This window comes from Amphiura filiformis, chromosome 8 (assembly GCF_039555335.1).
Source record: "Amphiura filiformis chromosome 8, Afil_fr2py, whole genome shotgun sequence".
In the NCBI taxonomy this organism is placed as follows: Eukaryota; Metazoa; Echinodermata; class Ophiuroidea; order Amphilepidida; family Amphiuridae; genus Amphiura; species Amphiura filiformis.
Window position 1 is genome coordinate 14,944,917 of NC_092635.1, and position 56,441 is coordinate 15,001,357.

General features: G+C 36.3%; 2 protein-coding genes across 4 annotated transcripts; one reads left to right on the forward strand and one right to left on the reverse strand.

The window, feature by feature from the left end:
• Positions 1-202: 202 nt before the first annotated feature.
• On the reverse strand, positions 203-14,191 carry LOC140158674 (large ribosomal subunit protein uL24m-like). 3 transcript variants are annotated; one of them, XM_072181853.1, is made up of 6 exons: positions 14,038-14,191; positions 8,400-8,639; positions 7,239-7,334; positions 5,431-5,534; positions 2,741-2,865; positions 203-1,811 (listed from the first exon to the last, which is right to left on the reverse strand). In XM_072181853.1, exons 2-6 carry the CDS (start codon positions 8,622-8,624, stop codon positions 1,675-1,677), a joined length of 687 nt encoding a protein of 228 aa, XP_072037954.1. In that variant the 5' UTR covers positions 8,625-8,639; positions 14,038-14,191; the 3' UTR covers positions 203-1,674. The 3 variants fall into 3 exon arrangements, with proteins under 3 accessions (XP_072037954.1, XP_072037953.1, XP_072037952.1); XM_072181852.1 differs by having other exon boundaries at positions 14,003-14,191; XM_072181851.1 differs by having other exon boundaries at positions 13,998-14,191.
• A 265-nt stretch (positions 14,192-14,456) lies between these two features.
• LOC140158675 (transmembrane 6 superfamily member 1-like) lies at positions 14,457-38,139 on the forward strand. Its single transcript, XM_072181854.1, is given in 8 exon segments — positions 14,457-15,099; positions 22,454-22,551; positions 24,946-25,049; positions 25,788-25,992; positions 26,903-27,004; positions 27,559-27,651; positions 28,241-28,360; positions 29,699-38,139. Coding segments are annotated over 8 exon segments (1,128 nt in total). The 5' UTR covers positions 14,457-14,894; the 3' UTR covers positions 29,900-38,139.
• Positions 38,140-56,441: the final 18,302 nt, after the last annotated feature.

A 56,441-nucleotide genomic window follows, 5' to 3' on the forward strand; every position in this document is an offset into this window, starting at 1 on the left:
ACTGCTTTTCCCGCGAGACTTGGTTGCTAAGGACGCATCCTCAGGGAGGCCATCCAAATCAGAAGGAGGGGCAAGAACTCATTCAACCGTGACAAAGGTGCACACTTTCTAGATCATGTATATGACCCACTGCTAAAATCAACATCACTTCCGGGTAACGAGGATGCGTCCTTAGCAACCAAGTCTCGCGGGAAAAGCAGTGGACCAGTTCATCTGTGATGAAGCTATCAGCCAAGATGGCGAAAGCTCAGATTCGTGAGTAATTTTTATTTGGATTTGGCTAACAAAAATACCAGTTTTAGAAATACTACATGGTTTGTAGGGAAATATGGGAAACTATTTTTCCGAGGTACTGGCTACAGGCTTACCACCCAAACCCGAAGGGTGAGAGGTGGTAGGCCTGTAGCCAGTACCAAGGGAAAAATAATGACCCTATTTCCCTGAAAATACCATGTAGTATTTGTTTTATTACACCTCATATATATTTATGAGAGAATGACTCCAATTAATACATTTAATAAGAAAATAGGTGCTAGGCCCACTTCTGACTTAGGGCTCATATTGAAATTCCCTTACACAGGAAGGTGTGCGCCATCCTGCAGCTTTCCTGTGCTAGCCTTCTTTGTTAAAATCCTGGGCAGGGTGTATCACTGATGCATATAATCCATCCGGTTTTATGACCAAGCTTTCTGTGTGAAAACGTGGTAGGGTATTTCAATATGAGCCCTTACAAAGTTACGTTATACATGAATGCATACCTTTCATTTAAGCTTCTCTTCTGAGTTCATCTTGAACAGCACAAGCTTTCACAGCTTTACGAATCATGTGTTTTGAGCATCCTTTTAGCATGTTTACTGAATTAATTTGGTATTACCTGCTTCGGACAGCGATGTCTTTTCCATTCCGTGGATGCTATAATAACAAATTTATAATTCCCATTTTATTATACCGAGGACCATGGTACAATATAAAATGCCAAGTCCTACCTTCGCGGAACGAAAAACACGATTGCAAAAGGGGGTACGAACTTTTGTCTCTGAGGATGATGATATCATGAATAGGGGGGAAAACTATTGTCCGGTAAGATGGGTCATAATGAGGATATGTCAATCTACATGGGTTGTGTTAATTTGCGATTGACCAATAAATTGGTGTCATTCTCTCATGAATATGTATGAGGTGTAATAAATTGATATTACAGTCACTCAGCCAGGCATAAAAGTATTGCATCAAACACCAAATATATGCCTCAGCTGCATTCAATTAAATCAGCTAAAATACAGCTTATATATATCCATACTATACATCCATTCTGTGCAGATTTGTCAAATAACTGGCATAAGTCCGTTCACAATTAACAGGTGCACTTACATGTTGCAGGTGCATCGTGCAGACATGACTGCAGCACGCAATTGCAGATACTGGCAAAATTTCACAAATTTGACCAATGAGCTTTGTGGCATTACAGTAACGTAACCAAAGATAATTTTGACAACTTTGAGAACGATGAACTCAATACATGACCTGCATGATCCTTGATGTGCTTATTGATTAGTTGAATTCTGTAGTATCCACTGAAATTCACATACAGGACTGCAACCAAATGCTTGTGTTGTCAGATGTGGAGGAGGAAAGGCGATAACAGCATTGAGAAACAATCTTGTTGAGTGTAATTTAATACCAATATGTCTTGGGTTTCACCCCAGTGTCCACTATATTATAAGCATCCATTAACTGTTCTTCAACAGATTTTAATGAAGGTTTAAATGTCTTTTCACACACTTCTGTTTCCTTGGTATCCTTAGGTTGCTCTGTAATATAAAAATAAACAAGAAACTGGGTTATTCTAATGACTATTAACCAATTCTTATCTTATGATGAGTGCAAATTTCTGTCTCACTCTTTAATGTGAAGTAAGGCACATAATCTTTTTTACTCATTTTTTATCCAGCAGGTGGGGGGGGGGGTGCATTTTCGAGGCCAGTTTTGGTATATGGATGGAAATTCTTTTTAGAAAATAGCCCAATTTTGCCACACTGTAGTCAAAATTGTCAAAACTTGTGAAGTATGTGAGGAAAACAGGTAAAAACACTGGCAAATTGTACTAAATTATGTTAAAAATTTGACTTTTGATTTTGGGGTGGGTACAAATTCCTTGAAACAGTGGTATAGCAATTGCACCCCCGGGACCATTAGCAATTTGCTAAATTGAAGAATTTGAAGTGAAGAAAGTATGGGCGAGATAGCTGAGCGGTAAGGCGTTGTGCTGTCGGTGGGAGAATACGATCAGTGAGGGCTCAAGCCTTGGGCTTGCCTTACGTGAGAATTCTCTTCCTCTCCCAACATGTTCATAAGGTCCAAATTTCTGCAATTGTGTTCAGTTACTTTATTATACAATGTAATTGTAACATTTCTTCTCATCCCCATACACTGTTTAGCATGTGTAGGTATTGGCAGTGTATGTGTGATGTCTCATGGTTCAGAAGTCACATAAAGCCCAGTGAGGCATCAGCATTAATGGTCCAGGGTTTGACTTTGATTCAAATGTTAAGGTGAGCTATCAGGTGTGCTATAAATTGCATTTGCGAAGAGGGTAAGACTCCGACAGCTTTGTAAGGCAAGTTATAAATCATCATAGGCAATGTAAGTGTGTGGCAGTCGTAGGCCTTAATATTCAAAGCCTTTTGTTCTCTACAAATGTATGTATATATGATCAATCCATTCTCTTTAATAAACATACCTTGATACATCTCTTTTGTTTTGTCTAATGCTTCATCTGGTATAGGGATTATTCTACCAGTTCTCTGCGACACTCTCACTTTCTCACCTTCTTCTGTGAATCTAAAGTCAATATCTGTAGCAAGACTGGAAGAATGAAGTAATAACACATTATGAATATAAAGGCTGGACACTCAATATTTCATTCTCATCTCAACAATATATTAATTATAAGGCTGTGGAGAAATATTAATGAACAGCCACTGCCAGTGCATTGCCTACACTGATATTTCATATGGTCTATATGGAAGCAAAGAACAGAGCAAGCATATAAGAAAATAAGAAACCTATTTTTCAGGAGTTAGTAAACTCTGCTGATTACTCCTACTTCAAAGCATCTAGTCATAGTCATACACCTGAAAACAACAATGTACTGGTGTTGGAAAGAGAACAGAGGGTTTGTCCTTAGAGAACAAACCAAAAATTGATGATGTCCTATAAATGAATGTCCTTTCATGGCGGGGTGCAATTTTAAATTTGTAAAAACTAAATCAAACATTGGTCAAAGTTTATCTTCCAGGTTGGAATTTTCAATATTTCACACTTATGTTTCAGGCAGGGGTAAAGGTTAGACTCTCACGGAAAGCACTTTTGTTACGATGTCATCAAACTTTTGGTTTGTTACCTTAAATAGGAGAGGGAACTTAGATACGATTTAGAAAGAACATAGAATGCAGCAAGAAGAAAAAATCTCTACAAGCTGTATTTAAACGATTGGTACCTAGTAGTTTTGATGGTTATTGAAAAGTCTACTTCTTCCAAATACAACATTGGATCCTCTTGAAATCTTGAAATAGGGGAATATTGTGACTGACTGACTGACTATGTGTGTAGGTAAGTCAATGAAAAGGCTCCGTCAGTTTCGATCCAAACGTCGCCAAATTCATACGGAGATCGAGGAATATACGGGAATGTTCCTGTTATTAATTTGGTTGAAAACGGTCAAGAATTGGCCTCAAAATCAGTGGAAATGTGGTCCGTTGCTATCCTAGGTAAACAAAAAAAGGAGTCAGTTGCTAAGCTAGCCCTGCATCGCCGCACGGGCGTATCTAATGCCAAGTCATAGCATAGCGCAGCGATACCATGCTGGTAACACAGCACTACGCCATGGCACGCATAAACGACCGTGAGACACGCTTATGAGGGAGGGCGTAATAAATCGGGAAAAAGATGTGTGTTAAAAAGTACAAACAACATGAAAAGGTAGGCCTACTATAAATTTAAATTAAAATAAAATGAGGACAAAAAGGTCCAAGTATGTGGGTTATAGTTAGTCACAGTAAGAAAATGAAAACGGGAATAAAATAAGACTAAAGAAAGAAAGAAACAAACTAATCGGGAAATGTACGGGAAAGAAAATCGCAAGCTTGGCAGCTCAATTTTTTTTAAATGGAACAAAATTGGCCCATGTAGAAGAAACTAAACAGAAAGAAACAAGCTAAAATAGAAATGTAGGCCTAAGGAGGGTCAGACTCAGATAAATAAACTTTTTCAATGATTCTACCTGTTCAGTAATACCTCCTGTTTTAGTGAACGCTCCCATTTACTCATCTTGTTATATGACTGTTTATGACATTAATCAACAAATTATGCGGATCCTATGTTGCATATTGATGTGTCAGTCAGTAATCACTGGAAACTGATGGGTACCAATCATTTTTAAACAGTCTGTAAATGTCTCTCAATACATGTGACAATAACACACCATCTGTCCAGTCACAGTTAAAAAGCCTGAAAAGGTTTTTGACTCTTACTGTCAAGTACAGGGTGAGTCAAAAAAACTGCAATAGAGCAAAGAATCAATATTTATGTAAGAACCAAGTCGAACTTTCCCAATATTGAAAGATTCTATATATGCCACACTCAATGGCCCCCTTCTGTGAAAATATGAAGTGAATCGCGACTACCTTTTAATTTTAATGAGTCCTTTTGCTGCGATACCCAATTTCGTTATTTGTCCACGAGGTACCATGTATTTTGAATGAGAGCACACAGTGCACAGTAAAGGCACCAGATCTGAAACTGACTTTAACTTAAATAAGGTTGATTTTTGCGTATTTCAATTTCTTTTTTCTGTTCAAACAAACTTTCTGACATTACTTTAAGTCCTTCATACCTTACTCGACTCCAATTCCAGTTTTTTAATCCCAATATGTCCAACGTATTAGATATTTTGTAATTCACTCCACTTCAATTTCCGCGCATATCATTTTGACAAATTTGTAAGTTTTTGATAGAGAATAAAGTAAAGGTAAAATGAAAATAACAACAAATTATATTTCTTCTCCTTAAACAAGACCAAGGGCAATAACACTTTGGGTGCTCCATTTTATTTCAATGCCAATGAGGCTAAGAAAATGGCAGTTGTTCCAAATCTTCCTTACACAGAGTGGGCCGACATTCAAATTTTAGATGTCTCTTGGACAAACATTAAAATTGGGTAGCGCTATAAAATGTGTCATAAAAACAAAACAGTAAATGCTAATTCCTTAATTTTTTCACACAAGGTCACTGATGGATATACCATATATAAAATATTTTAAAACATAAAAAGTCCAACTCGGTTCTTAAATAAAAATGGATTATTTTCTCTACTGCACTTTTTTTTACTCACCCTGTATATCGTCTAAGTTGAAATGTTATCATACTTACTTGTCTGAGGGGTCAACAAGTTTGACTTGATTGTGTAATAATGGTGCTTCACTGGCTATATAGGTACCTCTGTATGTAGGAGTTTTCCCAATTCTTCTGTAGTTCTGTAAAGAAATACAATAGAGATGTGATGAGTTTTAAAAAGTTATGGAGCATATTGTTTGTACCGGCACTTGGTTTTATTCTATTTCCTTTAAGGGATCTGGAATGAGCGTTTTGAGCGTTTCGACAGTATTTTATGTGGGACATGGGAGCACATCAGACATATCGAATTGCATTCTGAATACGAAGAACGTCTTCCTGATATCAAATAATTTCCATTTTTGAAATTCACGATATAATACAAATTTTATGACAAAGTATTGAAATTTGATATTTTTCACATTTTTGATATATAACAGATCGGTTCAGAGTGATGCGGTGTGGACACCTGGCAACCATGATCCACCTCATGAGGTAGACCATGTGATGTGACACCCGGTATTTTTGTCAGTGGAAACACAACGGTTAACAGTTGCTGGGTGTTGAACTTCTATTATGTACATTTTATGTATCACATCGTGACCTTAAAAGCAGCTTGGGAGTCAGGAAAATATTTTCAGTACTTCCGGTACACACCACAATCCTTTTTTTAAGCATCAGTAGAAACGTCCTGGTTGTTGCCTGAATCGGATTGTGGGTTACCAGGTAATACCGGGTAAAAATACAGAGTGCTCAGTGTAAACACGCAGATTGTAAACATGCCAAAACATGGAAATTGTATAAGAAAGTGTGGTTGGGCATTGACAGATGTACATCAACAGGAGAAAATCCAATGCCTGCAGTGTAACCTCTGAGTGGATTTGGATTTGGCTAACCCTGCACATCGTCATCATCCCTATATCTTTGTGTCAAAAATTGCCGTGATAGTACAGCGAATCCTCTCGTTTTTCAAAAGCTACGCATGGCGATTTTGTTCAAGATAGGCCGAGCGACTCAGGCTAAGCATACCATGACTATCATATGAGATACCACAGAGTTTCTATATTCTACACATTATTACGATTTGTGCATGCTCTAGTAGCCCATATGATGTTTCTATTACAAGCAAAATCGATTTGTTTTTAGGTAAAACCAGGGTTTTGTTTCCAGTACACTAACTCGAAAAGCAATACACTAATTAGCGGGGCCTTGCAGCTTGCTGTGGATATCTTTTACTGCATTTTATAAGTAAAGATTTTGAAATCCAAAGTAAAAATTGTGATATATTTAATTTTGAGAATTACAATTATACTTTATAGGTATAAAGGAACACGTTTAGCCCATTCAGTTAAGTTCCAGATGCAAGTCCTATAACACAATGCATATGTAAACTTTCTTTATCTGTGTCAATAATAGAATATTGATTTCAACGGAGTATAGAGCTGTATGGAAAAAATATTTATAATACAGGGTGTTGACACTGTGCCCTGTGCAGTTTTCAATCTTTGATCTTGTGAGCAAAAACCAAGCATATTCTGCACAGGAATAATTCTGATATAACCCCAACCCCAAGCCTAAAAACCAGGGTGCACAGGGTAAACCAGAATTGTACCTCTGCACAAAACAAGAATTGGCAATGCATATTACAAGTAATCAGTGTTTACACACTTGTTTGCTTTCCTGGATGGGTGCCACTTCCAGTTTGCTAGCATGTTGAATGTTTTACAAGACTTACTCCCAATCCCCAAGGGCTACAGGCTACCTTCCATGGTACATGCATAAATTGAAAATCTCTGCATGTTTCTTAAATCAATTTGTTTGCCCATACTTGCTCTCCCTGTACTTACACAATTAAGTCCTTCTACAATAACCCAGTTCCGTTCCCTGATGATATCACTGATTGTTCCCTGTTTGCCCTTGTCTTTTCCTTCCAGAATTTCAACCTGAAAATGCAATTTGAAATCATTAATTGGGTATTAAAATGCCGAAAACAACTTACACATGTAGGATACACAAATGATTCACAACATTGATGCATGTCTACATAATCCTGATAACTAGAGTCATTGTTCACAGCAAGGACAACATTGATGCATGTCTACATAATCCTGATAACTAGAGTCATTGTTCACAGCAAGGACAACATTGATGCATGTCTACATAATCCTGATAACTAGAGTCATTGTTCACAGCAAGGACAACATTGATGCATGTCTACATAATCCTGATAACTAGAGTCATTGTTCACAGCAAGGACAACATTGTCTTGATAATCTCAATTTAATAATCCTCTTCATGGTATTATATTCCATTTGGCTTCCTTGAGGAAAAACTGGCATGTTTACATTCATGATTAAAAGTAAGCGCATCTCTAGTTCTACACATACAAAGTAACTGACAAAGCACTGACGCCACTGCCTCGGGAAGCCAAATGGACTATCTGCAAGTTTTGATAGCCACAACTATGACGGAAACACATTTTAATAATTGAGAGAAGAGTTTACACAAATTTAATCAACCTACAATACCATCACCATCTCAACATTTCTTTCCATTATTCATTCTTACTCTGTTTGATTGATTTTGAGGTATAGCCAAACAAAGGAAGTATTTCCTTTTATTTCCTCTTGTTTTGGAAACTCTTTAATTGCTTTAATATCTTTGAAACTGGTTGTTCAATTTCAATAGGGTTTTTCCCAAATTCAGCATTGTAAATGCATTTTACTATCCTATAAGAAACTGAAAATTTTATATTTCCGACTGATTTTGCTTGATCGCATCACATATGTTGCTGGTGTAAGTTTAGCAAGATAATCTTCACAATTGTATTATATAAGTTTATGTTAAGAAAGGCTTTCAGGCTTCATGAAAATTGCATAGCTTGAATTTTCAACATGGTGCACATGTCCTCATCAGAAGCTACTGCTAGCGATGGAATGATCCTCTTATTCTAATATTGGATTTAATATTGGATATTTATATACATTGATGAAATCAAATAATCTTACCAAGTCCCCCTTGTAGTACTTCCAATTCTTGATAGGCTCCAACAGGACCGGGGGTCTGTTCCTGCCAGGTAAGTTCTCAAGCTGAGATTGAATGCTTCCTGGTTTATACATGGTATACCTAAAATGGCGATTTACTTTCATATATGATGGAACCTTCTTAGGCCCTACTTTTGGGATTAATGGCACCTTCTTGGCAGCCCACAAAATATCTGTTAATCTTGGCATCTTCAAACTTTATGCCTGCAGAAATGAAAAATGATAACAATAACAAATTATACAATAACAATAAAATAATTTGAGATAATATGAATAAAACAAATAATGATGATGATAACAATAACAAGCATTAATTACGTACAATGTAGCAAAAAGTGCTATGCAATATGTGATCCGTTCTGACAAAACCAGGAACAAGTCGCATTTTTGACATTTCATGATTTGAATAAAAATGTAAGCACAGGACAATAGGCTTCAAAATGATACCAAAATTATATATGTACATATCATCAATTCTTTTCAAGATATGGATAATTTTATAAATGATACCTTGATATTTTTGCTGAACTGCTATTCTGAGAAATGGTCTAATTAGTTTTCTGCTTCACACATGATTGAATAGGGATTATGATAGTTCAACTGTCAATTATTGATTAAATAAACCTCTTTTTGTTAAGTACTTTCAAGGATTTGAATGTCCACTCACTCCGAAGGTCAAATACCATGAAATTAAGAATTACAAAATTTGATTTTTTTTATGGGAATGTCATCGCGACCTACTTCTCTACCTCCCAGAACCACCACATCCTACCCCACCTCTTCTTGTACTGACGAGCCTGATCAACGTTGTCAAGAAATCGGATTTTAAACAGTTACGGTGGTATGAATTACCCTGACATGTTTCTATTGTTTTTAAAACTCACTCTGTGTCCCCTTTCCCTCCATCAGGGGGTAAAAAAGGCATGTACACTCAAGTAGTTCCTTCTGTATCAAGACCAGAGCTCTCCCTATTGACCCCGAAGTCAGGAGTCATAGGGACACCAACTGTCTAACATTTTATGAAAAAAATATATACCCCCTCCCACATAGATAATATTAATTTTTTTATAATAATGGTGAATTAAAGGCATCATGGGTGGACATGAAATGCCCTCAAAAGTTTGGCTCATGGCATGGGACTACAGGAAAAAAATTACAATCTAGAGAGTGCCAAAATTCTTGATGTTGATGCATGCATATTAATATTAACATACTTTATACGTTAAAAGGGCATTTCGTGATCCACAGCATTGAAATTTTTATATCACTGGAAACCTTTCATCTAAGGAGTCAAGCTTTAAACTATTAAGCAAAAATATCCAACAAGCTAAAAACAATTTTAACCTGTTTTTTAACAAGCTAAAACCAATTTTGAAAAGAAGCTTAAAACATAAATTGTTTCATCGTAAAAATCATCTAAAAAAAAAGATACAGTGACCTACGGTACCTAATACTAATCTATGTTTCCGATGATATCCAAGAAGCTAAAATATTGTGAAAGAGAGCAGGGCTTTGAGAAATGAGGGAAATTACGGGGTAAAATAAAGTATTATTCAGATTTCCTTTTACAAATTAAGCATACTCATGATACTGCTAGCTGTAATGGAAATCTGAATAATACTTGTTTTTCAAGAAATTCGCCATCTTGAATAAATGCAGAATTGCGTCACGCAGTAAAGCGATGTCAAACACGCTTGAAAACGCATGATACGCTAGCGTAAATTACCGTCAAAGCGAGCATACATCAAGCGCTTGTCATGCTTGTGCTACGTGAAAACTTCGGAGCTGGCATCACCGGTTCTGTTACCAGCTCTTTTCTTTTACGTCAAAAATAGCTATAAAATTTTGGAACAAAATAAAGCTTGTTCGATGGAATAAAGGTATGTTTCTACAGTTGAAAACATGTTTAACCTTGTTGCGAAGGTTTAATATGATACTTGCAATTTTAACCTTATATAGCTCGGGTGGTCTATAAGTCAGGATCGCCAATATTAAAATATCGATATACTCATGTACTAGTACAGGGATCTATACGATGATTTTTTTTTATTTTGGGTGGATCACCGTATAGGCATTTTACATTGAAAATACATGTAACCCATGCACCACGCAATTGAATAGCAGGCCGATACTGCACAGGATTGCTAGATCGCTGGTTACCAGTTGCTCTCGTCTATATGTAATCGGCAATCGCGGAACCTAAAATACATGGTGCACATACCATGATCGGGAATTGATGCAAATTTTACGGTAAAAGCAGTCATACCTAGAAAGGATAAAATTCAAATTGAGAAAATATTCTAGGTATGACTTGTTGTACTACTCATGTACCGGTACTACACTTTGTTCATAGCGCAAACTTAAAAAACGGGCAAAACAGAGAAGTCATTCATCGGTATGACATTTTTGTATTGGTGCTGCCCTATTTTTTGTATGTACCGGTACACTTTATCCCATACCGTTGTGTAGAGCTTACTACGGTATGGATTGGTATGGGTTCCCTGTAATTCCACACTACACTATGTCTGGTTCCATACAGCAATACACAGTATTGCTGTCTGGTAAGCAGGTACGAATAATTCCGTGTGAATTGAGACGTCAGAGCAGGTCAAAGTACTATTTTAGCCTACGTCCTGTATCCTACTATCACTCAAACAAGGAAATCTCTTCACAAATTCACTCACCTTGCAATCCTACATCATCAGTTGAAACAAACAAAAACAACGTTATCATTCCTCTAAACTACAAGTACAGTAGGCTAACTTCATTAATAAAAAAATTGAAATCCTACTATTACCCGTTATTGAAAATTTTGTTCGATTTATGATTTATGTCAACCTAAAGAACGCATTACGAGTCAAGTTCAGTTGACTAAAATGGTAGCTCCTGCCTCATGGTCACCTCGGATATGAAGTCAGTATCAAGCTGCTTATTAAATATTCATGAAACCGACCACATGGTCACAAACGGTGGATCGGATTGGTTGAAATCAACGCCACGTGTTTGACCTTACAGGGGTCAGAGATATGCATATTCATGTTTGAATGGCTGCTGGCTAAACAGCGATGCGGATATAGTATTCATCACCAGGACTGAGAAATGCGACATTTTCGATGTTTGTACCGGGGAATTTCAGACACGGAGACTCCGCGGAGATTTCTATACAAATTAACAGGTAACCAACAAAGGGTTGGGGATCGCATTTTTAACTATCACTAAATTAATGTTTGAATTGAGGTCAGCTAAAAGTAGACCATTTCGGGACTGTAATTAATGTAGATGTCACATTTTGAACAGGCGATAAGTGACCAATTTGGCGTTCAGCACAAGTGTTTGGCCTTACTCTAGGTGCAGTCAGTGTTCAAATATGCCTCAAAAAGTTACAGGCCAGCCTAGATGCGGAACTCAGTCCTCAATGATAGTCAGTCATTTATCTTTTGGTCGTTATATGACTATCATTTGAGGGACTGAGTTGTTATGATATAACTTCCGAGGTGCAATTTCAGACAATAGCTGGGGATTAGTGGGGCAGAGGTTATCTATTGAATCCTTTCATGACCACTGAAGCATAGTCAAGTCTGCCAAGGACACTCGGCACAAATTGAAAGACCACACGACACACAACACCAATTTGGAGTTTGTTATGACACCAATTTGGTGTTTGTTATACTCCTCGAAATTAGTACCTTACGGTCTATGTCTGAGGCCAGCCGTGCTTGACCTTAAAAGTTACCGGCCAGCCGGGCCGGGCAACTAGATGCCAGTCAGTTACCGCCAGGCCAAAAAGTTACAGGCCAATGGCCGGCTGACCGGCCCTATTTCAAACGCTGTCTAGGTGACACTACAGATTTCACATCACCAAATAATGTCTCTTGTGGGATTCCGTCCTGATTTGCGGTGTTTTTACATTTCCGTAAAAGTTACCCACCTATAAATCAATATTAAAAACCAAAACAATTGTGCAGATTTTTGGAAAAAATTGTGCCAGGTAATAAATATAGACTTGAATCTAAGCATCTGCCAAGATTGGAAAAGATTCTGGGCTTTTATTCAGAATTTTCATGTATTTCTCAAACCGGCTGCTTCTAGGTAAAATGACAAGTGCTTCTATTTTCAAAATTGGGTGAAAAAAGTGTATTGCATTTGTGGTCCGGTAGCTCGAAAATTCAATGGTCACCAATATATTTAATTTAGTTTGTTTACTTGCTTGTTTGTTTGTCAGTCAGGAAAACATCACTTTGAAAAATTGAGTCGCTTCGTAAGGTAGGTACCCGGGTAGGTAGAGCCATTTGAATAGAGGCCATTTTGTACACAAAGTATAGGGAAATTTATTACTATTGTGCACCCTACATGTACATGTACACTCAACACTGTCTATGAGTATGACTATCTTAATACTAATTACGGCGTGTCCGTCCGTCTGTCCGCCCCTCTGTCCGCGCTGCTATCGTGTTCGCGTCCCCGCGAAGTTTCGCGTTCACGCTGTGCACACTATCGCGTGCTCAAGCGCTGCACTATCGCATGCTTCGCGGTGCGCTATCGCGAGTATCATCGGGAGTGTGCGGAGTACAGTCCGCGCGATCGGAAAAGCATTACAGTGTGACTAACAGGTGCATCTCATCGGACCAATAATTATAGGCCTTATTTTCAACACATATTTCAATATTAAGATACCGAACACGTGCACACACCAAACACGTGCATGTAGGCTAGACTCGCTTGCCAGTCCTATATACGCCGTACCTATGTATATTGAGGACTGGCTTACGCCATTTTGGATGTCAATGGGAAATACACACTTAACGATTTGCGCCGGTTAGAAACTTGAAAAAAAATCTTTAAAATTTCATCAATGTATATCCAACCGTATTGTGCTTGCTAATTTAAGACTCGGTTGAAACAAAATTAAGGATCGAAAGCATTTTAGTGTCCAAAAAGGCAAAATTATCGTCAAAGTTACAACTTTAAACATACTATTGGCAAAAGACATTATTACCAAACAATACAGAATAGAAAATTTGACATCATTTTCTCAAAATATTGAAAAAATTTGCTCACTAGACATCGAAAAATACGCAATCCAATTCCCGCTCAAACGCTGGGAAACTGAAAGTGCGATAATCGTGACTAATGTAGGCCTATTTTTATAAGAACATGACTATTTCCGGAAGGCCTATGAACCGTTTTTGCGTTCACGTTTCTCGCGATTGATTTCATTACTTTAGTAACGGCCTATATCCACGTCCAGATACTAATTTCTCTAAATGTGGTAACAGGGCAGGGCTTGGAAGAGGCGAATGATTGGTTTCCAGATTATGGGTAGGCCTACCGAAGTAAGCATCACACCTTAAAAACAAACAGAGTTGATTAAATTGTGTCTTGGGTATTGATCATTGAGAGACGCATTTCTTAGTAGTTTAAAAAGTCAGGGCAGGTATATGGGTAACGAGTTTGGGTAATTAGAAATAGGCCTATCACGAGAAGCGCCCGACCCGAGAACCGCGAAATCTAGTACGGTATTATATAACAATGATAAGTTTATAAGTTACGCCCGGTACTCACCGCGCCGACACTGTAGTTTACACTTTTTCCAGGTACTCACAACTTCAAATTTTAATGTGACACGACACAGAAGTCTCTTGTATCAGCTTATCATTGTCTATAATCAAAAAATGAAGTAATCTGATGACGAATTCCGTTCTTTACCACTCAAACATTCACGTGCAAAAGGTGCAAAATTCTTCACCAATGTTGATATTAATTGACATTTGTCACAGTATGTTGAACAGCGTTTCTAGACAGAGTTTAAGTTTCTCATAAATTATTTTATGTTATATATTTCCATCAATGATTTTGGTAAATGGGCATTTCAGATCCTCTGTTTATAATTTCAATCTACATAGAGTGGCATAAATAATGAAAATTTTTAAAACCAACGTGAATTTTTACTATATTTTATACAAACTGTTTTCATAAAAAAATAATCGGAAAACGTCTATTTGTTAGATTACATCCATCACAGTTGAGTGGAAAAGTTTACAAACATAAACATTGCACAAAAGTCAAACTTTTTGTGTTTGATTATTGATTAACTTGGTGCATTTGTGTATCTGATTTTAATATAGTTGCATGTGTGTCTTTTTCATCTTGCTAATCAGTATTATGTGTTTCTGATTAATAAATGGATGTGAGAGTAGCTCTCACTCAATCAGACCACATAATATATCCAGGGTCTTGATCAGATAAGCTTACATTTAGATTGAACAGTGCAGTATTGACTATTGACTGTGCCATGGGATGACCTTTGCCTTTTTATGTACATAAATCCGTAAAGCTGATGATAAGAAGCATGCATGCAACAGATATAATTAACAGTTTTGCCTGCTTAACATTCACAGTGCAACTGAACACAGTATTTTAAGTGGCAGCAGGATTGACAGGAATTCTTCCAACACAACGATGGCGACTGCTACAGGAGTATTCTTCCTGTCTCTGACAGCAATACCTGTCAGTTATTCACTGAACTTATTTAAAAGTAGCCTAAATGAGCAATGGACGCTTTTTGTAGCTGGTAGCATTGTTTTAGCAGTGATTACATTTATAACTTACTTGATGATCAAGTACACACAGAAGCAAAATAAACCACAGGACATTTCATTTTATGGTAAGTATATTGCTGCAGATTGAGTATGCTATCCAATGAACTTGGCAGGTCTTAGCTAGGCACCCGTCTGGCCGTCATTTTAGACGGGGAGTTTGCTCCTGGGACGGGCAAAATTAATGCCTTTGACAGATGCTATATTATAAATTGTATGTAAAGTGGACCAATTTAATTATTCTTCCTTAATCATCGGTGGTGATTTTAATGCAGTCCTTGGTCCACTGGATTATCAAGGTGGTACATGTAGGCCTCGTCACTCAAATATTAACTCTAGTGAAATTATTTCTCTTTTAATGGAAGAATTTAATTTGTGTGATATTTGGAGAAGTTTTCATCCAAATTTGAGACAATACACTAGACACCAACGGTCCCCCAAAGTTTTATCTAGACTTGATTTTATTCTTGTCTCAGACAATTTAGTGACTAATTGTTTGAACTCAAAAATTATTCCTGGTATTCAATCAGATCATTCAATTGTTACATTACAATTTAATGATGGTCAGCCTATTAAAGGCCCTGGGTTTTGGAAACTTAACTGCCATTTTTTACGTAATGATTCTGATTTTATCAATCTAATCAAGTCAAAAATCAATGACTTTAAAGATATTCATCAAAATGCTGAGTGCAACCCTAATATTTTGTGGGATTCATTGAAATGTGTTCTTACTGGTATTTGTATGGAGTATGGTGCTAGGAAAAAGAAGGAAAGGAAAGTTGAAAAAGCGAGATTGATGGATGAAATTGAAAAGTTAAAATTCAGTTGAATGATGGTTCATCTAACAATTCATCAACCAATCAACTGGATGAGCTTGAGGCTGAGCTTAATAAAATTTTAGATGTTGAAACTAAAGGTTCGATGATTCGTTCGCGTACTCGGTGGATGGAGCACGGTGAGAGAAGTTCTAAGTACTTTTGTAATTTAGAGAAAAGGTCTTCTGATAGGAAAAATATTCATAGGCTTAAGCTTGATGATAATTCCATCATTTCTTGTAATGTTATGAATGAAATTCATTCCTTTTTCCAGGCACTTTACTCCGGCCAGAGCAATGCTGATGGTAATGGTAATGAGTTTTTAGATACTATTGATATTCCTAAACTAAGTGAGGAAAATAAGCAATTCCTTGATCAGCCATTTACTAAAGCTGAATTGTATAATACTCTTGTATCTATGAATCAAAACAAAACTCCAGGGTATGACGGTTTACCAACTGAGTTTTACATTGTTTTTTGGTCTGATATTTCTGATATGTTGATGAATTCATATAATTATTCAATGGATAATGGTCTTATGTCACTGTCTCAAAGGAATGGTATTATTTCTTTACTTCCTAAAAAGGATAAGGACCCGTTATGTATTTCTAAAGAATTATAGGCCTATTTCTTTATTGACAGTTGACTACAAACTTATTGCAAAAACTTTGGCAAACCGATTAAAAAGATTTTTATCGAATCTGATTGATCCAGATCAATCTGGGTTTCTTAAAGGAAGAAATATTGGTAGTAATATTAGATTGATTTTGGATGTTATTGAATACACTGAACATAATGAAATCCCAGGTGCAATTCTTTTATTAGATATTGAGAAAGCTTTTGATTCGGTCAATCATCAATTTTTATTTCAGGTCTTAAAGCTTTTTAATTTTGGGGATACTTTTATTTCTTGGGTAAGAACACTCTACACTGATAGGAAAAGTTATGTGATAAACAACGGATTCCTTTCACAACCCATTGATATGAACAATGGGATATTTCAGGGTTGCCCGATTTCTCCATATTTATTTCTTTTGGTGATTGAAACAATGGCCATTTCGATTCGGCAAGATTCAAGTATTAAGGGCATTTCCATTGCACAGAAGGATTTAAAAATTTCTCAGTTTGCTGACGATTCAACATGTTTTTGGATGGTTCCCTGATTCTTTCGTGAATTTGTTTGAGAATGTGAACAAATTTTCAAATTGTTCCAAGTTGCAAGATTAATTTATCCAAATCAGAAGCACTCTGGATTGGTGCAAAAAAGGGGTCGTTACACTTCCCATTGACAGATAAAGGTCTTTCTTGGAAAACAAACCAATTTAAAACATTAGGCGCCATCCACTTTTCCTTGAATATTGATTCTATGTTTGATCTGAATTTTAAGGTTAAGCTTAAACAAATTGAGGGTACTTTAAATTGTTGGCGTTCTAGAAACCTTTCAATGATAGGAAAAATCTGTGTTATTAAGTCCCTACTCCTGCCTCAACTTTTATTTTTATTTTCAGTTTTGTCTATCAAAATTCCTAAATCATTTTTTAAACAACTTGAGAAATTGTTTTTCAAATTCATTTGGAATGGGGGTAATGATAGAGTCAAAAGAAAATGCTTGTGCAATGATTATTCATAAATGTGGTCTTTGTATGATTGATCCTTATAATTTTGCCATTGCACAGAAAATGACTTGGGTTAAACTTTTGCTTGACAATGACTATAAGTCTTTGTGGAAATCCATTGAGTTAACAAAAATGGATGATTTGTATGGTGATATGCTGTGGCATTCATATGCTCCTGAAAGAGTGTTAAAATATTTACAGAGTTCTCAATTAGCCGATTCACTTAGAACGTGGTATTATTATAGAGAAAGTGCTGTTAAGTTATTGTTTGATGTTAGTTTTTCAGACCTTGGAGCTTGTCAGTCCTTATGGTATAATAAAAATATTAGATCAAAATCAAAACAGTACTTTTTTTACAAAGAATGGTGGGACAATGGTATTTTGTTTGTAAATGACTTAATTAATCCATCTCTCCCTGATTTTAAGCTTTTTGAAGAATTAGTCCTTGATTTTGATATTTCGGCCGAGGTAGGCAAAAGTATAATTTTCTAATGAAAAATATTCCCAGAGCATGGTTCGATAATCCAACTGCTGAAATTACTCATACTATTGTTTTTGATCGTATTGTAGAAGATCTTTTCAGAAATACAAAAGTTCCCAAGTACATGTATTCTGTTATGAATGAAAAGTGTATTCCTGAAAAGCGTATGAGTGATTGGAGTGAGTTGGTGGATGATCTTGAAGCAAGTTGTGATTCTTGCGAGGATTGGGAAATAATTCACCTTAATAATTTTAAATGTTCTATTGACACTCGTCTGCGTTCATTTTATTTCAAAATATTTCACAAGGCTATCGCCTTCAATGATTTTCTTTTTAAGATCAAAAGAAAGGATTCCCCAAATTGTTCCTTTTGTGATAAGATGTCTGAAACAACTGTTCATGTGTTCTGTGACTGTGAAGTTGTTAAACCAATTTGGAATGAGCTTATTTCTGTAATTGTCAACAAACATGATATTGATTTTTCCTGCTCAAAATTTAATAGAATGTTTGGTGTCCCAGGTGATAAATTCCTTACCCATTTATTCCTGATTTTAAAATATTATATTTATATTTGCAAATTTCAAAATAAAAAGCCAACTTTTATTGGATTTAGGGCCCATGTTAAATTTAATAGGAAACAGAATACTTTATTGCTAAGGGTAAAGACAAGCTTTCTGCCCATTTCCGTAAATGGAGATTTGATTTGTAATTTTAGCTGTATCTATTTTATAAAGTTTTGAAGGCTGCATGATCTACATTGTATGCTATGAGGTATGCTATGATTTTTCAACATTTGTTGCTGGATTGTATCATTGGTGTTAAATTTGTGCTATTTTTTTTTGTGATCTTTGTGATTTGTTTTGATTGCTTTGTAATTCTTTTTTTGTGTGATATCTTGTTAAAATAAAAAACACAGAAATATAAAAAAAATAAATTGTATGTTTTGAGAAGCTAATTGACCTTTTTAGTAGACCCAATTTGTAGAACAAGGCCATATCAGAACATATTTGAACTTTTTGAACCCCCAATGGGCTATAGATGTCTGGTAAATGTTTTAAAGGTCAAATTAGGAAAAGCAATTTTATTCAAATGACAGGCAACCCTCAATTTCTAGCTAAGACCCTGGAACTTGGCTTGCATCGGATCAGCATACAATGTAGTTTTTATGTAGTAGTTTATCATGTACTGTACTGCACATGGCTTTATAAACACAGAAGTTTGGCTTAGGGCTCATATTGAAATACCCTACCACATTTTCACACAGAAAGAAGGCAGGATTCCCCTCGCTAAGCGCGCGCCTCAGGAAAGCTCGATCATAAAACGGATGGATTATATGCATCAATGATACACTCTGCCCAGGATTTTAACAAAAGAAGGCTAGCACAGGAAAGCTGCAGGATGGCGCACACCTTCCTGTGTAAGGGAATTTCAATATGAGCCCTTAGTTCCAGTAACTGTAACCATACATGTAGCCTCGATACATTTTGTAGGTCCGTAGATGTCATTATGTTTATGATAAAGACTGAAGTCTTGCTGGCAAGACTAAAGTTTGGCTCTGATCCTGACCACCAGGGATCCTGATTTGATGATTGGATAATTCATACATTCTGTACATGTATAGCGAGAACCAATCAAACGAACACCGGAACATACTACAATGTAGGAGTGTCGTAGTTGTGTATAAACTATAATTGCATCCATGGGTGGGTACTACACACAGTGCTTTGGGGGCACACATGTTTCATTTTCTTTTTGGTATTTGCTTATACTATAGTGACAATTTTGTAAAAAAAATTGTAATAAAAATAATAAACAATCATTTATTTTTTTGTGTATGAACACAGTATGCCAACAGTATGTATTACTTGCATGGGCGTGTGCAGGATTTGTTACTGCGGGGGGCTGAATCTAAATCGTTTATGCCACTAAGTATCCCAGCTTGCCGACGTTTAGGGGTGTCTGAGGGGGATGTGCCAGAAGTGAGAAACTTTTGCAAACTGAAGGCCCAATTGAAGCCATTTGGTGGACCATTCTGGCACTATTATTGTGTACAATTTTAGTTTGAAAAATCTGAAAATGGGTTAAATGAAGGCCCAAATTGAAGCCATTTGTGGACAAATTTTCACTATTATTGTATAAATTATTGCTTTTAGTGTTGGGTGAAGCGAAAAGGGGAATTTGTTTATCCATACACACTGTGTAGTGTGTATTAACACAGGGAGTTGGAAAAATTTGCAAAATGAAGGTCCAATTGAAGCCATTTGGTGCATCATTTTACACAAGTTTTCTTTAAGCATGTTTAACATAATAATCAAATCTCTATTCTAGACCCTTAAAGGGTCTAGAATAGAGATTTGATTATTATGTTCACCCAGACATGTTACACACAGCACATTATTGGATAAAGTGGGGGGGGCAGGCCCCCCCCGGTCAAAAAGTGGAGGGGCCACTGGCCCCCTTGCCCCCCCCCCCTCCCGATTCCGCCGCTGATGGCCGGGGGTGTCTGAGGGGGATGTGTCCTCTGAGAAGCTAAATTTTTTTGTATTTTTGAAACTGGAATCATGCAAATTGGTAAATACTTTTAGGCGCAAATTTCTAGAAAAGGCGATGAGATGATACCAATATAGGTAGTTCTATACCAGCCGGATGAATATTTTGTTACAATTTTGCCCATATCATTGAAAACCCAGCTCTGTTTTTGCCAAAATCGGTTGATTTGGACTAGAAAAAAAAAAAAAAAAAAATCAAAATACATTCAATATAAGTTTCCAAAAAGTCCACAGAAAAATTAGAAAGTGTCTACTCGATAATAAATCACATCTATCATATACATATATATATGCACAATTTTTGGATCGTGGGTTTAGGAAGCTTGTCAACACTGGCAGGCCAAGCGATTGCGGCGGTCCACGGGGCTGGCCCCTTACGTAAGAAAATTTTGTATTTGGTGAACTAAAAATGCATAATTTCAGGCCCTCTTTTAGTCTAAATTCACCAAATTATCAAGAAAAAAAGGTATATGTGATTTTTGGGGAGGTGCAGGGCAAAAGGATACTCCAGCCCCGCCACCCCCACTTAAAATGTTGGGGGCATATCTCCTCCATTCCCCTGGATTACCTAAATGTACGTCTATTCTGACGTATCATAGGCCTGTAATATGGCGGCATGCGTGGGTACTCTAAATCCATTAAGCGGGGAAGGGGGGCTCAAATATCGCTATTATCATTGGCTTTCTTTATTTCCTTTACTTCTTCCTTTCTTTCCTTTTCTTTCTTCCTTTCTTTCTTTTCTTTTCTTTTCTTTCTTCCTTTCTTTCTCCTCCTCTTTTTTTTTTTTTTTCTGTGCGTGCGAGGGGCTGAAGCCCCCCACCCTGGACACGCTAGTGACTTGTTGCTTGAGAAATTATGCACAAGTTTGCTCTGAGATGTTAATGCATCCATTGCAAACTGGAATTGCCCAAATGGAATGAATGAAAGTGCAAAAAAAAACCAACATCTATAGAGCAGCTTATTCATATTATAATTAATGAAAGCTTGAAAATAATAAATTTATAAATAATGAAAATGTTGCATTGACTTTCTTTCAAGGGTATAATGGCACCCATGCACTCTCCTTATTCATTTTGATATTTCCGTGTTTATTCCCAATTTTCATTTTACTGTGGCACAATTAATGCAAACCATTGCATAAATATGTGCGAAAAAAATGCAACCCACGGTCGTTGCCATACACGCACAAACAGTGATGCTCAGATATATGAGATAGCTTAGTGACATGTTGGTATCAGAACCTGTCAGTGTGCAGATACAAATGTAAGAAGACAGATAACTGATAACTAGCAACTGATAGCACCAGTCAACTCAAATTGCATGGGTTGCGTACACATATGTACATTGTATGTGCTTTTCTGTCTTGTCTCAAGTGAATACCATGTTGGATTTCGTAGTGGCTGATTCAAATCACACATTTTAACCTACATACATAATCCCACAGGGTGTATACATTACACATGCATAGATTCCGAAGAAGGGTGAATTGACACAACCAAAAAAATGCACTGATTTGAATATGCCACTGAGAAATCCAACATGGCATTTCTCTCAATTTGAGACGAGACACGCTATACAATACCAGTACACACATTTTAGGGAATAAATCAAAAGTTTACAAAAGAACATGTAATATCAAGAGAAATAGAAATGTCAGTCACATGTAGTAATTACCATTCAAAATTACAAGAAGATTGTGATATCACTTAAATCAGCAATAAACTGCAGAATAAAATGGCAATGTTTAGCAGCTTCCTCCAAAATGATAACTTAAGTTCCAGGTATGACAAATTTTGCCGCGTTCGCACTTCTGTTAACACTATGATACTGTAAAAGTGTGCATTCATCACCATTTGACAAATAGTGGTTCCTGTACAAAGGTATAGGAAGAGTAGTTAATTTACATTTACAATGTAAAATATGATTATTTTAATATTATCCTTGAATATTACATATTTTCAGTATTTGCAGTGTTTGCCTGGACATGTGTCATTGATTTGATAATTGCTCTGGAGCTTGATGGAGTCATCGACAATTTCATAACATTTTATTTTAAGGAGGTAAGTTCTGAAAGGGTATACATGTATTAATAGTCAATCTAGTCATGTTATACATGTACATGTACATTTTGACTTGTATTTGAATCCAGATTTCAAAGTAATGGAGCTAATAATAGGAATTCAGTTGAATAAATAATAGTAATTTCAATTCAGTAAAAAAAAAAGCATTCGATGGTAATAAGAGTGAAGGAATTGTTTTTTTGTTTTTGTATTGTTGGGTTTTTTTTACTGGCCTTATTTTTGAAGAAAAAAATGGAATAATATATGAGAACTTTTATCAAATGGTGATGTTGAAGGTTACCTGCTGAGATCAGAAGTCATTTGAGGTCAAGTTGTGTAACAGCCAACCTCATCAAAGGAACTCAAGAATCCAGAATCCTAGTTTATGATATTGAGAGACTGTGCAATAAATATAAGCCAGAGGGTTCAAATTGAGGACAATATTTTTTTTGGCGAGGTTGAAAGGGAGATTTGGCACACATTTATGAGACACCCTTTCAATAAGATGCTCTAAAAAGGCTTAGGAAGACAGTGGAGAAATGTTTAAAATTCAAATATATGCAAAATTTCCTGCTTAATATTACACAAGTAAGGTTGGCTAGTTGGGATCGCAAAAAATTTACATGTGCAAAGGGGGGGCAAAGATTTTTTGGCAGGCAGAGGGAAAGATTATTTGGCAGGCTGAAGGGGGGGATTTTTGTTGGCACTCTATTTGGACATTTTCTCCCAACTCCCCCAACAATATAGTTATTGCACCGCCTGTAATGATGGTCTTCCAGACTCAATATTTTACTATTGTAGTATTTTATTAGACTTGTTGATTCTTCATGATCTCAAATACAAGTGATTTGATTATATTATCAAGCATGGTTATCAGGTATGGTCTTATGAATATTAATATTAAATAGGTTTCTCATTGGATCATTTGGATGATTGATTCTTATATTATAATTATTAAGAGAAGTTAGTCATAACCATATAAGATCATGATGTTCTAAGACACTTGTTTCTAACTTGTAATATCTATGGAATGTCTGGTTTGGTAGAGATCCAAATGTGAAGGAAGTAGAAAGTGTTTGTCTTCATGATTATGGTTTTAAGGAATGTTCACATAATCATTACATCCCCCTTCTCAACTTAAAAACATTTCTTTTTGAAAGGTTGATGACTTTAGCAAATGTAACTTTAATTATGGTAAAGTCTTATTAGTCATAATAATGTGTTATTAAAACACTCATCCAAATTGTTATAAAGGTTATAGATGTTTTTTGATATTGATACAAATAATAAGATTTAGCACTCCATTTCCTCTCTTTTAAATTGAACCTTGAAAAGATTATTTTCAGTTATAGACCCTATCGAATACTACGTCACTCGTCCTCATTTAAATAAAATTCTGTCCACCATAAGGTACCACATGGCAATTTGCACGATAATGCAATAAAACATGTGATAGGTACGAACTACGAATGGTTTTGGAATCAAACTAGACACCTGTTCCTCTGTCACTTAAAACTTAGAACCAACGTGGCTGCCATTTCAATTGTTATACCGTTCCGCTTGAGTTTATTCAATACGGTCTATAGAACAAGAGTTCTTTTGGTATAAATGGTGTATTGTACAACTTAAGGGCTGGGGTATGAACGTTTGGACAGTATTTATTTTGGGACATTAGAGCACATCAGACATATCGAATTGCATTCTGAATACGAAGAATGTCATTCTGATATCAAATAATTTTGGTTTTTGAAATTCCCAATTTAATACACATTTTATGGCAAATCATTAAAAATTGATATTTTTGATATTTAACAGCACTCGGAGTAAACTTTATAAATCTGATGATTTATACTTAGCGTATGTAGGTGGGATGAAATGCCGACGATCAATTGAAAATTTTGACCTCTCGTATTGAAGATATGGATTTTTTTTCCCAAAACACAAAAAAAAATTAGGTCTTTTTGGGAAAAAAATCTATATCTTCAATATGAAAGGTCAAAATTTTCAATTGACCGTCGGCTTTTCCTCCCTGCTACATACACTTTAAGAATATATCATTAGATTTATATAATTTACTTCGAGGACTGTTATATATCAAAATGTGAAAAATATCAAATTTTTATAATTTGTCATAAAATTTGTATTATATTGTGATTTTCAAAAATGAAAATTATTTGATATCAGAAAGACATGCTTCAGTATTCAGAATGCAATTCGATAGGTCTGGGGTGCTCTCATGTCCCTCAAAAAATACTGTCGAAACTCAATAAACGCTCATTTTAGATCCCTTAAGAACATTTAAGTGTTTTTCTTCATGATTATGGTTTTAAGGAATGTTCACATAATCATTACACCGCCCATAATAAATTCTGGTGTTTTTTTAATTCCACTTAGGGTGAAGTTTACCTAACCACAGCTCATGGGGTAATGATATGTTACTGGGATGGAACTGGTCAGTATTGTATGTACCTTATGATGGTCACAGCTATTGTTTGGAAGTAAGTACGGTAGATGTCAGCAGACATTATGAGTCAAATTATCTGGGAATGCCCAGCAGTAAATGTGATCAAGAAAAGTGAATAATTTATGTCAACTCAAGCAAATAATAATTTTCATGTTTGTATTTTATTTTTCTTGTCCACATCACATGATTTTGGTGGTGAGCATATACATCATTCTTGATTGCCTTGGCAGAGCAAATTTAGTGCTGAACTGTGTTTATAATGTTAGACTTACACTGAAAAGTGATATTATGAGTTAATAACATGAAAACATACATGTAGCATCAAATGTTACAGAGGATAAAAGCATTCAATTATTGAAAGAGATGATCATGCTTGCAGAATGAATACCTTCAGTACTTATTTGCAATTTCAGTTGCCCGTACTGCGATCGGGTGCGTATATTGTGCTCTACGCCTATAACACACTACATGCGCAGCTAGTGAGAGGGCAGTGCCCCCATTTACTAAGCGCTTTGTTCTGAAACTGTTACTTCATAATGCGAGGCCTTTCATGAGTTCACAGTGGTTTGTTGGCAGAGACCATGCCTGTAGTATTGTAGCAGCAGTTAGTTAAGGATCTGAATTAAGTGCACGCCTCAACAAGCATTTACCATGATGACACAGCCACAGTCATCTATCGCCTCATAGATGACACCCAGAAACTAATGAAATTTTAAACACAAGCTAAACCACACCCACTGAATATGTTGTTTGTTTGTTTATTTATTTATAGTCAGAGTTACCGTGATGTTGGCTTATACTGGGCAGGTTCCATCATCAACAGCATGATAGTCTTCCTACCTGCTAACTTTGCTGGCAAATATGGGGATCATATCACTCCTTCTGTCATCTTCAACATGCCATTTGCTATATATCCATTCTTAGCATGTTACTGGCTCCTGAAGGAAAAAGCATAACTTGAAGTGAACCGGACTCAGGTAAGTTTTACTGGCCTGACCTAATGCTACCTGACCTGAGGTTCATTATACAAAGTTAAGTTTGCAATCCATCGTATGGCAAGGACTTTACAACCAGGCTTAAACTATTACTTGAAAGAATATTACATGTAATGCAGAAGCTATGACTTTCAATAAGAATGCTGCTGCAAGCACATTGAAATTAGAAAAAAAAATACAGTTGAATACCTGAGTGGAAGAAGGGCCCAACTCCATCAAAACTGTTTTTGAGATATTAAGAAAAAACTTAATATTTGGAAAAGTTTTATAGGCAGAATGTTTTTATCTTCAGGGGACCTTTAATACACGAACATACAATAGTACATACATTCAAATTATATATGATGTTTCCATGGCAACGGTACAGGTCTTAATACTGAGCTGGAGTTGGGCCCTTCTTCCACTAATATACCACAAGTACCAGTTCTGTGTTATAAATAGCTACAGAAATTAGATAATTACCATTAATTGCACAAATAGAACTCATGTAATAGGTTGGCAAGAAAATTTATTGCAGTGAAAAGCAGATTTCATGGATGAACAAAATTCCTCTTTAACACTATATTTGTGGAAGAAGGGCCCAACTCCATGGAGTTGGGCCTTTCTTCCATGAAAACCATGATTAAGTGTACGTGGAAGACTATTTGGAGAGTGGATTTTGGCTCATCCTTCACACACAAGGAAGATCAGTCTGCTGGCAATAAAATGCTGGGTCTAACTCATTTTTGTAAAAAATTGGAGTTGGGCCCTTCTTCCACTCAGGTATTCAGTTATGAAAGTTATCAGATTAACTAGATTTCCAATAAAGCTTTGAAGAAGGTTTATAATTATTATTATCATCATTTAATTTATCCATATTACATCAAAAGACTTTCTCTTTTATCCATGACAGGTGCAATCAGATCAACGAAAGAAAATTACATCGCGACCATTGGACATGTTTTTCATTGCATTCTTCCTCTTTGCTGGAACTCTGGCTTTTATCAGATTTTTGGTAAGCTTAGTCTTAAAACTCATAATTTAATACTTATATGCTCAATTTGGTTTATTTATGTCATTAATTAATTTAAGATTGAGAGTTCTTTAAACCCAGGTTTTTACCCAACTGTACATTGTCAATGCTTACATGGGCAAATTGAAATCATGCAATCACAATAAACAAATTATACACTTCATGATCATGTTTAAGATGGTCTTTGGCCTTCCTGCCTTTTCCGCCATATTGTGTTTCTTTTGTAGTTTATTGTAATAGATATATTTTTGATGTAGTTGTATATTTTTATATATGGAAATAAACGAATGAATGAATGAGTGAATGAATCTGGTACAAGGAACATAGCACTGATCAATATATTTGGAGAATATTCTTCTTCTTTTTTCAGGAAAAAAAGGAACATGATTTTTTTAATACATAAATGTGAGATAAAAGGGAACACAAATGCTTTTAACAATAATGTGAAGGGAATCCAAAATTTCTAATACCCACATATAGCAGTTGAACATATTGAATGTAACAGAAATGATAACATTGTGTTTTTATTCGTGCAGGCTGCGTTAAATAGCCCCTTTGGAATTGCACAAACGTATGTAAAAGAATATGAGCCATATCTCCTTGATCCAGTCATCTATCCTAAATTCCAGGTAAGATCAGATTTCAGTGATGGCCACAAGGTTTTGTCTTATTTAACCAATGTTTGTGTCTGAATTTTACACAGCTTAACTCTAACCTGAAACATTTTTGTTGATTCTTATTGCATTTTTGAAAGCTTAACTCTGTTGTAAAACCACCAAGTCTGTGTGGCTCTGTGTGTTGTGTGTCTCTGTGTGTTTTCAGGTGTTTCTAACATGCAGGGATATAAAATACTTTTTACACATCACTGCATGGTTCACAACAACAGCTGTCAAAAATTGTGTTTGTCCCCATCAAATGGCTTTGGAAAGGGAACTATGAAATAGTTCGCATGTGCGAAATAGCTTGAAATATGTTAACCCTTGGCGTCTGTTAATGATTTCGTCCAATAGAACACAATGACTCTTGCTACATTGCCACATGTATTGTCAACATATGTGAGGTCAAAGCTCAATAAAGGGGTCATTTGAAGTCAGTTTACAAATATGTTCATTTTTCACACAAACTTGCCTTTCCTGATAGTAATTGTGCAGGGACATGTTTTACACAACGCGTAATTTCCTATCCTAATCTACATGTACTGTTGTCATTTATTTGTAGATGATAACCTATTGGTTCTACTTTGTGCCATATTACTGTGTTGCCATCTATGGATTGCTCTACCCTGGGTGTGAGTGGATGTATGATTGGTCACTTATTCATGGAGGAGCAGCGATACAGGTAAGCTTGTGTTTGGTTCTACTTTATGAAAGTTACTTTCAGCCATACAAGAATATTAGATGCTTACTTGCTTATGTCGACTCTTGTAGTCGGACTCCCATAATGGCTCTCCAAACTGCTCTGTCAAGCATACAATTCTTGATGTCTGGGCCTGTTAAACCTGTATCATCTGCCAACATCTTGATACAATCCTTCTTGGGTGCACCTCTTGTTCGCTTTCCATGTTTGGGCTGCCACATAAGAACACTTGAAGCTGCTTCCTCTTCGCTTCTTGCACAGTGCCCTGCAAACTTTAACCTTCTAATCCTGAGCCTCTCAGAGATTGGTGGCAGATTCCCATATAGTTCTTTGTTGGTGGTGTGAGTTTGCCATGAGATATCTAGTGCCTTCCGCAAGAGACGGGTATAGCAGCCATCCATAGCTTTTCTCATTTTGGTTGTTATTGTCCATGTTTCAGCGCCATATGTTAGTACCGATTCTACAGTGGTGGTAAACAACTTGATCTTTAGATCTCTTGGTAGATTACTTTTCCAGATCTTGTCCATGCTGTTGCATGCTTTCCAAGCAAGTGCCTTTCTGATGTTGAAGTCCTTCTCACTACTGGCAGTCCATGCACCTAGATACTTGAAGTCTTGTACTATCTCCAATTCGCTTCCGTCAGTGTTTTTATTGAAGACGGAGTTTCCTTGTACAACATTGCCTTGGTCTTCTTGGCATTCATTCCTAGTCCCACTTTCTGTGCAGCAGCTTCAACAAGATGTAACAGTTCTTGCTTGCTGCGTCTTTGAGGCTGTCAGCTAGAAGAGCAATATCGTCTGCAAAATCCAGGTCTGTGATTGTGCGTGGGCCTATTCGCCTACTTTTCCTGGGCTCCAGAGTAAAGCCAAGTTGCTCTTTATTGCCTTCCATTAGATACAAGGATATAATGATGTGCCTTGAATTTCTTGTAATAGATGTGTAATTGGATCCTCATCCATGCTTGAACAGCAATCCAACTACAGAAGCACTTTGTGTGTTTGGATGTTGTTTATTGACTATTGTGCTGTAATGGACCAGTTTACCATGTGTATGACTAAACAGTGAAAGGCAGGACCTCGGGCCAAAAGCATATAAAAATCACTGTGGGTCCCAGCCCCCAGTGCCAATGATATTTATTTGTAGACGATAACCTATTGGTTTATTTGTAGATGATAACCTAAAAAGCGAGCACATCTCGCTGAACTAAAGCTAAACTAAAACAATTACATGTGTGCCTTCGAATAAAAAATGGAAATTTGATCTAAATTATAAAATATAAAATAACCAAACTGTGTTAACTATAAAACTGTCCTTTTTCAGGCCCAGATAGCTCATCTTGGTGCGTCCGTCCACTCCCGTACACCATACATCTTCAGGGTACCAGAGGCAACAGCTCCAACTTTCTGGATTCTCAACCTAGCCCTTTTATTCATCCCACAACTGTTGGCATGGAGATGTACAACTTACCCAGAATTCTTTGTCAAGGATAATTCACAGAATGGGAAAATCAAGGCAAAATAAGCAAATGGAGGAGTGAGAGGTTTGTCTATGACATATATACTAATAGGAAGTATAGATTTTCACATTTGTATGTAATACATTGTTGGTTCCATGAACCACTTTTTACTCCTAATTGAAAAAAAATTGAATGAGCAAGTTGGTCTTGGTCTGCTTGTGTATAAATAAATAAGACATGTTTGCCATTTTAAGACATTTTGGTCTTTATTCCATAAAAAGGATCTGGTTTCACAGAAGCTCTGAGATAGATATTGGGAATCTTACCATAAGGTAAAGTGATCAACTAACACCATGCAAAATGCTTATTCAAGAATACACACAAAATAACTTTACATTTTTTCAAGTATATAAACAAATCAATAACAAAAATGTGTATGTGATAATTGTAATTGTATTGTGAAAAAACATAAAGGTGCTATGATGATTTTAACTAAAATATAGGGGAAAAGGAATGTTGAAAGTACAAAAAGATATCTCGCAGTATGTTTCTCCTTCTGCATGACTGATGAGGTGTGTGATTTAAAAAAAATTTCATATCCCTTCTTTTTTAGTGTGTATTTTTAACAGGGGTTTTAAACTTTTTACCAAAGGTGTAGTTCTGCATAAAATATGGTATTTTGATGAATGAGGCAATTAGCAAATTCAGTACAAACTTTGGCATTTCAGCAGCCAAATTATTTGATAGTGTGTTTTGTGGCAATCTTTTGTTGAACACTTTATACCTCTTTCAAATGTGTATAATGAAATTTGGCTGTGTTCAGCTTGGGCAGGCATACATATAGGCCTACAGTATTGTATTGGTTAATTATTATCATACACCAGTTAAAAGTGATGCTTGTTAATACTCAATCAATACTTGGTTTTACAAATCATTATTGTTTTTCTCAGTCAGTAGCAACTTTACCAAGAATTCTGGTTGAGAAAAAATCTAATACTTTGGAATATACTATATTTAGATTGCTACTGTCCACCTTGGCATTTCCAGACGTCATCAAGCAATTGACCCACAGGGTTGGTCATATGATAGTAAATTCCAGTATAAAATTTATTCTCAAATTTTGTTGATTTTGAAAAACTACTGAATGACTGAGAACATTCACCATGAGACTTGTCGAGTGTAGATCCGTCGGAACACGCTTTTCAATACGGGATAAAATAAATGCTAACCTCATTGTGACATCATCCAAGCAGCAAAGTTCATTTCCCATTGAAAAAGCGACGGATATGCAGTCGACCATTCTGCCATGTTTAATCTGCCTCCCTCTCACAATCCACTCCTCAGTAGGAGATCAAACTAATGGTAGTGCATATTGAGAATTTGGCCATCAAAAAATTCATCAAATATTTGTCTTCTCTTTGGACACCATTAGAGGAAGCAATAACCTTTCCAAGTTGAGAACATTTTTGTCTAAATATTAGGATTTTGGAATCTAATGGAAATATTAGCATAATTTCTTTAATAAAAGTATCACTTATTCCATGTATCTTCCCATATTACTCTTCTCATATGAATTTTTACAGTTTCTGTGACATTAACATTTTATGAGCAATTTCATCAATTTTATTATGCTTATTTAATGTTTTACAAAACTAATCTTAACTTTTCAAAAACATATAATTTTTGAGACTTGAAAAATGAAACTTTCAGAGAGAACAGAAACATGTGAAGCATAATGTATGTACAGATAGGGGCAAACAGTTTGCAGAAAATGTAGATATGCAATTGTAAATTATTACATGTTACTTACAATCACTAGTTCTTCCAATGTAAATAATTACAAACATTGCTTTAAAATCATTGTAGCTTAATTAAACTGATTTCAAAATTAGTAATTTCTTTACAAATCATCTGACTTGTTGATGATAAACAGTATTTACAAATGTGTAATGATTTTTGATTACCACTTACATTTTTATCAAAGTACAAATAGTAAATCTAATTATAAACAGTATTACCATACAGACAATAAGCATCCAAGGACAGGCTATGTGTAGCCAACAAGTAAGGTGGTACTTTTAACTGTATACTAATTTAGTTCATCCAATCTAATAACAGTGCAATTCAGGGCAAACTTTAGACCAGTTTTATCACTAGGGAAAGGATGATTTGAAAGATAACCTTTGTTAGTGTTTATCAGTAGGAATGTTAGGCTTTTACCACTATGCCCAAAAATAGATCCACATTGAGAGTGATATAGTTGACCTGCGTGGTCTAAATTGTGTGTATTAAATAAAATAGGTAAAGTATAGGGCTTTAACTAATAAATTGCGATACTTCTGACAAGTTGTCACAAGACAATTCTTGAAAGAAAATATATTGATATTAATCTGTGATGTTATAAGGTCCGATTAAGAGCTGATCAAACTGTACAGAAGCATCATGGGGAGAAGGGCTTTCCTGAAGGATGAACTGCATCCCAATCTTACGCATGCAGCATGATGCTGAGCAAATCTATACAACCATAAAAGCATGCATAATTTTTAGAAAATGACCTTGGGCTGGTATAACCTTAAAGCAAGAGATAAATGTTTCTAATATAATTCATACAGTGCAATGTTGTACAAGGATCTCACTATAGCTGCAATATGAGCCAGACTACATTGTATACAATGGCAGATCCAGGGAGGACCAGCAAGTGGGTCCCCCTTCAAAAACCTGGATTTGCCCCTGATTGTCCAGTTAAATATCATATGTAAATACATCAGCTTCCATTGAGGTATCCATTGCATGATAACTGTATTAATATGATTCATTATTGTTTGTAGTTTCATAATGTGAAGTACAGAGGGAATATGTCTATTTATAGTAATAGCTTAATAAGGTGAGACTGACAGTATCTATAGTCCATTTGGCTTCCTTGTGGCAGTAGCGTCATTGTGTCCTCAAGTGTGTGCAGTATTAAATTACAGCCAAGCGTTGACTCTTACAAAGAACTGGCATGTTTACACACAGCAGGGTTATAGCCACGCTGGTCGGTGCCGGTCGGGGGTAACCGGCATGGACCGGCGCCGACCGGCACTAAAAAAAAATTTTTAATCTTTTTTAAAAAATTTTTATCATAAAAAGAGTAAAAAAAAATTAAAAAATTGGGGGGGTATACCCTCTAGCCTATTCCCAGATCCCTTGTGTTAGCCCTCTAATTGGATAGTAAAATTAGCCGGCACTCAACTTAGGCTAGCTATAACCCTGACACACACTATCAAAGGCAGTGCATTTGTACATGCCCAAAGTACTGATGTCTCTGCCTCAAGGAAGCCAGATGACTATTACCACACAGGCAAGTCCAATATTTTATCATAGTGGATACCGGCTGCACCGGCATCCACTACTCAAAATATTGGACCTGCCTGTTCTCTATCACATGGTAGAGGATAGTAAAATCAAAAATTCCTATTCACTTATTGAATAACCCATTCACAAATTATTTTAGGCTTTTGAATCAATCAAACATTTTGTTAGCTACTTGTTGGAAACTGCAAGTTTTGGTTTATGATTCTCTGGTAATTTCTCTTAACATTGTATTCATAAAAATTCGTCAAATTCATTCATGCATGTGATTTCTGTGCAAATAATTTAGGATAAATCTGTGTATATACACTACATTATTCAATGTGTATATTTGTTGATTTGTAATAGTTTTGTATAATTATGTAGTACCGTGTTGTGTGTGTACAAGTGCCATATTTGGACAATATCTATTAGCTATAGCATGAAGCAATATCTTACTTGGTAGTGCCCAATAGGAAGGAAACGCATTTTAATTGAAAGCAGCAGGAGATTGTGAAAATTTTCACCTAAAAAATTCCTGGTGATAAATATTGATCAGTCCATTATGGAGAATAACTACTTCATACATCAACTAGACCATACAGCCTATGTATAGCAGGCTCTTGCATCTCCTATACCAGCACAATGCAAGAAGGTGGGGACTGCGCAACTCATTAGGTCTACCTAGACTTATTCCACCAGCCGTCTACACTGCGCATGTACTGTGTTATACTTCGTAGTGACGACTGATTATCTTACAGTTCAAATTGTGGCAGACCCATGCTTGCGACTTTGGTTAATGCGCCATAGCGCGACTGACTAGCGGCGCATGTGTACCGCGCTGTATGTATTGCGCCGTCGTGAAAAGATCACGCTCTGAAGTTCTAAAAACAACAAACTTGGTCTTGGACACAACTGCGCATTCTCAGCAACCTGCTTAATATTCATGTGCAACCAGAATCTGGTTGCAAAAGTCCGCCACTTTTTTTCCACATAGTTTTCTCAGTCGTCAATCCAGAAGATTGACGAATGAGGGCAGCAGTCAAAGGTCTACCTGTGTGTATTACACAGGGCTAATCTTACTAAGTAATACTAAGGAGAACAATGATGCTGTTACTGGATAGGAGCCTGCATAAGCATTAGTAGTGATGACATGTATTGCTATAAGGACTAAAATGTGTCAAGTTTTTTGAAACCTTGTGAAGAATTAATAGCAGAAAAATGATGCTGTCACCAGCAATATAGCCTACGTAAAACAGCTTATTGATATAACCAGCCTTTGTGTATAGGTTTTATATTGGAACATTGTACACTGTGTGACATAATTATTTATTATAAATTTGATGCTGTTTGTGTTCAATACATTATTGCTGCGGATTTTTAAGTATATCTATTTGTATGGTGATAATTAGCTAATTATGTTCGGATAAGTTTTCAAGGAATTAGTAAAAAGACATTTTTACTCCATTGTGTTTACATTATGTTCGATATGGAGGGGGAAACGGATAACCTCTTATGTGCTGGATAACCTTTTTGCAGTGCATTCATTTCTTTTGTGATGCACCTGCATTTGACACTCCAATAAGTTGGGATTTCCCATAACATTCAAAGGGCTTAAAGCCATAATGTACGATCTTATAATATGAAATTGGTTAATTTTTTTTCAAATTTGAATTTTTGGCATATTTGTAATGTTTACACATGTCCCAACTTGCACCTAAATGGAATCACTCAAATTTATTGTATTTGTAGGTCAACAGAGCAAAGTTCAACATAAAGTGAATTATGAATTTATGTCCTCCTATAGAATTGCATGTTAAACAGCCAAAATAAGCAGTAGACTACCTTGTTATTTCAGCTCAAAATGGACAGATTACTAGTTTTATTTTAGTATGAATAACAAATTTCAAAATTGAAGGAATTATTACATTATGGCTTTAAAGTGTTCCTTAATTTTATATATGTTGATTTTGTTGTGAATGCACTCTGAACATAACATACAATTGTGTCCTATTCATTCATTCAGTCCTAAGCATCTCACATCACACATCTGACAGTTGGAAATGGGCTATTCCAGTTGAAATCCATACACCCCTATCTTCCACACAGGGAGTGTGGATTTCAGCATGGATTCACCCATTCAGGTAAACCCCCATTTGAAATTCACACTCTCTGTGTGGAAGATTAAGATCATGTCTTCGATAGAGGGTGTATGGATTTCAATTAGAACAACCCAATTATGCTTCAAAATAAACATTACATATGAAGTATTAATACATTTAGTCCTCAATTTTGGAGTGTATTAAAAAGCTTACATGTGTATTATTTATAGGACAATTTGTTGAATTTGTGTTCAACCAAAAATACTTAGCTACTCTTGTTACTCTGTGACTATACACATGGTCTATGCTATACACGAGTGTACAATCTGTGTGTCCAAACTGATTGGTATGTGACCCGATGTCGATTTAGCCAATCACGTTTGGCCATCGTGACAATATGAAAGATCAACTGATGATGTTGACATGGAGAACTCTGGGGGGCTATTTACGCACTACGCTCAGTCATGTAAAGTGTAAGTTCTCGGTTTGAACACAGAACACAAATAAAATAATTATCCTACAGTAAATTTTCTTTTGACAGCAACATATTCAATGCCTGATTCCATCTGATTGTGACAGAATTGCAAGAATTCATTAACCAATTGTATTCATATATTTATAAAAATTATTACATTATTATTATTTTGTCTGTACTATTATTTATAAATATGAATCAAAATGTGTATTTATATTCATGGTATTTAAGCTGCATCAATATTTAATGACACTGTGCCTATTGCCTGCATTTTATTTTTTCCCTTGCCTGCATTTTATTTTGTCTCTTTTGAATCTTGAAGTGAAAATATTACATTATTTCTTCAACAACTGAAAAATGAGTGCATCAAAGACATGAAACAGCAACGCTTTTGATTATGGAAGCTTTGAGGGAGTCACAGAACTGTCAAGAAAGAGCTCAAGTGTTGCCAAATCAAAATGTTCTCACACTTTATAGACATAGATGTAATATGTAAGGCTAATTTGTATATTGAAGATTGTTGTGATTGATAGGTCCTTTCTTGTGAAGAGTTTATTCATGTAAAGTGTGCTAAGACCATGTGTATTTAGGGATTTGGTATAATTTAGTGCACTATAAATCACCAGTTTTTAATCGTAATTTTTTGCATTACTGTAAACTTTCATAATGGGTTTAATGGCACCTCAAATCACTTTTATGTGTATGTATTTTTACGAAATGTTAAATGAAGCCACAGTTGTAGGGGCTTATTTGCCTGTGTAGACTATAGGGCCTGTATTCTCAAAAGAACCCACAGTTGTAGGGGTTTATTTTCCTGCGCAGACTACAGGGCCTGTATTCTCAGAAGGAACCACAATTTTACAGGTTTATTTGCCTGTGCAGACTACAGGGCCTGTATTCTCAGAATGAACCACACCTTTACAGGTTTATTTGCCTGTGCAGACTACAGGGCCTGTATTCTCAGAAGGAACCACACTTTTACAGGTTTATTTGCCTGTGCAGACTACACGGCCTGTATTCTCAGAAGGAACCACACTTTTACAGGTTTATTTGCCTGTGCAGACTACACGGCCTGTATAATCAGAGGCGTTTTAGATGTACAATGTATGTTAGAATGCTGATAAGGATTATCATAATCTATTCTATTGCTATAAACCATTTGGGTTACATCATTTCTACAATGATTTAGTGTGCGGTACCCCACCAATATTTTTCTTCTCATGCAATAATTCTGTCCCATGTTTCAGTGGCAAATATTAGTAGTGTCTGTGAACTGATGGACAGTATTTGGTATTGTTGAAGGTCATTGTGACAAAAAAAAATCATGAAATGATTTAAATGAAAACGAATCAGATACAGTTGCTTTGCTGTTATTGCACCTCAGCTTTGGAATAATCTTCCAGTTGACATCAGAGAATTGATGTCTGCTTGTATGAAATGTATAAAAATAGCTGTTCCAGATTTAATATTTCTGCAAATGTTTTTTCTGTATTATTTTTCATTGCATATTGCTTTTTTGATGCTTTTTGAATTATTTTGTAAGGCGCTGTGTGCTCTGTATTAAATCACCCTATAAATATTGCGTAATAATGATAATAGTCTTAGATAAGATTTGTTTTATATAAGGACAACTTGTATACATGTATTTCCTATAATACATTTTTAAGGTAGCATGTGATCACTTTCTGATTTATAATTGTGTGTTTTTGAGAAATGAACATTTGTAGTACTGTTTAAACAATAGAAAACAAAAGAAACTGCATTTTTATTTCTCATAATATATCATAAAATTCACTGTCCTAACATCCAAATCATTTTACCTGATTCCATCACAATTCATAATTCAGATAATAAGCATGTGAGCCATTAGGTGTCATGCATGAAATGATGCATAAGCTTGATCCAGAATCCACCATTTTGTCACAAATAAATTTACAATTAATCACAGAAAAATGGTGCTGCCACCAGCATCAACTTCATGGTCATCTCTGACATGACTGTCCTCGGATTATCTTGTCCATCAGCCACTCCAATCAAACTACAAGCAATACTTATCCCACCACATTCAAATCAGAAGTGATTATACATGTTCTTTGTTCAACTTTTAATAGGCAAAAATTATTTGTTTTTTATACCTACTATACCAACTATGTATATACCATTCTGTATCAATCCATGATGTTGCGAGTCTTGCCTATTGGGAGCTGAACAAAGTTGGTACTTTCAAATACATTATAGGAAGTGTACATGATGCCTATTGTCTTATTGTATATTGTTTGCTTCTTCCTGTGTTATGCTTCCAACCCAAAGATGCCAATGTATAAAGAATTGAACCATTATAATAGAACCCTGTGTGCTGCTTGAAAACAATGTATTAATAAATGATCACCAAAGGAAACAATTATTCATGTTGTTTGCTGTGGTTTGTTATTGACAACTATCTGATGCGGATATCATAATCTTTCTTTGACTATCTACTACTGATAGCACACTACTTCATCTATCTACTACTGATAACAGAATACTTCATCAAATATCTACTATTCATACACTCTTAGAACCACATAGCCAATCAGAAAAGCCATTAGAAAAATACGCTTAGTGCATTAATATTGTATAATTGCATAAGTGATTATACATGTTCTTTGTTCAACTTTTAATAGGCAAAAATTATTTGTTTTTTATACCTACTATACCAACTATGTATATACCATTCTGTATCAATCCATGATGTTGTGAGTCTTGCCTATTGGGAGCTGAACAAAGTTGGTACTTTCAAATACATTATAGGAAGTGTACATGATGCCTATTGTCTTATTGTATACCAGTATTTGTTTGCTTCTTCCTGTGTTATGCTTCCAACCCAAAGATGCCAATGTATAAAGAATTGAACCATTATAATAGAACCCTGTGTGCTGCTTGAAAACAATGAAAAATAAATATCACCAAAAGGAAACAAATGTTGCCAAATGTGGTTTATTATTGGGATATTCAAAGGAAACAATAAATAGATATCACACTACTTCTGATAGCACACTACTTCATCCACTATCTACTGCTGATAGCACACTACTTCATCCACTATCTACTGCTGATAGCACACTACTTCATTCACTATCTACTGCTGATAGCACACTACTTCATCCAATATCTACTGCTGATAGCACACTACTTCATTCACTATCTACTGCTGATAGCACACTACTTCGTCTATTATATACTTCATTAATATATTCTTGTTCATTGATTGGTTAAAAGTGGACCACATGACCAAAAATAGTTCTACCATCAGTACTCCTATCCGTAAATAGTACCTCTAAGCCGTAAATAGTATTTTCAATGTCCCGGATGAGCCGTAAATAGTACCTCCAAGCCGTAAATAGTACTTTTGACCATGCCTTCCGCGTTCGTCTACTATCTACTGCTGATATCACTACTTCATCTATCTACTGCTGATAGCACACTACTTCATCCACTCTCTACTGCTGATATCACTACTTCATCTACTATCTACTACTGATAGCACACTACTTCATCCACTATCTACTGCTGATAGCACATTACTTCATCAACTATCTACTGCTGATAGCACATTACTTCATCAACTATCTACTGCTGATAGCACACTACTGCATCCACTATCTACAGCTGATTGCACACTACTTCATCAACTATCTACTGCTGATAACACACTACTTCGTCCACTTTCTACTGCTGATAGCACACTACTTCATCTACTATCTATTGCTGATAGCACACTACTTCATCCACTATCTACTGCTGATAGCACATTACCTCATCTACTATGTTGATAGCACACTACTTCATCCACTATCTATTGCTGATAGCACACTATTTCATCTACTATCTACTGCTGATAGCACACTACTTCATTCACTATCTACTGATAGCACACTACTTCATTCACTATCTACTGCTGATAGCACACTACTTCATCCACTATCTACTGCTGATAGCACATTACTTAATCAACTATCTACTGCTGATAACATCCTACTTCATCAACTATCTACTGCTGATAGCACATTACTTTACAACTATCTACTGCTGATAACATACTACTTCATCTACTATCTACTGCTGATAGCACACTACTTCATCCACTATCTACTGCTGATATCACTACTTCATCTACTATCTACTGCTGATAGCACATTACTTCATCCATTATACCTCATCTAAAGATTCCCGTCATCTGATTGGTTAAAAGCGCGGGCATAGTATACAAATATTGACTGCTTTATTCGGGGCATGGTTAATATTATAGGCCCGCAGTGATCTCAAAACCATGCTATGACTCTCCACCTTGGGCCTATAATTTTAACCATGCCCCTAATAAAGCAGTCAATATTTGTTTTATATACCAATTAATATAGATTTTTGTCATCTGATTGGTTAAAAGGCCTATTTTATTGTTCATAGGCCATGGTAAAATTTACAAAAAAAGTTTTTCGTTATGAACCGATCGCGTCACTGCAACTGGCAGGCATCGTGTTGGCACCGCGTGTGTAATGCGAACACGCCATCGTGGCGCTGTAATGCGAACACGCCATCGCTGCGTGCCGATGATGTAAAAATGACTATTCCCGGGGAATAGTCTTTTTAAAAGACTATTCCCCGGGGAATAGTTCAGTTTTTACGTAATTCTTAAAAAGGAGGGCATAGCTAATTCAATGACTGCACTTTTAACCAATCAGATGACAGGAATCTATAATTTTGACTATGCCCGCAAAAGTAACTATTCCCCGGGCATAGTTCTGCGTGTGCGTTGTTCCCAGCGTAAAATGAGATTACGCACACGTTAATGTTTTCGCGCGCTATAATTATGCGGAAATCGCAGATTGTAATGATCTGTGCCGTTCGCACTGAAACTATTAATTTCTCTTCCCAAAATCGATGCTTTTAACCAACCAGCTGACAAGAATCTTAAGATTTGGTATATGAAACAAATATTGACTGCTTTTTATTCGGGGCATGGTTATAATTATAGGCCCGTGGTGATCTCAAAATCATGTCAGGCCATAGTAATGGTTTTGAGATCACCTTGGGCCTATAATTTTAACCATGCCCCTCACAGCAGTCAATATTTGTATACTATCTACTACTGATAGCACATTACCTCATCAACTATCTACTGCTGATAGCACACTACATCAACTATCTACTGCAGCTGATAGCACACTACTGCATCCACTATCTACTGCTGGTTGCACACTACTTCATCAACTATCTACTGCTGATAACACACTACTTCACCCACTTTCGTACTGCTTTCGTACATTACTTCATCAACTATCTACTGCTGATAGCACATTACATCATCAACTATCTACTGCTGATAGCACACTACTTCATCAACTATCTACTGCTGATAGCACACTACTGCATCCATTATCTACTGATGATAATATACTAATTCATTCACTATCTACTGCTGATAGCACACTACTTCATTCACTTCTGCACCAAGACTTTGGAACCGGCTTCCTCTTGCCATTCGCAATTTGCAGACAACAACTCAATTCAAATCGCGTTTAAAAACACACCTTTTTAACGAAACATTTAACAACTGAGCGTTCTCATGTTCCGTTTCTGTACATTTGCTCATCGGAATTTTAAACTGTTTTATCTGACATTGATTGCTTATACTATTTTGTCAATTTTACCTTGTATGATATGTAATTGTATAATAGGGTCTTTTTAGCTTGTGTTCATTTGATATTTTGCTTTTGCAGGCTATAGCACACTACTTCATTCACTATTTACTGCTGATAGCACACTACTTCATCCACTATCTACTACTGGTAGCACACTACTTCATCTATCTACTGCTGATAGCACACTACTTCATTCACTTTCTACTGCTGATAGCACACTACTTTATCCACTATGTACTTCATCCACTATCTACTGCTGATAGCACACTACTTCATCCACTATCTACTGCTGATAGCACACTACTTCATCCACTATCTACTGCTGATAGCACACTACTTCATCCACTATCTACTGCTGATAGCACATTACTTCATCAACTATCTACTACTGATAACACACTACTTTCATCTACTGCTGATAGCACACTACTTCATCAACTATCTACTGCTGATAACACATTTACTTCATCAATTATCTACTGCTGATAGCACACTACTTCATCAACTATCTACTGCTGATAGCACACTACTTCATCCACTATCTACTGCTGATAGCACACTACTTCATTCACTATCTACTGCTGATAGCACATTACTTCATCAACTATCTACTACTGATAACACACTACTTCATCTACTGCTGATAGCACACTACTTCATCAACTATCTACTGCTGATAACACATTTACTTCATCAATTATCTACTGCTGATAGCACACTACTTCATCTACTATCTACTACTGATAGCACACTACTTCATCCACTATCTACTGCTGATAGCACATTACTTCATCAACTATCTACTGCTGATAGCACATTACTTCAACTATCTACTGCTGATAGCACACTACTGCATCCACTATCTACAGCTGATTGCACACTACTTCATCAACTATCTACTACTGATAACACACTACTTCATCCACTACCCACTGCTGATAGCACACTACTTCATCAACAAGGCCTATATCTACTGCTGATAGCACATTACTTCATCAACTATCTACTGCTGATAGGACACTACTTCATCTACTATCTACTGCTGATAGCTCACTACTTCATCCACTATCTACTGCTGATAGCACACTACTTCATCAACTACCTACTGCTGATAGCTAAAAAAAAACCACTAATTGTTATGAATTCCCGTCGTAAAAGCCTATCCCACAATTTATCTGCTGATAGCAAACTACTTCATCAACTACCTATACTGCTGATAACACACTACTTCATCAACTACCTACTGCTGATAGCGTGTTACGTCATTCAATATCTACTGCTGATAGCACACTACTTCAACTGGGCTTTAACTATCTACTAGCACACTATTTCATCAATTATCTACTGCTGATATCACACTACTTCATCAACTATTACTAGCTGCTGCTGATAGCACACTGCATCAGTTATATATTGCTGTTAGCACATTAATTCATCAGCTATCTACTGTTGATAACATAATCTTTCATACATATCTACTTCCAATTATTAGAATGAGTTATCTATTATTTTGTAGGTTGAGAAAACAATACAGACAGCATCATTGCAAATGGCTATATTAAGGTAACACTCAAAATAAACACTATAAACAAGTAATATTAAGTCCTGATGGGCCTTCAGCTCACATATCAGTTCTTTATTTGTCACCTATTCAGTTTTCTATCATAGTTGCCCGGCGCCCATGCACCCTTTGCCCATCCCTTGCTAAACATATCAAGACGGTGGTGTCCAACGCCACAAAGGAGAGGCGGCATAATCCCAAGGATTCTTCACTCCCCTAAAGTAACGCTCAAAAATCTCGTCAGGAATATCCATTGAAGAATACTGAAAAATGAGAAACGGATTATAGTAAATATTTTTATCCGCAGCAAGAATCTGTGAAAAAAATTAATAATATACATTGGAATTACGGATCAAGGATGTGAAGGGGTGGGTATGAACGTTTGGACAGTATTTATTGTGGGACATTAGAGCACATCAGACATATCGAATTGCATTTTGAATACGAAGAATGTCCTTCTGATATCAAATAATATTGATTTTTTGAAATTCGCAATGTAATACACATTTTATGGCAAATGATTACTAAAAATTGATATTTTTGATATTTAACAGTACTCAAAGTAAACTTTATAAATCTGATGATTTATACTTAAAGTGTATGTAGGTGGGATGAAAAGCCGACGATCAATTGAAAATGTTGACCTTTCGTATTGAAGATATGGATTTTTCCCAAAACACCAAAAACAATTAGGTCTTTTGGGGAAAAAAATCCATATCTTCAATATGAAAGGTCAAAATTTTCAATTGATCGTTGGCTTTTCCTCCCAGCTACATACACTTTAAAGGGGCATTTCGTGATCCACAGCCTCATCCCCCCCCACTTTTCTCAAAAAAGGTTGAGATTTTTATATCACTGGAAACCTCTGGCTACATAATGTTTATGTACAAAATATTTCTTGCAGATTAATTCGTTTTGCAAAGATATCGTGAAATTTGAATTTCGTTCTGGTGCACCAGAACGAAATTACAACGCATTGTCTATGGAGCAGTGTAATAGTAATACACATAATCATGCATAACTCGCAAACGCAAAATCGGAATCAACTGAAATTTTGGGAATAGGCTTTTTTCGTGGATATGTACTGAAAAATGTCATAAAAGAGGATGCTAGGATCACGAAATCCTCCTTTAAGAATATGTCATTAGATTTATAAAATTTACTTCGAGGACTGTTATATATCAAAAATGTGACAAATATCAGATATCAGAAAGACATTCTTCGTATTCAGAATGCAATTCGATATGTCTGATGTGCTCTCATGTCCCACAACAAATACTGTCGAAACGCTCAAAACGCCGCAGATCCCTTAAGGTGATAAGAGAATGTGACGAAATCTAGGCTTGGCAGGGCCTACATTCAAAGTGCTGATATTTGACCCAGCATTAAATGAGGATTTTCGTGATCCTAGCATCCTCTTTTTATGACATTTATCAGTAGATATCCACGTAAAATGCTTATTCCCAAAATTTCAGGTGATTCCGATTTTGCGTATGCGAGTTCTTCATGATTATGTGTATTACACTGCTCCATAGGCCAGTGTTGTAATTTCGTTCTGGTATACCAGAACGAAATTTTAATTTGACGATATTTTTGCTAAACGAACTAATCTGCAAGACATTTTTGGTAATAAATATTATGTAGCCAGAGGTTTCCAGTGGTATAAAAATCTCAACCTTTTTTGAAAACAGTGGGGGATGAGGCTGTGGATCACGAAATGCCCTTTTAACTTCGACAAAACTGTTTTGGTAGTGATGGCATGCGCGAGAAAATGTGTATTACCAATAGTGAATTTATTTAGTTACTCTGAAAATGGCACTCCTACTAGGGAGTCCCTAGAGTTCCGAAAGCTCAGCCCTTTGTAAAAAGGACTTCTCTAGGGAAAGATTAAATCTTACTCATGCCTACCGACCTATAGTATAATCAAATAGTCTTCACCAATAGTAGTTTCAAATGTTTTAAACGGGTTCATCTGGATTTACCTTCATGTCAGGATCTGGCTTCGGTCTGTAAGTACGGAGAAACGGAACCTTGTAGGTTAGGATGCAGGGAAATTTCTTTCTCTTTTTCAGCTCTTTCAGGTATTTCTGTTTAAGGTCATGCATATATTGAACAGTCAATAAACAGTTAAACACGATAAAGAAGAAACGCTTCATGGTGAAGACATCGGTCGCAAATAGCAGGAGCCGAATGAGCTTTAATTAAGGCCGCAACTCTAAAATTCAAAACTTGACTGACAAACTCTCAGTGCGACCAGCTATTATAGGCCTACCCCTAACATTTTACTCCCATAATCTGACAGTGATTTGTATGATCTGTGCCCTTCGGGATGCTGGGCGCCATGATATTTGAGATTTGTGGGCATAGGCGGTGAGGGGGGGGTTATCGGGCGGAGGGACACGCCTCATCCCTAAATTGCTCCTTCATAAGAAGACTTTGTAGCGGAGGTGAGTGAAATTTCTGCCATGGTCAGGTAGCTCCTTACAACGAACAAAATAACCTAAAACTTGTGTTATGTCTAGACTAGGAAAGTACAAAGAAGACTAACTTGACACCATTGAACCAAAATTATACCTCTTTAAGAGCTTCCTCGTCAAACCAAAGATCATCATTGAGGCTCCTGATCACATCATCATTGATGTTCCTGATCACGGCTGGCTCTTCTTCCTTGTGGCTCTTTTTGAAGATTTTACGCCACCAGGGGATTGTAGGCCTAGCCAGTTCTTGAGTGGTGTTTGCTTTCGTTCTGTTAAAAAAGACTGAAGATGATGAACGAATTGCACAACACGATAGATAAAGAGAGTCATCTGCCCCCCTCCAAATCTCCTCCTCAAGATAGTTTATCTTCATCATTTTTGTCTAGCTCTCCTACTTAAAACCCTCTCCCTTACCTGTTCTATCCTGCGTCCTGCCGTTTATGCCTAAAACATTGTTTGATTGGCGTAACATATGCAAAAAATTAGGGTAGGCCGGTCGGCGTTTGGAACTTATTTTTTCTTTTCATTTTTTTATCTATTTTTTTTACAAAAGAATAAGACAAAAAGTCTATCGGGCCTATTTTTAGGGTCGGTCGGGTTACGCCAATCATACAATTTGTTTGTTTTAGGCCATGATACTGTTCTCTCCTGTTCTTATTTCTGCTGTTAGGGTCTCTCTATCTCGCTTTTTCTGTCCTTCTGTATGGCCTTCTTTCAACTCCATTTCTGCCTGTCTGTCTGTCGGTGTGTCTGTCTCTTCCCTTCTCCCTCTTTTGACCTCTATTTCTCTGTAATTCATCTCAATGCAGTATGCCTATAAATTTCACTCTCTCTATCTCTCTCTTTCCCTCCCCTCTCCCTCCCCCTCTCGTCTCCCCTCTCTTGCTCCTTCACGTCTTCTGTTTTATTTTACCGTTTCTTCACCGTACACCATAAAATATTTATTTCCACAGGCACAGTAATGTAGAATTGAGTAAACCTTACCTTTCACATTGGCCATGAAGAATAACCGATACTTGTGGCTCGGTATCTAAAGAAATTACGATCTCATCATCATCCTTCGTGTTTTGGGGGATACACTATATCAAAATCATATTATAAGAATGATATGACGATAAACAATTAGAGAAATATTGCTTAAAACGGACTTGTCATTTAAACAAAACATTGGGATTTAGATCAACAATTGCGTATAACTATAAGGACAGGTCTATTTTTTTCTTCCCCAGCGCCTTTGCGAGTTTTTCTTTTCAATTGCATGACTCGCCTTAAAACTTTTTGGCAAAATCAAACATGGTGAACTCCAAAATACATTAATTTTGTGTAGGCCTATTTTAAATAAAATTTCTTAAATGCTATACATGTCTCCTTATTGGCAGAAGTGATCGAAGCCCTTTAGGTAAAACTCATGAGCTTCACCTGACCTGAGGTTCTGATAGATAACTGTTAAACTTGAACTTAAACATTAAAACTCACCTCATCGCAACTCATCGTAAGTAAAATATTTTTCTCAAAATGTACTAGCAGAATCTCAGCTAAAGTTCATGAAGTTTAAATGACATTTGTTTTGAAGAAAATGCGTCCGTCGCTATGATCGCCAATGCGTCCGCGAGACCTAACTTTGTGGCGTCAATGCGTGTCTGCTCGCGCGCATCGGTCAGTTGCGTCACACACGTTACCACGAAGTTACCAAACTCGCATTGACCATCAATACACCACAAAGTTCATAGGTGACGAATTTCACCATCTCTTGAGTTGCCAATGCTACATCAAGGGTACATGCCACCAAATAGCTTTCCATAGACTTTACGTGCAAAACAGGGGTCACGTTTTAGGCTATAAGTCGAGTTACGTCTTACTTTGAAATATATATTTGATATCATTTTAATCAGAACAAAATTCTGCATAACATATCTGAAAATGACACCATATTTTAGGTCTACTTTTTTAGAAAAATAGCGCTATATAAAAAGACCTGATTTTCCCGTGTTTACGTCTGACTGCTAACCGCGTTTTGACCTCGTGTGTTCATGCGCTCATCATCGTAAACATCACTCAAATTTTCGCGTTTTCTGTTCAAATTAGTAGAGATCACATTCACAAGTTCTAGCAAAACACGATTTGCAACACTAAAATTGTTAATATTGTACCGATTTTGCACATTTTTATGCAAAGTTGGGACTATGTCGTGATAAACTTTTACCGGAAACCGCTTCACACGCGGATTTAGTGGTATGAACCCTTGAAGAGGCTAAAACATCGTTTTTAGGCCTTGAAAATGATTTTGTTATCTTTTTCACTACATTTTGAATTAATTGTAAGAAATTTTGGGTTATTTTCTTTCATACTTTAGACAGGATGCCGATTTCAAGCACAAGCATGATAGCCGACAATTGCCATTTTTCGTCATTTTGATGCACATGAATGCACAATGGTTGCTGATTTGCTATTTTCATGAAGATATTAATTGATGTTAATAGTAAACGTTCTTTGAACATCTTTTGCAAGTGCATAACTTCAAAATTAAAACATTCTCAGTACCTGCAGAATATTTAAAAAGACAAGAAATGTCAATCAAGTAGGCCTACCCCCCATCGTCACTTTAAACCCGTTTTGTCCAAAAAGCAAATGTAATGAATGGCTATTTGAAATTAAATATTAATATAAATTAAACTTTGAATGTTATAACAATTTAAAATACTGGACAGTGGTATAAATAAAGCAAACTAGAAACTTAAATATCTTAAATCTATTATTTATGTAATTTTATTAAAATTGAAGGCCAAAACTTGAGTTTAAATGACAAAAAAATTGGTTAAAAAATAACAATGAAATTGACCAACTTCTTTGTAATTTAAACACCAATAAACAATGTTTTTAATATTTTGAAACTCTTCTTTATTCATATCAAAAGGTTTCAAACTTCTACCAAAATCGGAACTTTTATTAAATTGGAAATAAAAGCAGGCCTATTCGCGGCAAACGCACATACAGCGAAAAACCTGGTGGCGTCCATGAACGCGCTTGTTGATGTCCCTCCTCTTTTCTTCGCGTGCATTTTAAATAGATAAAGACGCGCGGAAAACGCATGGAATTGCTCCTTAAAGGGTACATGCCACCAAATAGCTTTCCATAGACTTTACGTGCAAAACAGGGGTCACGTTTTAGGCTATAAGTCGAGTTACGTCTTACTTTGAAATATATATTTGATATCATTTTAATCAGAACAAAATTCTGCATAACATATCTGAAAATGACACCATATTTTAGGTCTACTTTTTGAGAAAAATAGCGCTATATAAAAAGACCCGATTTTCCCGTGTTTACGTCTGACTGCTAACCGCGTTTTGACCTCGTGTGTTCATGCGCTCATCATCGTAAACATCACTCAAATTTTCGCGTTTTCTGTTCAAATTAGTGGAGATCACATTCACAAGTTCTAGCAAAACACGATTTGCAACACTAAAATTGTTAATATTGTACCGATTTTGCACATTTTTATGCAAAGTTGGGACTATAGTCGTGATAAACTTTTACCGGAAACCGCTTCACACGCGGATTTAGTGGTATGAACCCTCAACAAAGGTAAGTTCTCTTTTCTCCCCCCCTCCCCCCCCCCTCATCTGGCTACGCCACTGGTGGTGCCGCTCATCTAGGCCTACTGCTGATAGCATACTATTTCATCTACTACGAATTCAGTTTAGTTTAGTTTTATTTCACCATTAAATAACTTTTACATAAGTATAGCAAAATCATATGGTAGGAGACCAAACAGAGCAGGGCTCGAACAATTTTCTGGTTTGATTCTGGTTCTTTACAGTTCAACACCCCAAGTGGGGAAAAGTGAACCGGTTGTGGTGTGTGTGCTTTTTGTTGCTTATTTACTTGAACAGCTGCTGTAGTTGAGCTTTGAATGCGATTGGGTCAGATATGGTTATTGTGTCTTCTGGTAGTGAGTTCCACTCCGTATTCGGATCGTGGTATGAAGGAATATTTGTAGCAGTCCTTGGATGGTTGTGGCCCGGGGGGGGGGGCACTCAGCTATAATGGTGTACACATGCGTGAACAAAAAAACGCGTAAAAAGGGGTCTTTTTTCTGACGAACGCGTAATGCGCGTTCCGTGTTTAGGGGTCTAAAAACACTGATTTTCAACAAAAAGGGGTGTTTTTTTAGGGAGTCATAGGTAAGAAAAACATGTTTAGGGACAAGCGGCTAGGGGACGCAGGGGTAACCTTGTCAATCAAATACTTCATCTATTGTGTCCGATAAGTGATCGATGTATATCGATAAAAATAGGATCAAGATCATGGAATTAAGCTATGGTGGCGCGTTTTAATACTTTACGAGGTGATTCAGCCAGGTACCTGGATTCAGCACTCAACAACAGGATATCATGACTTAATTTATTCTTTATGATTACGATTAAAAAAAAACAATAATAAAAATATAAACAAAATAATGATAATATTAGGCCTATAAGAATATAAGGTATATAAGATTTCTTTACATTATATCCGCAAGAACAGCATGACTATATACATTGTCATAAAATGTAGGCCTAACTTGAAAACCTAAGACGAAAATATGTGTAATAATTAATAAATAAACAATACCAATTCAATTTAGCAGAAAAATGTTATATTAAAATGCGCTTTGTGATTTTTTTATTTGGTTAAAACTAAGCACTTTAATAATTCTCAAATTGTTAATACAAATAGGAATGCGTCTTTTGAGTAGGCCTAATACATATTTATTAGTATTATAGTTTTGCATTATTATTTTTTGCTAGTATCTATATATTGTGTTATTCAATTTTGAATTATGTTAAATTATCCAAGCAAACACAAATTGTTTTCGAGTTTTTGACATCATTCGCAAAAGGTTGCCAAAAATGTTTAAATGTCGGGTTATGAAAAGGGTACGGTATATTAAGGGAATAAAAGTTTTTCATAACATTCAAAAACATTTTTTGATAACTTACTGCAAATATTCTCAAACATATCATTATTTAAGTGGTGACAAAATATTTGGGAAAAATGTTTGCAGAAAATATTTTTCAATAACATTTTAAAAACATTTAAAAAATATTTTTGTAGTGTGTTTCCATACAAAACGTTTTAAAATGTTTTCAGGACCTTTATTTAACCCGACATTTAATGTTATTAATATTATTTTTTAATAACATTTTTAAAACATTTAAAAAATATTTTTGTAGTGTGTTTCCATACAAAACGTTTTAAAATGTTTTCAGGACCTTTATTTAACCCGACATTTAATGTTATTAATATTATTTTTAATAACATTTTAAAACATTTAAAAAATATTTTTGTAGTGTGTTTCCATACAAAACGTTTTAAAATGTTTTCAGGACCTTTATTTAACCCGGCATTTAATGTTATTAAAACATAACCCAAAAATATAGGCCTAAACCTGTTTAAAACGTCTTAAAAATGTTTTATGTTTTTGTTTGCCGGGATGGCCTTTCAGACCTTCACATTAGAAATGTAGATTACTTGGCAGCTTTATATTATAAATCGTCAATGATTTAACATAAAAGTTATTATATTATCATTTTTTATAACATTGTGATGATTTTTCATTATTATTATAAATTTTTATTTCATTTCAAATTCATTGCAATATTTTATATTTAACTTTTATTGCATACAGATTTGTGCGCACACGTTAAACTTGGTCAATTTCGCACAGTGGTCCTCTGGGGATAATTGCCTATCGATTGGATTGATCATGGATATAAACGTATTGGTGATGTCACTGGTGGACAATAGAATAACCATTGATTGACAAGGTTACCCCTGCGTCCCCTAGCCGCTTGTGTTTAGGGGGGTAATATTTTGGTCAAACCTGAAAAAAGGGGGTAAATTTTGAGTCAAACCTGAATAAAGGGGGTAAATTTTGACGAGAAATCCTTGTTAAGGGTTGGTTTTTTCTCGAAGTCCCAAACTTGTTTAGGGGGTATTTTTGAAACCCTTGTTCACGCATGTGTACACCAAATTGTCCAAGTGGCCCCCCGGGGGTTGTGGTTGAATAAATGACTTGCTGTGTGACTTGCGAGTAAAGCGCGTTACCGGGTGCAGTAGGGTTCGAACTGGGACGGCTAGGTGACCTTCGTGTGCTTTCTGGAATAGGCTTAGACGAGATATCTTCCGTCTGGTAGCAAGTAGCGGCCAGTCCAGGTCTTGTAGCATGTCGGTGACATTGCTGCGCTTGTCATAGTTGTTTTTGACAAAGCGGGCGGCTCTGCGCTGCACAGCTTCAAGATGGTAGATTTGGTCCACGGTGTAAGGGTCCCATATTGCAGCGCAGTATTCCAGCGAAGGTCTAACGAGTGATTTGTAGGCAATGTTCTTGATTTCCTCAGTACATCCCCGTAAGTTACGTTTGATAAAACCCAGCGATCTGTTAGCTTTTGCAGCTGTGCGATTGATGTGACAATTCCATTTCAAATTGCTAGCAATATCAACACCAAGGTATGTATGTGAGTTTGTTTCTTCAAGGAATGTACCGTTTAATGAGTATTTGTGTTGTTTGGGGTGTTTGGAGTTTGTGATCTTTAAAACAAAACACTTGTCAGTGTTAAACGCCATACACCATGTCTGCTCCCAGCTACAAAGTCGGTCAAGGTCACGTTGAAGTAGGTCTGCGTCTGCGTCGCTGCTGACGGGTCTGTAAATTACACAAACAAAAAGAAAAAAGTCGGACGGTGGAGGTGATCTGGTCTGGTAGGTCATTGATATATAATAAAAGAGCAACGGACCGAGCACTGTGCCCCTGCGGAACGCCTGATTGGACACGTACCCAGTCCGAAGCATCACCTCCAAGAACAACCTTTTGCTTTCTATGCATCAGGAAGTTGGTAATCCATGTGTGAGTCAAAAGCCTTTGATGTGCTACCACATCAAATGCCTTGCTGAAATCCATTATGATAGCGCCTGTCTGTCGCCTTGTCGAGGGATTTGGCGAAGTCATTAATGGTCAAAATCAGTTGAGATTCGCATGATCGATTTCGGCGAAAGCCATGTTGGTGGTCATTCAATATATTGTGACGGAGCGAAGGGCTGGGGTCACTGAAAGATACAAAACGACACGAGGGGAAGCCTAAATGGCCAGATACCAAGTTTGGAGTATCACCTTAATATCAAAGAAATGGATGAGAAATCTCTATTACTGACATTACGTGCACGAGCAATTATTTGGACAGCAAAATGAATAGAAATTAACATGCTCATTATTTATAATGTAGTCGTGATCCACCGAGCATGAGTAACTAATACCCATAGGCCTGTAATCCAAGAAATTTCCTTCCTTAACACTAGCTTATGATTTTAAGCTTATTGAATGCAATGTTAAGCTTTATGTAATTGATTGTAAGAAAATCTGTGTTTATTAATAAAGAAATATGACAAGAGAGACATGATTTTTGTGTCTTTACATTTACCATGAGTATATGAGGAGGTTCTTTTCTCACTTTCATCATACAATTTACTACCAGAGAATATACATGTAATTTGAAAAGGTTCTCTAGTTATGGAACCACTTTGATATTTCCTATCAATATTTGAAGATCATCCTGGAATTAGTTACAAAGACCAGACGAAGCTGTACACATATAAAAGGGTATCCAGAAAATTCAATAGGCTTTTTATGCCTCGGCCAATGCCAAAAACCTGAGATTAATAAAATAAGGGGACCTGAATATGACAAATCATAGACTATAACAGTCTATGCACCAACGTCCAAACGCACAATTAGGATTAGGTAGCGTGTACTGTGCCGTACACCTACAGACTTTTAGGGACCATCTCAGCAATACTGCTTTTAAAAGCCTAGCATTACCTAGGGGCTTAAGCTTACCTAGTCTTCGTCTTGTCTTTAATAACACCTTAATTACTGCGGTTCAGGACTAAGTGAAATTCCTATCATGTATATAAAAACTATGTTAATACTCATGGGGAGTGACAACTGACAATATAGAGGGAAGGTGCGTGGGTTGACATGTCTACTCAGCTTGAGAATTTGAAGGACCTTACGCCATGCAGTAGCGCCTTTAGCCCAAACCTTTTCCAAGTAGCGCTATAGTGTCACTTCTATGCCGACTAGCATTTCCGTGCAATAAACGCCCAAAGGTGTTTAATAAAAGAATCCTAAGAAAAGTATCACTAAACAGTTTAAACAAGACCTAAATTAGAGATGTAATTTTGGATCGTGAGACATGTTCCCGACTCCACCTTTCCCCATCTGCCTGGTGCTAGCAGTCTGTTCTCGTATGCACTCCCATGCAATTCAGCAACGAAATTAGTAAAATAGCAAAAGAAATTACCCTCCCTCCCGTCGGTCTTTTGGGCCGACCCATTCGCCACCCGAATTGATCACATACCTGCAATTATTTACTAATCCCTGAAAATCAGACCTGTCCTTTTTATAAATACCAAAAACACTAAACTCGCCGCAAGTGAGAAACACAACTGGTCTCGATCAAGTCTTCAGGACGAGTGTCCAAAAGCGTCCCAAATGCGTCCCAGTTTGCGTCCAGTTTTTGGACACTTTGCATAAAGCCCTGATTGGTCAGAAGTTACATGTGACCTTGACCGTGACCAATCGGGGTCAAAGATATAACAATAAACCACGCCTCCCGACCTCTAATTATCCTTGCTGAATTGCATCAATAGAGGGCCTATTCTAGCTCCTCTCACTCCCAGATAGGTAAAGACACAGATTAATAAAGATAAATAGCCACCTCGTTACACTACCCCCAATCGAACAAAAACATTTCGTCCCCGAAATGGGAACTAGGGGTACTGTAAACCGGGACTGTAAAAACACTAAACTACTTCCAACACATTCTCCACACATAGGATCTATAAAAGAAAAATCCCTTCTCATGCGGATACTCTGTGCTTAATTTGAATGATAGCATGTATTGTCACTAAACGAAACCTTGCATTGCCATACCCATGCCATAAACACGTATGCTCCAATTTTAAGCTTACTAAACAAACCCAATTAATTAAATTTGGTCAGCTCACAACCTTGCTTTAAACCACCAAATTTAACCACTGGCACATCGCCTCAGACTTCCGTCCAGAACAATACATGCTACCTATTCATCTTAACTACACATAAACTTGCATTTCAACACATTTTGGGATTTTACCTTAAATTTGATTCGCCAAATTGGACAATTTCCACGAACATGTTTTGTTGTTTTGACGTGTCGAAAAACTTTTTGTTTACATCCGAAAAGTTCGAAGGTCACAGGGGAATCCCCCAAATTTTGTTTTACGCAAAATTTTCCTTACAAATTTTGTCAAACTGCATCTATTGCAAACAGACGACCTTTCCTAGCCATCATAAACACATAGCAAAGATGAACCTGTTTGAATTAATAAAAACAATCATCTATTAATTGAAAAAAATGTAAACTTTAAAACTTTCAGTAAATCTAACGAGCCAAAATACAACCTAGAAACACTCCTGAACAAAATTGATAAAATTCTATAAAATGTGAACTTTCGAAGGGTGAGTGTTGAGAAAGCCTTCTTCTAACCTCTAATTTAGCTGGAAAAATTGATTAAAATGAATCGAAACTGGCATGCGTATAAACTTCAGACACTTCAGGACATGGAAATGATCCCAGAACATTTGATTCTGTCAGTAAAACTGGCATTTTTACTCGACAAAAAACGGTGCAGATAACTTTCCTCTCTGCACTCATGTACTGTGTACACGTGCACATGTACATGTACATCAACGCTGCTAAAACTTTAACTGTCAATCATTGAACATCGCAGGGATCGCCTCGACAAATGTAAACACTGGTAAGTTGACATCATGAACTTGAATTGGCAAACATGTCAAACTTTCGCAAAATTTAAATAATTAATTTGATTTTAAGCATGCCATCACTCAGTGAGAGTGTAAAATCTATTCAATTAAATGGTTTGAAACATGATTTTTGGGTAATTAAGGTTTGTAAATTATCACTCGATTAATTTTTACCAGTACTATTTAACATTTTGAAATGAGTTTCACAGTGAAATTTACATTGTACAAGAAGCCAACTAGCTCCTATAGTAAAATTTACAAGAAGCCAACTAGCTCCTATTTTAAAATTGTTTTCTTCCTTTTCTGTCTTTCAGAAAATGATGTCCAGCGGCCAACCACGATGTGTTGATTTACCTCGTTGCTCTGAAGTCTCATGATTCTTCCGTCTTCAGGTTGTACACTGCAATTTCTGCTTCAACTCCATCAAGATGTTCACCAATCACCAACGCTCATAATTTGATCAGACTTGAAAGACTGACCTATCTTGTCGCCCCGTCTGATACGGATCATAAACGTGGCTTTTTATTGCGGATTTACTGTTCAAGTGAATATCCGACTAAAATTTCCAAAGATAAATCTGGAACAATTTAGATATGCGAGATTTAATGTCACACAATGTAGCCGAGCAGTTGTTAACTGCTAAAAGTTATCTTCACTGTTTACAGCATCTTGACTCTGCCCAAACATTTGAGAAAGTTCTGGTTGTTGATCAGTAGTCGACTTAAAATTCACCACGAGAAGGTTCTTTGCGATTTCCAGTGTCACTGTATGAATTTATCTATAGCCAGAGCGTAAATTCGGTACCGGACCAGAAGTTAAAAGTAGCACTCTATTTGAGTGCCAAGTACACTCCTATTTTGTAATGAACTGTAAGTTGTAGGCCAAGTAGCCCACATGTATTATAGACTTTGTTAAGACTTTGAATTTTGAAATTATTTCTTCCCCATCTAAATTACAATAATATTCCTAAAAACAAAAGCAAAAACAATTTGCACTTTGTTGCCTGCTACTGCACTGGACCATCAAATACCACTCTATTGTTAAGCTTACAAATCGGTGAGCCACACAGTTTTATCAGAGCACTAGCAAAATTGTACCGATCTCCTGATTTGGGATTGGAATAGATTTTATCTTATT

Coding starts and splice junctions, on each gene's coding strand:
- LOC140158674 (XM_072181853.1), bottom strand. CDS start 8,624: ATGCCAAGATTAACAGATATTTTGTGGGCTGCCAAGAAGGTGCCATTA. Junction 5,535..7,238: donor TTGTAGAAGGACTTAATTGT/GTAAGTACAGGG, acceptor ATTTCTTTACAG/AACTACAGAAGAATTGGGAA. Junction 1,812..2,740: donor AACAAAAGAGATGTATCAAG/GTATGTTTATTA, acceptor TTTATATTACAG/AGCAACCTAAGGATACCAAG.